General features: G+C 36.0%; 4 protein-coding genes across 7 annotated transcripts; 3 read left to right on the top strand and 1 right to left on the bottom strand.

Annotated features, from left to right (window-relative positions):
* Window positions 1-34789: 34789 nt before the first annotated feature.
* Window positions 34790-37629, top strand: LOC110877515 (receptor like protein kinase S.2-like). The gene has a single exon (XM_035974708.1). It carries the CDS (start codon window positions 34924-34926, stop codon window positions 37504-37506), a length of 2583 nt encoding a protein of 860 aa, XP_035830601.1. The 5' UTR covers window positions 34790-34923; the 3' UTR covers window positions 37507-37629.
* Window positions 37520-42168, bottom strand: LOC110877526 (probable calcium-binding protein CML22). Of its 2 annotated transcripts, none has more exons than XM_022125688.2 (5): window positions 41920-42168; window positions 40636-40878; window positions 39220-39422; window positions 38952-39145; window positions 37520-37767 (listed from the first exon to the last, which is right to left on the bottom strand). In XM_022125688.2, the coding sequence occupies exons 1-5, from the start codon at window positions 41921-41923 to the stop codon at window positions 37689-37691; spliced, it is 723 nt and encodes a 240-aa protein (XP_021981380.1). In that variant the 5' UTR covers window positions 41924-42168; the 3' UTR covers window positions 37520-37688. The 2 variants fall into 2 exon arrangements, with proteins under 2 accessions (XP_021981380.1, XP_021981374.1); XM_022125682.2 differs by having other exon boundaries at window positions 38971-39145; window positions 41920-42164.
* Window positions 42169-53061: 10893 nt separating this feature from the next.
* LOC110877498 (E3 ubiquitin-protein ligase PRT1) lies at window positions 53062-57437 on the top strand. Of its 3 annotated transcripts, none has more exons than XM_035974705.1 (7): window positions 53062-53222; window positions 54339-54367; window positions 54448-54627; window positions 54932-55231; window positions 56039-56206; window positions 56302-56414; window positions 56941-57437. In XM_035974705.1, the coding sequence occupies exons 1-7, from the start codon at window positions 53122-53124 to the stop codon at window positions 57277-57279; spliced, it is 1230 nt and encodes a 409-aa protein (XP_035830598.1). In that variant the 5' UTR covers window positions 53062-53121; the 3' UTR covers window positions 57280-57437. The 3 variants fall into 3 exon arrangements, with proteins under 3 accessions (XP_035830598.1, XP_021981349.1, XP_021981342.1); XM_022125657.2 differs by having other exon boundaries at window positions 56039-56230; window positions 56317-56414; XM_022125650.2 differs by having other exon boundaries at window positions 56039-56230.
* Window positions 57438-63395: 5958 nt separating this feature from the next.
* On the top strand, window positions 63396-67568 carry LOC110877487 (protein PHR1-LIKE 3). The gene is made up of 6 exons (XM_022125639.2): window positions 63396-63756; window positions 65635-65711; window positions 65952-66006; window positions 66257-66335; window positions 66556-66625; window positions 67126-67568. Exons 1-6 carry the CDS (start codon window positions 63588-63590, stop codon window positions 67465-67467), a joined length of 792 nt encoding a protein of 263 aa, XP_021981331.1. The 5' UTR covers window positions 63396-63587; the 3' UTR covers window positions 67468-67568.
* The last annotated feature ends 4521 nt before the right edge of the window (window positions 67569-72089 follow it).

Genomic DNA, 72089 nt, shown 5'->3' with positions numbered 1-72089 from the left:
GAGGTCACACTACAACTGGAAGGAAGCATGCCGATTGCCCAAGAATCGAGGCAAGAAGCCTGATCCTGAAGGCCAAATGTGTGCCAACGGTCCTTGTGAATAGTCGAATCACTTTGGATAGTCAATGTCTAATAGCCGCAGACGATCTATTTCTCGATTTTTATGTGTTTCGATTCTGAGCCCGCAATTGCTGACTCTGATGATTCGTCGATTTTATGTGTTTGTATGTATTTACCTCTTTATGTGGTTAAATTTCGGAGAATTATTCGATTTTTGCTTTCACTTCGATCGACACGCACGACTCGCACTGCATTTCTATCCCAAAACGCTGACAAATCACTAAATTATGGACGACCTTATGCTATGTTATACGCTTATACTATACAAATCGCTATGCTAGACGCAATTGCTATATTTGAACGCTCGCAGACTTTGAATGATAGGTTTCTGTATTCTGACTTCCTCTGTGATTACATGCGTATGTGTTTCTGTGCTTCTGTGCCCTACGTGCTTATGTGTTTATGTGCTTATGTGTCTCTATGTGAATCTATGATTTCGTGCCTATGTGCCTACGTGATTATGCGTATTACTGAGCTTTAGTAAGTGTTAGACGTGTGAGGTGAGATTCGATTATGACGTGTCTGAGACCTATGACGATGTCTGTTGCAGACAATGTCGACTGGACCATCATCTAGACCTCGTCACCCACGACTCACTCGCCAAGAACAGAGGGACAAACGCTTTACTGCCATCCTCGCTAAAAAAGTGGCCAAGGTTGTGCCTCAGATCGTGAGTAAAATTTACAAGAACATTAGCAAATCGTCTGAGGAGTCTAGAACCGAAGCTTCTAAAGTTGCTAACAAGACTACTTTCAGCTTCAAGCAGTTCAAGGCTTGCGGTCCAAAGGAATTCACTGGAGAAGATGGCCCAACGGCGATGTTTCAGTGGTTCGATTTCGTCAAAGTCACTCTGGGCCAGAGGGGATGTCCGGAAAATCTCCGCATTCTAAACGCTACCGGCGTCTTCCAGTCCTGCGCATTAGACTGGTGGACGGACGAAAGAAACAAACGCGGGAATGATGCAGCTTACGAGCTGACATGGGAAGAGCTGAAAGCTATCATGATGGACGAATTTTGCCCTCCCTGTGAACGCCAAAAGCTAGAGGACGAATTCTGGAACATTAAGCAGAAGGATGGAGACAACGCTGCCCTGACTGCTCGCTTTAAGCAGCTCAACATCATCTGTCCCGATCAAGTGAAGACGCCCGACATGGAAATCAAGAAATACATCCGAGCTCTACCCGACTGTGTTGCGGATTTTGTGCATGTCGCAAAGACAGCAACGATCGAAGAAACTTACTTGCTTGCCGCTGAAATCAACGACAAGTGGGTAAAAGCTGGTTTTTGGGATAAGCCTTCAAAGTCTCTGCACCAAGCTACCGCCGCACCAACCGCCGAAACCGCCGCCGCTTAATCGTCAAGGTCCTCATGCCGAAAGAAGAAGAACAACAACAGCAGCTCCAACAACAAGAACTGTGCTGCCACCACCACTGTTACTCCCCTACAAGCCGTACCGGCTCAGCAGCAGTCTCATCACCGTCCAGCACCAGTTACTTATGCCCCGCCCGCAAAGCGTGCATACACAGGCCCCCATCCTGCTTGTCCAACATGTTCCTATCATCATCCGGTGGGTCTCGCCTGTCGTTTCTGCGCTCACTGCAACATGTACGGCCACTTCACTGTTAACTGTCGTACTGGTCCTCGTCAAGCGCCAGCTCAAGCCACTGCTCATCAAGCTCTGCTCCCAGCCCCGCAAGACCAACACGCGGCTCAGGCACCCGCGATCAATGCCCGAGTCTGCTTCGCATGTGGTGATCCCAACCACTTTGCGAACATGTGCCCGAACAGGGTTGTGAAACAAGAGCCCCATCAGCAGCAGCCTCATCAGCAGCAACAGCATCAGCAGCAACAACATCAGCAGCAACAAGCCGCACGCGCCAGAACGTTCAACATCAATGCACGCCAAGCCCAGGCTGACAACAATGTGGTCAATGGTACGTTCCTTGTGAATGGTATTTATGCTTCATGTTTGTTTGATACTGGAGCCGATAACTGCTTTGTGTCATTTGAATTTGAGAAGCTCCTTAGTCGTAAGCGCGCTCATCTCCCCTCGACGTTCGATGTAGAAGTCGCCACCTGAAGAACTATCGCTGTTAATTCTGTTCTTCGTGATTGTACTCTTGAGCTAAACAATCACGTCTTCCTAATCGACCTTATTCCGATGCAACTCGGAAGTTTTGACGTCATAGTAAGCATGGACTTTCTTCGCGAAAACCATGCTGAAGTTGTGTGCTTCGATAAGATGATTCGATTCTCGCTCGCAAATGGTGATTTATTGTGTGTCTATGGCGAAACTGCTTCGAAAGGTCTCAAACTCATGTCGTGTGTCCAAGCTAGCAAGTATCTCCGCAAGGAATACAGAGCTTTCTTGGCTAACATTGTAGTAGCGGAGAAGGAAAAGAAAGGAAAGACAGAAGTGAAAGACGTTCCTGTGGTCCGTGAATTTCCTCAGGTGTTCCCTGATGATCTTCCTGGACTTCCGCCAAGTCATGATATCGACTTTCGTATCGATCTCATTCCTGGAGCCAACCCTGTTGCCAAAGCTCCTTACCGACTCGCACCGTCCGAAATGCGTGAACTCTCGAATCAACTCCAGGAATTACTTGAGAAAGGCTTCATTCTCCCGAGCACCTCTCCTTGGGGCGCGCCGGTCCTTTTCGTTAAAAAGAAGGATGGGTCGTTCAGGATGTGCATCGACTATCGGGAATTGAATAAGCTAACCATCAAGAACCGCTATCCCCTGCCTCGCATTGATGATTTGTTCGATCAGCTACAAGGTGCTACGTCTTTCTCGAAGATCGATCTACGCTCAGGCTATCACCAACTACGCATTCAGGAGGAAGATATACCCAAAACCGCTTTTCGCACACGTTACGGCCACTATGAGTTCGTTGTTATGCCTTTTGGTTTAACCAACACACCTGCGGTTTTCATGGACCTGATGAATCACGTGTGTAAACCATACCTCGACCATTTCGTCATCGTGTTCATCGACGATGTCTTGATCTATTCCAAATCGAAAGCCGAACACGCGCAACATCTACGTTTGGTTCTCGAGCTACTCCAAGGGAATCAACTCTATACTAAGTTCTCCAAGTGTGAATTCTGGCTAGAGAAGGTTCAGTTTCTGGGTCACATCATAAATAGTCAAGGTATTCATGTCGATCCCGCAAAGATTGAAGCAGTTAAGAGTTGGATTACACCAAAGAACCCGTCTGAAGTCCGTTCTTTTCTCAGATTAGCAGGCTATTATCGACGATTTATTGCAGGGTTCTCTAAAATCGTTGTGCCGCTTACCGCCCTTATGCATAAAGACAAGCCTTTTGTTTAGGGAAATAAACAAGAGTCTGCCTTTCAAACCCTCAAGCACATGCTTTGCAATGCTCCTGTTCTCACATTCCTGACGGAAACGACGGCTTCATTGTCTATTGTGATGCTTCCAACCTTGGTCTCGGTTGTGTTCTTATGCAGCGGAACAAAGTTATAGCTTACGCATCTCGTCAGCTCAAAATCCACGAGAAGAACTATACACCCCATGATCTCAAGCTAGGCGCGATTGTTTTTGCGTTAAAGATTTGGCGACATTACTTGCATGGTACCAAGTGTACGATCTTCACCGATCATAGGAGCCTACAACATATCTTTGATCAGAAAGAACTTAATATGCGTCAACGTCGATGGGTAGAACTTCTTAACGATTACGACTGTGAGATTCGTTATCACCCAGGCAAAGCAAATGTCGTTGCCGACGCTCTCAGCAGATGGAGTTATTTGCTCAGCATTCGTAATACCCAAGCCTAATACGACCTCGAAACCCTCATCCGCGAAGCCGAGCATGCCTGTTTTAATGAACGCACCTTAAAGAAGGAACGAATACACCACGATGGAGCCCAACTTGTTAATAAATCGAATGGGATATTCCATTATCTGGACCGAATTTGGATCCCTAAACGGACTGACTTGCGAAAGATTCTGATAGACGAAGCCCACAAATCCCGGTATTCTATTCATCCCGGTGCCGATAAAATGTACCAGGACCTTCGCTATAAGTACTGGTGTCCGGGCATGAAAAGAGATATTGCTCTCTACGTTGGGAAGTGCCTGACTTGTGCAAGGGTCAAGGCTGAACACCAAAGGCCCTCTGGCTTACTCGAACAGCCCCCAATCCCCATGGGGAACTGGGAGAGTATAGCTATGGACTTCATAACAAAGCTTCCGCACACGTCATCAGGTCACGACAGCATCTGGGTTGTTGTTGATTGTTTAACCAAATCTGCTCACTTTTTGCCAATACGGGAAGACTACAAGGTAGAACGATTAGCCCGAGTCTACACCAACGAGATCATTTGTAATCATGGGACGCCTCGCGACATCATCTCTGACCATGATGCTCGGTTTACCTCGCAATTGTGGGAAACGTTTCAAGCGGCTCTCGGTACTACGCTTAACCTAAGTACCGCATTCCATCCTCAAACCGACGGTCAGACTGAGAGAACGATTCATACTCTTGAAGACATGCTCCGTTCGTGTGTCATAGATTTCGGTGGTAATTGGGACACTTACCTGCCGTTAGTCGAATTCTCGTATAACAATAGTTATCATTCCAGCATTCAAATGGCACTATTCGAGGCTCTATACGGAATAAGATGTCGATCGCCTATTGTGTGGCACGAGATCGGTCACTCGAAACTAACCGATCCTGAGCTATTGCAAGAAACGATTGACAAAGTCCTCCAAATTCGAGACAACTTGTTGAAAGCTCGAAGTCGACAGAAAAGATACGCCGATAGACGGCGCAAGCCCCTTGAATTTGACGTTGGCGACTACGTACTCCTAAAGGTATCACCTTGGAAGGGTGTGGTCAGATTCGGCAATAAAGGGAAACTAGCGCCTCGATATGTTGGACCTTTTAAGATTCTGGAAAGGATCGGAAAAGTCGCCTACAGACTCGAACTACCGTAGGAAGTTAGTAATGTCCACCCGACTTTCCATGTGTTAAACCTCCGAAAGTGCCTGGCTGAGCATGATTTAATTGTACCTCTCGACGACCTCCAAATAAACGAAACACTACACTTCATGGAGAAGCCTGTCAAAATCATGGATCGCCAAACCAAGCAGCTCAGACGCTCGCGCATTCCTATTGTGAAAGTCCGATGGGAAGGCAAACGAGGCGCAGAGTTCACTTGGGAACTCGAAAGCGACATGAAGACGAAGTACCCACAGTTGTTTGTTACGGCTTCGGCCTAATTTCGGGACGAAATTCCCTCAACTAGGGGAGGCTGTAACACCCCGTGTTTCGAAGTCAAAGTCAAAGTCAAGATTGAAGTCAAAGGAAGAAAATATTGCTAATTGCGATCTGTCTCTCCTTGCTCAATTCATGTTTTGACTTCTTTGTCTTGTAGATTAGTCTATTTTATTTTCGCCTTAGTTGTATTATGTGGAGTAATTGTTAAGAATCGCAGTAATCGATGTATACGTATCGCTATGAATCGCTTTACGACTGTGAACAATAGGAAGTAACAATGCGATAAAGTCAACTAAACGCTAATCAACATCGAATCGCAATCGCACTCGCAACTCGAATTACGCATTTTGGTGATTGTTATACGTGTGTGTGTGCCTTATGTGTTACTTGTGCATGTTTATTTAAGTTATGTGTGGTAACCAATCGAAACGCAATCGAACTCAGTCGCAATCGAAACAGTATGATAATTGGTGAAGAAAAGACAGTGCGAGATATGAGTAGTTGGGACTAAAAGTAATTTGACTAGGAAACTCTATCGCATCGCAACGCTCGCAATCGAAATTGAAACGGCAAAACTCGTCACACCGAACACTCGAACCAAGCGACCGATCGATCAGGCAACCAGCCGATCGACCAGCCGTCCGCACGGACTGCCGTCTGATCGGACAGGCTGTCCGATCGAGCTGCCTGGCTGAACGGCCAGCCCTTTCCTCTATGGGTAACCCTATAAATACCCCATGTCACTTTCATTCTTTCTACTTTTGGCAACTGACGTCCGACCAGCGCATTCCTCTTGCTTTTTCCCAGATTTCTCACAATCCCGGTAAGATCTCGTCCTAAATCTTGTACTTCCTTAATCTACACGCACTCCTACACCTTTCTATCTTTTGAATCTTAACTTTTAACCGTGAAATCACCAAGATTCAAGGTGTTCTAGGATGACGTCATCATGTGTTCTTGAAGAACTTCATATTTTGGCCTCAATCCACCAAGAATAACTTGGATCCAACCGATTTCCACAAAAACAAACAAAGATCTTTCAAAGATCTAAACAAATTCACAAAGAAAAAGGATTGAAAGATGGTTTTCCAACTTTCTTTCAACTCTTTTACACTCAATGCACTCAAAACCGATAGAATCGGAGCTTGTGCCGACTAAATACCCATTCTTGTGGTTGTGTTGGTTCGAGATCTAGATTCTATCCAAGAGACTACTGATTTTGGGTTAAACATAGAACACCGTCTCAAACCGTTAACTGACCGGATTTGGGTGATTCCTGTCCGATCAGGGGTACCAAGTATTGACAAAGTTTTTGTCGCTTAACGCGTTATCAAAACGTCTCTATAAAACGACCAAAAAAATAAAAAAAACAACCAAGTGTAAGACGGACAGGACGACCAGGACGGGGTGCCGTCCGATCGGACAGCCAAACCGCACAACTGGGTAATCCGAACGGCTTGCTTCATTGGGTCCCACACTTAACCAATTTATACCAACTTTTGAAGTCTGAGTGTTGAACGAATTGTTGTCCGATCGGACTACCATCCGATCGAACTGTCATTTGAATCATGAGACATTTGAACTTCCACACTTAAACAATTTTCAGCAAGTTCAATGCACAAAGGATGCCACCCGAACGGACAACCGTTCGAACGAGTGACAACTTGCTGTGAACTTGTTCTCGCTGAAGTGTCCAACCAATCGGGTTGTTGCCCGATCGAACGACCATCCGATCGGCCGACCTAAAAGGTAGAGATACTTCAATGTTTTCAAAATGCTACAAAAAGAACTTCAAAAGTCAAGCCATCAAACACAAACACATCTTTCCTAAAGAAAGAAGCAATCCACTCGAACAACCATCCGACCGGACGACTGTCCAAACGGACTACCACTCGCACGACTGGCTGTCCGATCGGACTACCGTCCGATCGACCAGCTGTTCGACCCATCAACACTTGTATCGTTTTACGCATCACTTATCGTTATGCTATAAATCTGTTCAGGCTAACCCTACTCTCTCTCTAGCGCTCCCTTCAATCCATCAATCGCTGTGAGTATACTCGATCCCTTTTTGCTTTCGCACTTTTGGGTGTTACATACGTTACCTATACAAAATCACAATCGAACACACTACGCAATACATTAAATGCTAACCGTTACCGCATGTTATACGTGACTTAATGAATGCTTGTTTGTTATGTTTACACATGGAATGTTGTCTACCTGCCTTAGCAACGATAGTACTATAGTTTGGACTCAGCACCCGTTCACTCGGGGGTTGTTAAGGACAATTATTTGCATGGATTACAGTGGTGATCATGTATTACGAACTGCCTTGGGCAGTCAACCCGCAGTCATTGGTATCGATAGGTTCATGTCGATAACTAACATGCTTCGTTTTACTCAGTGTACGTGCTGGTTATGCGTAAACTATTTCGAACTCTATATTCTATTATCAAACTTGTATGCTCGCCTTTACACTATGTGTATTGACTTTTATTTTAACGTATGTGACAGGTGCTTAAGGTGTCTATTTGCTTGGAAATCAAGGCTTGGAAAGAGTCCTAGAAACCAACAAATAGTTGTCTGTACTAATGAAACCTGAGTTGTCGGAACAGAATAATTTGACTAGATCTTGTCTGTAATAATTGTTTTATCTTATATAACATGGTATAGGACATGTTGCTTTTAAATATTTGGTAAATATAATTGTTATCGAAACTTCTGGACAATCTGTTTCGCTCAGTGCCATGCCCCGATGTTTCCGCCATCGGTTGGGGTGTGACAACTATATAATAAAAGAAACCATTTTCGGGACACTTGTCATCATATTAGGCCATGTCTTATAGATAATTATTATTTTAGTTTAATCTCTTTAATTAATTATAGATAATCCTCCTACTAAATATTATTTAGTTTAATTAATACTTTTATATTTATCTATTTACTTCAAATTCAAACTTAGTTATCTAATTTGATATTAGAGTAAAATTTCAATTTTGGCCCATGTGATTATATCACTTTTACCCTTTTAACTCAAAAATGATTTTTTTAATATCTGAGCCTTCAACGTCTTTTTTCAAACCCTTTTGAACCCCCAACGTCTTTTTTTCTAACCCTTCTGGCCCCTAAAAGTAAATGGACGGGGTTAGTGTTAGGGGCCAAAAGTGTTAGAAAAAAAACATTGAGGACTCAGATGTTAAAAAATTCATTTTTTGGCTAAAAGGGTAAAGTGATATGACAGGGGCCAAAATCGTAATTTACAATATTAACTATCGCGTATCGAGTACTATCCATTAGTATATTGAAAGATATGACTTTTTTTATTATTGGTATATAAAATTAGATTTATTAAACCCGTGTAATACACGTGGTTTTTTAAAGATATACCTTTTTTATTATTTACTATACAAAATTACATTTATTCGACCCGTGTAATACATGAGGTTTTTTATTATTTGATATATAAAATTAGATTTATTCAATTCGTACAATACACGGGGTTTTTAAGGATATATATTTTTTATTATTTAGTATAGAAAATTACATTTATTCAACCCGTGTAATACACATATTTTTAAAGATATTTTTTTATTATTTGGTATATAAAATTACATTTATTCAACCCGTGTAATAAATGATGTTTTTAAAAATGTATTATTTTATTATTTGGTAAACAATATTACATTTACTCAACTTGTGTAATACACATGGTTTTAAAGATATAACTTTTGTATTTGGTATATAAAATTATATTTATTCAACCCGTACAATATGGTTCTTATAGATATAACTTTTAATTATTTAATATATAAAATTATATTTATTCAAGCCGTGCAATAAAGGAGGTTTTTGAAGATATATTGTTTTATTATTTAGTATATAAATTCAATTATTCGACCCGTGTAATACACGGGATTATAACCTAGTATATTTGATATTAGAAATATATAATTACGTAATAAACGTCATTAAATATAATTACAATAAATCTATACTATATAATAAAAGAAACCACTTTAGGGATACTTGTCATCATATTAGGCCATCTCTTATAGATAGTTATTATTTATTTTTAATCTCTTCTAATTAATTATAGATAATTCTTCTACTAAATATTATTTAATTTAATATCTTATATTATAGATAATCCTTCTACTAAATATTATTAGTTTAATATCTTATGGCTAATTATTATTTAGTTTAATCTCCTTCTCATTTATAATATTATTTATTTGAATTAATTATATTTGAACGTTTTGTTAAATTTGGTATCAAATAAATTTTACAAAACTGGAGTTTTAAAATGGGTTAAATTTATAGAGATTTCGTTAACATATTTTGCAACAACAAGATAATCTATTTTTATCACGAAACCAAACATTGTATTAATATATTAAATATTTTATTTTCACTATACAAAATTACATTTACTCGACCCATGTAACACATGAGGTTTTTTAAGATATAACTTTTTATTATTTGATATATAAAATTAGATTTATTCAATTCGTACAATACACAGGGTTTTTTAAGGATACATATATTTTTTATTATTTAGTACAGAAAATTACATTTATTCAAACCATGTAATGCGTATATTTTTAAAGATGTCATTTTTTTATTTATAAAATTACATTTATTCAACCCATGTAATAAATGAGGTTTTTTAAAGATGTATTATATTATTATTTGGTAAACAATATTACATTTATTCAACCCATGTAATACACTTGGTTTTAAAGATATAACTTTTTTATTTGGTATATAAAATTACATTTATTCAACCCGTACAATATGGTTCTTATAGATATAACTTTTTATTATTTAATATATAAAATTATATTTATTCAACACGTACAATAAATGTGGTTTTAAAAATATATTATTTTATTATTTAGTATATAAAATTTATTGATTCAACCTCGTGTAATACACGGGGTTATAACCTAGTGTTAGTATAAAGTACATATATAATTTATATATACAAAATAAAATTAAAGATATGTACAAGTAATTATAAATGTATTTACAAATCTATCTACTCTAATAAAAGAAACCAACTTTTGGATACGTGTTATTCATTAAAGGTATTCTCAAATCTATACTTATCTTATATTAATTAAATAAATGATAAATTAATATTACATCTTATCATATTTTAATAAAATATTATCCTCAAATCTAAATTGTTAATTTAATATATTTTTTATAACAAATACCTCTCTTTCCTACTTGTCTTATATTAAATATATAAATAATAAATTTATATTAAATGTTATCCAAATTTATTAAAAATATAACTTTTTATTATTTGGTATACAAAATTATATTTATTCAACTCGTGTAAAACACGAAGTTTTTAAAACTATATTTTTTTATTATTTACTATACAAAGTTACATTTATAACCCGTGTAATACACAAAGCTTTTAAAGATATAACTTTTTATAATTTGCTACATAAAATTAGATTTATTCAACACGTGTAATACACGGGGTTTTAAGGATATATTTTTTTATTATTTGGTAGATCTTTCAATCCAACTATACATGGGTTTTTTTATAGATACGACGTTTTTAGTATCTAATATACAAAATACATTTATTTAATCTGTGTAATACAAATGGTCTTTAAAGATATATCTCTTTTTAGATCTATTTAACATGTGTAATATATGGGGTTTTTAAGAAAGTAATTTTTTATTATTTGGTAGATTTATTCAACCCGATTATACACGGGTTTTTTAAAGATGCGATGTTTTTAGTATTTAGTATACAAAATCGCTTTTATTTAATCTGTGTAATACACATGGTTTTTAAAGATATAACTTTTTTTATTATTTGATATATAAAATTACATTTATTTAAACCGTACAATATACGGGGTTCATAAAGATTTAACTTTTTATTGTTTAATATATAAAATTACATTTATTCATCCCGTATACTACACGGGGTTCTAACCTAGTAATAATTATAATCAAGTTGAGTCTAGCAAACTCAAATTTACAAATTTACTCATCACCAGTGGTGGACCTATTGACAAACATCAGGTTCCTAGGAACCCATTCGGTTTTAAATTTTTAGTGTAAATATATATAACAAACTGAAAAGGAAACCATAAGTAAAATATAAAAGGAACCCATAGACAAAAAAGCTTTGGTTCTCCACTGGTTATGTCCGCATTATTTTTCCCAACACACCCGAGTTCGAATCCCTTATTAGGCATTATTAATCTTTTTTGTTCTGTTTTTTTTTTCTATTTTTATTTTTTTTCTTTAATGTAAAACCCATTTAGGGTTACAACAAAACAAGTTAACAAACCTAAAACAAAAATACATCAGCGAACAAGATCAGGTCTTTCCCATCTGCACCTCAGCGGCGCCTCCACCTCCAGCGAATCAGCGACCACCTGGACCTCCGCCGACACCAGCCGCCGTCCTCCTCCACCGACTCTAAACAACATCAGGTCTTTCCCATCTCTTTTACATCTGCAAAGGTTTTGATTTTTTATTTAATCGAGTTAAGAATCCGAGTAGGGCTATTTTTCTAGATCAGAAGCTCCCCTTTGTTCATCTGTCTCAAATCGTGTTTTTGATTCTTGATGTTGGTGCTCAGTTTTTATGCATTTTATTGATTTGATTTTGAGTTAAGAATTATCAAACTTTATATGAACTAATTATAGTGAGTTTTGATTTATCAGAATAGTTTTAGGGGGGTTTGAGGATTTTTAACTTGCTTTTGAGATTAGCATTATCAGTTATGCAGTAGAATATTTCAAGTTTTTTCAAAGGCAACTACTATCTAACATTGAATCGTCATCTTCAACTAGTAAACCCTTGAAAATAGTTTTGGATGATCTTCCATGGGATCATTCCGAAAGGAAACCAATCGTCATCGTCAACAACTTTAGGTAGTTTTTTTATTTGTAAAGACTATCGTATTTTATATTATGTGTTTTTAAATTTCTAATGACGATTTTCTTTTTATTATTGTATCGTACTTTTATTATGTGATGAATCTTACCCGATCTGAACTATCGAACCGACCCGAAATTTTTTATGTTCAGTAATATGAAATTGGAGTATTTAAAAAAGTGAACCCAGTGAAAAAAATTCCTGAATCCGCCACTGCTCATCACATGAGCTCAAGTTATATATATAAAGCTCGAAACAAGTTGAACTCAAGTTCTTTTAAATTATAGAAGCCAAACTCGAGTTTTCTTAAAGTGAAACAAGCCACAAATCGAGTTTAAGCTTTGAAAAACTTGAGTTTGAACAACCTCGACTCGAGCTTTAACGACTTCAAGCTCATCTTGTTTACACTAGACAACTTGTTTCCACATATGTAGCAGAGCACTTTTTTTTTCTTTTGTATTTTATCTTCTGTTGAGAAAAAATAACAATTTCTTTCTTTCTTTTTTTTATTAAATTCTTCCAAGAAACTTGTTGAAAAAAGTCATACGTACGGTTTCCACGTTCACGCGTTTTTATCGTGAGAGGATGACTTGTTCTTATTCTCATCAGATTCATGAACCAAGATATATATCATAAACTAATTTCAAAATACATGTTTGATTTGTTATATGATATAAATAAAAAAATTCTTATATATTATTTAATTATTATATAAAAAGACAGTTTCGACCTATAGAAAGAAACGACATTTAAAATTAATATTTTCTTGTTTGACGACATAGTTGTAAGACTATCTACAACCCTCCAATCTAAAAATTGATTATATTGTGAAAAAGATATAATCTTCTACGATGTTTATTATTTATATCGTGAAAAAGATATATAATCTTCTATGACGTTTATTATTTTAAAGATTTGATATGTGTTCGTTTTCCACATCTTGACTAGATTCTTTTTAAAAGATGTATTTTTGTCTTATAAAACACTACTAGTGTTTTTTTAATATTTAATAAATTAAGTGAAGTGGTGAAAACAAGAAAATGCACTCCAAAGGACAGGGGTAGCATGTGGCATGGATGTTTTCTTGAATGACGCTTAATGTTTCAATTTTCATCAGTGTATATATTTTGAGATTTTAAGTTGTAACATAAAAATTATAATTTATTTGTATAACTCTTATTAACTTCTTAAGATATATAAACTATTGGTAGACATTAAAGATTTGTGTGATATATATTATTGGTAAAAGATCAAATAAAAATAAAATAAACGTACGAACTGTACGAATTGAAAGAAAAGTCAAAAAGTGGCGGTGGCAATATGGTAATTATCAGCAATTTCAAAAGTACTGTACTGGGGAAAAGCAAAAAGTGGCGGTGGCAATCTGGTAATTATCAAAAACTTCAAAATTACTCTAGTAGGGTAATTTTGAGCATCAATAGGGTAATTTTGAGCATCTGTAGAGTAATTTTGAGAAATGTAGGGTAATTATCAAATTACTCTAGTAGAGTAATTTTGACTTCTGTAGGGTAATTTTGGGAAATGTCTTGTAGAGTAATTTTGTTAGCATTTAGTTATGGGGTTTAGCTTTATAGTTTAGTTTTTAGCTTTTAGTTTGGGTTGGGGGGGGGGGTTAGGTTTTTTTAGGTTTTTGGGGGTGGGGGGGGTGGTTAGGTTTTTTTAGGTTTTTGGGGGTGGGAGGTTAGGTTTTTTTAGGTTTTTGGGGGTGGGGGGGGGGTAGGTTTTTTTAGGTTTTTGGGGGGTGGGGGGGTTAGTGTAATTTTGATAATTACCCTACAATTTTGATAATTACCCTACACGACCAAAATTACTCTACTTGAGCTTTTACAAAATTACCCTACAGAAGTTCAAATTACTCTACTAGAGTAATTTTGAAGTTGCTGATAATTACCAAAATGCCACCGCCACTTTTTTGACTTTCTTTCACTTCAAAATTATCAGCAACTTCAAAATTACTCTAGTAGAGTAATTTTGGTAATTATCAAAAAAGTGTAGTAGAGTAATTTTGAACTTCTGTAGGGTAATTTTGTAAAAGCTCAAGTAGAGTAATTTTGGTCGTGTAGGGTAATTATCAAAATTGTAGGGTAATTATCAAAATTACACTAACCCCCCCCCCCCACCCCCCAAAAACCTAAAAAAACCTAACCCCCCCCCCCCCACCCCCAAAAACCTAAAAAAACCTAACCCCCCCACCCCCAAAAACCTAAAAAAACCTAACCCCCACCCCCCCCCCCCAACCCAAACTAAACTAAAAGCTAAAAACTAAACCATATTGCTAAACCCCATAACTAAATGCTAACAAAATTACTCTACAAGACATTTCCCAAAATTACCCTACAGAAGTCAAAATTACTCTACTAGAGTAATTTGATAATTACCCTACATTTCTCAAAATTACTCTACAGATGCTCAAAATTACCCTATTGATGCTCAAAATTACCCTACTAGAGTAATTTTGAAGTTTTTGATAATTACCAGATTGTCACCGCCACTTTTTGCTTTTCCCCAGTACAGTACTTTTGAAATTGCTGATAATTACCATATTGCCACCGCCACTTTTTGACTTTTCTTTCAATTCGTACAGTTCGTACGTTTATTTTATTTTTATTTGATCTTTTACCTAAAAATATAAGTTATATAATTTGTGAAATATTATTAGTTTTTATATCAAATGTAGAGTTACGTAAATATATTAGTGTAAAATGTGTGGCCAAATGTAAGAACACATACATTGGTGAAGTTTTCATTATAAGCGAAAGATATTTAAAAACTAGTGTGAGATGATGTGATAATTGTAAGAAAAAACTAAGGACATATGACTAGGATGGTCAAATAAAGGTGTCCAAGTAATAACCAAATTAATTCGAGACAATCTACACAATCGATTTGAGTGAGCAGCACTCTTGAGTCACCTTCCTATCAATCAGATCATTTCATAAGAGCTTATTACCCTCTACAGTCTACACAATCGTGTTTTGAGGCAAGTAATGACGCCAACCACTTGAACTGGCGAACCAATCAGTGGTTGGATCGAGTTTTCAAAATCTTTTTTTTCTTTTTTTTATATTTTCACTTTTTGTTTCCAAAATCAATTGCTACTTAATTAGTTATATGTATCGGATTTGAGTTCATCCGGTTTTTGAAACCAGACCGACCAGTATGTAATGATTTCACGATTAATCTTAAAAGATCGATTATATTAAAATGTACATAAAAAGATTTAAACATGATAAGGACATAAACCATACATCAAATAAACAAAAAAGTTTTCGGTGACAACGGAAGACGAGTACAAATTACAAGTCACCGGCTAGATAATAAGAAATTTGGAAATTAACAAGTCTTTGCTCGCACATGTTAACACTCTATTCAACATTCAAAATATATGTATACACAAATTCTAGAATATTCTTGTCGGATATAAACTTTTCTATAAGAAAATAATTATAATTGACCTAACATTGAAAGAAAGAAAATATGCATACACTAGAGAGGGTAATAAAAATTTAACGGAGTGATGAGATTTATAAAATTGGTATTTATTAATATCTATTGTTTAATAGTAGATTATAAAAATTGGTAATATGGTATATGAGAATTTTTTTGGATAAAAGATAGTTATTGTTGTGAAACAATGACCTACTAGAAATGTATAGAGAAGAATGAGAGAATGGAAGATAGATTTCTTATTGATGTGTAAGTATGAAATACAAAGCCTCTATTTATAGGCTTGTACGTTAACATAAGATTAAATACAAAAGAGGAGTTAAGGATGTGGAGAGTCACTCTTAATGATGTATTCATGACACTCCTCTTGACTATCTACGTGATAAAATAAAACAATGTATTATACGCTTGGTGGTGCTGCCTCGTTAAAAACCTTGCTAGGAAAACTCAGTTGGACAAAACCTCAGCTAAGGGAAAAAGAGTGTAGCGCGCATTTTCTCCCCCTGGTACTTTTGGATCAGATATGTTGCCTCATTAAAAACCTAACTAAGAAAACCCAATAGGACAAAACTTAGTCAAGGGAAAAAGAGTGCAACTTAAATAAGTCTCCCCTTTATTTTAACATGTATGCTTTAAGTGACGTGTATCCATCTTCCTTGAAAGTCGAATAAAGCCTTTGTAGCGAATGATTTGTCGCTTGATCCCTTAATGTGCAATCATTTATGTTGAGCAATGTTGTATAATCTTCTAACGAGACTTTAGGTGTCTTTCCAAAAATTATCATATGTCCACGACTGTGTTTCGTTATATTCCTGCATCTACAAGAGTAACCATACTTGTTTTGATGGGTTAGTAAAATATAATTAAATATCGTTTATACCTGAAATGTTTCTTTGAACTCATTCCAATGTCTCTTCACTTGACAAAGGTTATGACAATAAGCTCAAGTGAAAGATATTATAACCATACATAGCTAGCAAAACATATTAATGCACTTATGCATTTTGTAAGTGCAGTTCCTGCAGGGTAACTGTCGCTTATCAGTTCTGGTCAACCAAATCAAAAGTCCAAGTTAAAGTCAACGATAATGAAGAATTCAAGACCATATGAAGACCATGCACTGATCAAGAGGGAGTTTGTTAATGCACTTTGAGTGAAAAGTGCATGCTTTCCAATTGTTAGGGTCTTTATTGTACATGTCTTGAAACTTAGTCCAAGGTTTATCCTTGGACAATTTGTCCAAGTTTTGGTCTAAGAATTTTGGTCAGGGGTTTGGTTTTTGTGTAGATTGGTTTGTCTGAGTTTTAGTCCCTAGTCTATATATATGTGTTGTATAGGATTAGGGCAAGGGGGATACACAACAAGAAGAAACCCTTGAGTGCTTGGTGCACCTCTCACAAGATCCCATCCATTCTCCATCACTGTGTGTATTCTAGAGAGAGGGGGAGGCTATGTGTTAGTGAGAGAAAGCTAGGTTTAGATCTTTGTGATCTAAACCAGCTTGTAGATGATGTATACTCCTTTGGTTTGTGTAATCTGTGATGACTAATTCATCAATAAAGAGATTCATCTTCTGCATATTTCTATCTTGTTCATATTTTGTTCTTCATGTCTTGAATCAAGTGCAATGTTTGATGTTTGTCATCGATTCGGGTGTTTTCACAGTGGTATCAGAGCATGGTTACCGATTCAGAATGGTCTAACCGCCTTCTGAATCACCATTGCTCTTGATTTGATGTTTGTTTCCGCCAAACATCTTGAAGACGTGAAGATTTTGGTCCAGATATGAAGATATTCGAGCTGTGTTGGAGAGAACTGCTGGGTTTTTTGGAGATCTAGGGTTTTGATCCAACAAAGGATTGTCTGAGTTTAAAACTCTGTGTTTGTGTTTCCGGGGTTTTTGGTGAACTAGTGTGAAGTCACACTAGGGAGATAGTCCGAAGACTAGTTACCGAAGCTTGCCTTTGAGCGTTGTCCGAGTTTTTACACCCTCTAAACTTGGTATGAGTTTTCCTTATTTAGTAAATCCTGTCCGAGCTTAGGATATCACTTAGGTCCGAGTTTTGTGTGAATTTCTTTTTGGTCCGAGCTTCTTGCAATTGAGTCCAAGTTTCAACACATAAGTATAACAGGGTCTGAGTTTTCAATGTCTGAGTTTTTTCAATGTCCGAGTTTTGTTAAAAAAACCTTCTGAGTTTTCACTTATTCCACTAAAGAGTTTTCCATTTAATCCACTAGGTCTGAATTTTGGTTTTCATTTATTCCACTAGGTCTGAGTTTTAAGGTTCATTTCCTTGGTCCGAGTTTAAGTTTCATTTCCTTGGTCCGAGTTTAAGTTTCTTTCCCTTGGTCCGAGTTTAAGTTTCTTTCCCTTGGTCCGAGTTTAAGTTTTTTTTCCTTGGTCCGAGTTTAAGTTTCATTTGCTTGGTCCGAGTTTAAGTTTCTTTCCCTTGGTCCGAGTTTAAGTTTCATTTCCTTGGTCTGAGTTTAATTTTTTTTCCCTTGGTCCGAGTTTAAGTTTCCTTTCCTTTGGTCCGAGTTTAAGATTCTTTTCTTAATTGGTCCGAGTTTTAAATTCTTCGTGTCCGAGTTTCTAGTTTAATATTAAGTCCGAGTTTGTTTGATCGTAGTATTGTGTCTGAGTTTTGTGAATCCGAGTTTCAAAAGTTCATTGTAATCCGAGATTCATAACATGTGATCCGAGTTTTACTGTTCAGCTCCAAGTTTTAACAGGTTTCGAGCTTTAAAGTCGGATTGAAACTGTTGGATTTGTTCCGAGTTTTAAGTTTTAATAAGTCTGTGTTATTAAAATTTGGTTCCGAGTTTTTTTGTTCTGGGTTTGGGTTTCTTCAGAGTTTCCATTATTTCCTTGCTTGTTTCGAATTCCTTTGTACTCTAAGTACTGCTCAATGATTTGATCCTAGATTTCAAGAGCTTTCGGGTTTTACGAGTTCCGAATTTTCTAGAATTCCGGGTTACCTGGGGTACCGGATTTTTAGCTAAATTTAGAAGTTTGTGTTGTTCGGAAGTTTCGAATTGTGCATGTTCCGAGTTTTTCTAGTTATTCCGGGTTACCTGGGGTACCAGATAACTAACTAAGAGTCAGAATTATGTGTAGTTTGGAAACTTGAAGTCGGTTTTGGATCGAAAAGTTTTATGGTACTTATGTTGTTCGGATCAAGTGAGGAGGTGAAGAGAATACGACTTGCTTGGATTTTTGTATTGTTTACAAAGAAAAAGGGGTTGTAAAAATTTTGAAATTCCTATTTTCTTTGTAAACCAAAAGCTCGTGGTGCTACATCGAAACAAGTTCATGTTTACTATCTTTTAGATTAACTTAGTGTTAATCTTACCGGTGGCGAAGTGTTTATAACATGAAGCAAGTTAGAGCTAGTGTATGATTGAGTTTTGTCAAGTTTGTTCGAGGTTCAATCAAGTGTTGACGTGATGAAGCAAATTGTTCGTTTGGCAAGTAGTTGAAGGTCATGCCTTTATCGTATGCCGGTTAGAGTAGAGAAGATTAGTCTTCTTGGTACCTCTTCCAAGTTGGTGACTGATCGGATTCTCGAAATAGGGGTTCTTACATTGAGGGGGAGATCAGAGACGAAAGTCATCGGGTAATTGTTGGATTTGTGAAGATACGAGATTGGATCTTGAAGATTCGAGATGAAATGATTTCAGACACTCGGTTGAAGACTCTGATCAAGATGGTGGATGTACATTTTCAAAGTCTGGTTTGTTATTAACTTATCGAACCAAACTTCATGTCTTTGCGGAATTTGAAGTTTTTTGATGTTAGGCATTGGAAATCCGACGTTTTGTTCTTCTACCGGTTAAGTTTGAAGATTAATGTATCGAGCGATATTCTTACATGTGGTTGTAGGTCGGTTCGCGTTAACTTGATTCAGGAGTAGATTGAGTGGGAGGATCAACAGTGTTTGATGTTGGATTCTTCGGGTTTCACAAAGCGGCCATTTAAGTGATCGTCAGCAAGTCTTTAATTAGAAGGGTTGAAGATCGCTGTGCTCTACCTAAAAGATCAAGTCTCAGCTAAAGTTGAAAGCATGCATGATATCATCAGTCAAGGGGGAGTCTGTAAGTGCAGTATCCGGTGATTGAAGATTATCGATGCCACACAGAACTGATGCAACAGTTAAGGGGGAGACTGTAAGTGCAGTTCCTGCAGGGTAACTGTCGCTTATCAGTTCTGGTCAACCAAATCAGAAGTCCAAGTTAAAGTCAACGATAATGAAGAATTCAAGACCACATGAAGACCATGCACTGATCAAGAGGGAGTTTGTTAATGCACTTTGAGTGAAAAGTGCATGCTTTCCAATTGTTAGGGTCTTTATTATACATGTCTTGAAACTTAGTCCACGGTTTATCCTTGGACAATTTGTCCAAGTTTTGGTCTAAGAATTTTGGTCAGGGGTTTGGTTTTTGTGTAGATTGGTTTGTCTGAGTTTTAGTCCCTAGTCTATATATATGTGTTGTATAGGATTAGGGCAAGGGGGATACACAACAAGAAGAAACCCTTGAGTGCTTGGTGCACCTCTCACAAGATCCCATCCATTCTCCATCACTGTGTGTATTCTAGAGAGAGAGGGAGACTATGTGTTAGTGAGAGAAAGCTAGTTTAGATCTTTGTGATCCAAACCAGCTTGTAGATGATGTATACTCCTTTGGTTTGTGTAATCTGTGATGACTGATTCATCAATAAAGAGATTCATCTTCTACATATTTCTATCTTGTTCATATTTTGTTCTTCATGTCTTGAATCAAGTGCAATGTTTGATGTTTGTCATCGATTCGGGTGCTTTCACACATTTAACGATGGTACTTCTAGAATGAGAATCTCTACTTTGATAGGAGATGATAATAGGCATTTCTTATAACAAATGACTTAACAACCTTTAACATATATTAAGGTTCAACTATGCCCATACTAAAATATCCAAACATCATCTTCTAAATGTACTTGGGGGATTGATAAAATATAATTACATATATACTCGAACTGCAGTTCGAGTAATAGTTAGATCGTGCCAAGGTCATTCAAAAATTCTCCATCTAAAAGTTCGACAATTTCTCTCGATGATGCCTAGGCATCATCACTGTAAACTACGATTATAGTGAACTTTTAAAAGTAGAACGTCGATAAAGCATGGCTAATTTAATCAAACTTATATCCCTCTTTATGCAAATATCTCGAGTTGTATAACACTCGATCTAACTATTTTAGTCCATACATATTCTATAAACTTGATATAGTACGTTCTTGAGATTTTGACATCATTAATGCTTCTAGCATTATCAATCCATGAGGGAATTATTTCCATCTTATCCAAATATGCATGTGCTTTCACTCTTTATAAGTTTTGCTACATAAATTTACCCATTTAACAAATTGATATCTATATCATATGCAAAAATGCCATGAACACTTGCTTTTATCTCCAAAACCCATATTGTACCATGCGTGTACACTATTTATTGAGATATCACAATCACTGGGTAAAAGTTTTCTACGTATGTTTCTTGGTGCACAAGTATTACATCGTTCAGATGTTTTAATTAACCTTTTAAGCACTCAATTGCTTTAGAAACTCACCAAGAGTTCCAATTATATCCAACATGTAAAATAATCATAATCTTTCAAATCCGAATATGCATAAATGATCACATTGTTCTCGAGAACTTACTTTACATGACCTACATAATTTAATCCTTCGGGACTTTCATGTAAACTTTCAGTATCAAGTGATACATAACATTCATAAGACGAATATCAATTCTCTCTTTATATTACCAGGCTAATAAAATATTGGAAAGTCAATGCATCCACCACTGGAGAAAACGTCTTCTCATAATCAATCATAGGTCTTTGCGAAAATTATTGTGCCACCAATTTTTCCTTATATCACTCAATTTGATTTTCACATAATTCGCATAAAAGACTCGTTTATGTCCAACATATTTTACAACTTCAGTTGTATGTACTGTTGGTCCAGATACTTTCCATGTCATTAGAGAATTCAGCTTTTCCTTATTTGCGTCTTTCCATTTTAGATAATTATTTGGCTGCTTTCTCAACGTGCGAGATTGATTTAGACTGGAAAATAATGCACATCAAAGGCGAGGAAAAGGGACCAAGGGTGGCAAAACACATAGAGCACTTTCGTGCTGATAACGTGTTGTGAAACAACGACCTACTAGAAATATATAGAGAAGAATGAGAGAATGGAAGATGGATTTCTTATTGATGTGTAAGTATGAAATACAAAGCCTCTATTTATAGGCTTGTATATTAACATAAGATTAAATACAAAAGAGGAGTTAAGGATATGGAGAGTCACTCTTAATGATGTATTCATAACAGTTATATATTTATCTTTAAACTAAAAATTGTTTTTTTTTTTCTTAAGAGAGGCGTATTCAGCATTACAAACGTTCATTGTTAATTTTACATTCGAGAATGTTTTTATCTTCGAAAGAATAAGAAAGAACGTCATTTAGGGTAATTAGACTGTTTTTTTTTTCTTTTTTTAAACCGTGATGACAAGATTTTATTAAAAACACTTGTAGCAAGTTGCTATTTTGATGATAAAATGACATTAGTTCATTGGTTCTTAAAAAGATGTTTTGTTTTTAAAGCTGGGTTCATTTAATAACTGTTCTGAGTTAATGGTATGTTTGGCATGAAACTTTTAGAAGCTTTTTAAAGCTTCTAGCTTTAATCTTTTAAGAAAAAGTTCATACTCAATAAAAAGTCTTGTTTGATTGAAAGAGTTTGAAGCTTTTAGGTTAGGAGCTTGAAGTTTTTGGTTTGAAGCTCCTACTAGTAGCGTTTAGAAGGAGCTACAAGCTTTTAGAGAAAAAATGACTATTTTAACCTCTAAAGATAATGAACTTTTTAATGCACAAACTTTTAAAATTTTTAGTTATGTTCATTTTGATCATTTTATACATTTTATCAAAAGCTCCAGCTACTCTGCCAAACATCAAATATATCTAAAAAACTACAGCTACTAGCTTCCAACCACCAGCCACCAGCTACTTTTGCCAAACATACCCTAGTTCATGTACAAATAGTCATATCGTACAAAACGTACGAAAGACATGAAAAAAAAACTCGGTGATATTTTGTAATTATTTACTCGTAGAATAATGATCAAAATTACCCATCTTGTAGGGTATTTTTGATCTTGTAGGGTAATTATCAAAATTACTCTACAAGTGTATTAAAATTACTCTACAAGTTTATCAAATAACATACAATTCAAAATTACCCTAGAAGATCATTTGTAGAGTAATTATGATACTCTACAAAATTATCCTACAAGATCAAACTATCTTACAAGATCAAAATTACACTACAAGATCATTTGTAGAGTTATATGATACGAGATCAAAATTACCCTACAAGATCATTCGTAGAGTAATTATGATACTCTACAAAATTATCCTACAAGATCAAAACTATCTTACAAGATCAAAATTACACTACAAGATCATTTGTAGAGTAATTATGATACTCTACTAAATTACCCTACAAGATCATTGTAGAGTAATTATAATACTCTACAAAATTATCCTACAAGATCAAAACTATCTTACAAGATCAAAATTACACTACAAGATCATTTGTAGAGTAATTATGATACTCTACGAAATTACCCTACAAGATCAAAATTACCCTACAAGACCATTTACAAAATTATCCTACAAGATCAAAATTACCCTACGAGATCATTTGTAGGGTAATTTTGATAATTACTCTATGAGTAAATAATTACGAAAATGTCACGCGTTTTTGCAGAAAAACCATCAGTTCGTATGTTTTGTACGTTAAAAGTATTTGTATTTGATCTTTAATCTATCTGTTCTAGAGCTTAGAGAAGTCATGAAATTATTTTTAAATAGTATTTGATCTTTAGTCTAGTTGTTCTAGAGCTTAGAGAAGTCATGAAATTATTTTTAAATAGAAAAGGATCGATTAGACAATCTTCATATGGAATTGAGGATAAAGACTTGATTTGAATAATCTTGCTATGAAATAACTTGATTGCTATGACAATTTTGGATTGTCACTTTATTAAAATAGTGGAAAAAATAAGAATATTAGCTTTTGAATGCTATGACAATTTTGGAGAGTCACTTTAATAAAATAGTGGAAAAAATAAGAATATTAGCTTAAAGGACTTTGTCAAAATTATATGACTTCCCATTAAATTAAGGAACAAATCGTTATGATAATTGGTTAAAGTATAAAAGTAAGAGTGAAAAAAACCTTTTAACTTATTTGTAGTTGAAATCAGTTAAAGATATCAAGATCTAAAAAAAAACTGAGGAAAATCATTATGTGGTTAGTGTTGGTTCAATTCTGTTTGAGCATGAAGGAAAACAGTAAACATACCTGTTATGGCCGATAGTGCAGTGGAGAATCCAGTGAGAGAAGACGACATGTGGTTTGACATCTTTGTCAGGGTGATCTGGTTCCTCCTTAGGGTGCTAACTGATGATGGTGACTTAGAAACCGAAAAGGGATATCGGTTAGGAGAGGAGGTCGTTCGTGATGATGTTATGGCTAATGAGGTGTGTGAATTGTGTAACTCAGTAACCCCTTAACCTCCACATAATTCTCCTTATATAAGCACCCAGGAGGAAACCCTAATTAGTTAATAAGGGTAATATGGTCCATCAACAGTTACCAACTAATTATTCAATAGGTTCTAATATATTTTGATCTCTATAATGTAAATGATTATGATGGCTATAGATTAAATATTAATACGTAACATATTTAATCTTACATTCTCCCACTTAGCCGAGTAATCATTTACTATGAGTATTAGATAAGCCTGATCAGGAGTTAACACTCATTTTAGCCTTAAACAAGTACTATAGCAGAAAAATACAGCCGTTGAATCATTATGCGACTCAGGACCCCCATTAATCATACTATAGCCTTAATTTAAAACCTAATCATCATGATCAAAATACGCGTAAGCCCTTTGTTTGATTTGTAACTTTTATTTGTCTATATGCCATTATACCGGTTGAACATATTCTAACAGACATACAAAATCAAACTTGAGGAAATTTCATTAATCATAAAACATAAGCTAGTACAATATGCTCAAACAAGGTCTTTACTAAATCCCATATTCCTAACATGTTCTTCGTAAACCTTAGGAGGGAGACCTTTAGTCATCGGATCCGCAAGCATATCCTTAGTACTAATATACTCGATACAAAGATTATTTTCCTCAACTCGTTCACGTACAAATAGATATTTCGTATCGAGATATAAACCAGCTCCAGTCGAACTGTTACTGTTCGAGAAACTAACGGCAGCTGAATTATCACAGTAAAGCTTCAATGGTCTAGAAATGGAATTAACGATTTTGAGTCCAGTGACCAGGTTTCTAAGTAACATTCCATGACAGGTTGCGTTATAAACAGCAATGTACTCTGCCATCATTGTGGAAGTCGTGGTCAACTGTTGTTTATGACTCTTCCAAGAGATAGGGCCGCCTGCTAACATAAAGATATAGCCCGAAGTGGATTTCTTGTCATCTTTGCATTTGGCAAAGTCAGAATCAGAATAGCCCACCACTTCTAAATAATCACTTCTTCTATAAGTCAGTTTATAGTCTTTCGTCCCTTGCAGATATCGAAGTACCTTCTTAGCTGCTTTCCAGTGATCTAAGCCAGGATTAGTCTGATAACGGCCTAGCATTCCAGCAATATAAGCGATATCTGGACGAGTACAGACTTGAGCATACATCAAGCTCCCGACTACTGACGCATAAGGTATCTGGCTCATTTGCTCCTTCTCAACCTCTGTTGTCGGACACTGAAACGAACCGAAAACATCTCCCTTGACTACTGGAGCGACGGAGGGTTTGCACTGTTGCATGTTGTAACGTGTAAGGACACGATCTATGTAAGCCTTTTGGGACAATCCTAAGATTCCTTTGTTTCTATCTCGGTGAATTTCGATGCCAATGACGTAAGAAGCATCTCCGAGATCCTTCATGTCGAAGTTAATGCGAGAGTAAACGCTTCGACTCATGCAACATGTCTAAACTATTACTTGCCAATAGAATATCATCTACGTAAAGGACAAGTATAGTAAAGTTACTCCCACTCATCTTGAGGTAGGTGCATTGATCCACTTGATTCTTCATAAAACCTTGCCTCTTCATGACTTCATCAAACTTGAGGTACCACTGACGTGATGCTTGTTTTAACCCGTAAATGGATTTCTTCAACTTACAGACTAGATGCTCCTGACCCTCAGGTTTAAAGCCTTCAGGTTGTTTCATGTAAACATCTTCGTCCAAATCTCCGTTAAGGAAAGCGGTTTTAACGTCCATCTGATGCAGCTCCAAATCAAAATGAGCTACTAGGGCCATGACGATCCTTAATGAATCTTTACGAGAGACAGGTGAAAACGTCTCTTGATAATCAATTCCCTCTTTCTGAGTGTAGCCTTTTGCAACCAATCTCGCTTTGTAGCGTTCAACGTTCCCATTCGGATCCAGTTTTGTTTTGAACACCCATTTGCATCCTACGGGTTTGACTCCGTTGGGTAATTCTACCAAATCCCAAACGTCATTTTTCTTCATGGATTCAAGCTCATCAATCATTGCTTTATTCCATTCAGAAGACTGATCACTGCTAATGGCTTCATTGTAAGAGATAGGATCATTGAGCTTTCCGGGATCCATTTCAGTCAGGTAGGTAACGTAATCATCCCAATTAGGAGGCCTTCTTTGCCTGGATGACCTTCTGAGTGGATTATCGGGTTCAGCGTTGTCTTGGTTTTGAGCGTTTGATGTGCCTTCGTCATGAGGTATAATGGGTTCTGATTGTGGAGGTGAATTTGGAGTTGGTGCAGTAGCTTCAGGTGTAGTAGTTGCATTGGGTACAAGAGGAGTAATCGGAGTAATGGTAAGCGACGAGTCTCTCCCCCCCGCGTCTTGTACTTCTTGCAATTCTTCATAAGGGTTGGTACTGCTCCCACTGACCTTGAAATCCTCCAGGAACGCGGCACGCTTGGTCTCAACAATGCGGGTGACATGGGAAGGACAATAGAAACGATAACCCTTAGAGTTCTCAGGATACCCGATAAAGAAACAGGTAACTGTTTTAGGGTCAAGTTTCCTTAGGAAAGGATTGTAAAGTTTTGCTTCAGCAATGCAGCCCCATACTTTCATATATTTAAGACTCGGTTTCCTTCCATGTTCATAAGGGTACGGTTTCTTCTTTCAGCGACACCGTTCTGCTGAGGTGTACCAGGCATGGTGTATTGGTTCACGATCCCCTGGCCCTTACAAAACTCATAAAATGGACCAGGAGCTTGACCCACATCAGTATGTCTTCCATAATATTCACCGTCTCTATCTGATCTCACAACTTTAATCTGACGATCTAATTGCTTTTCAACTTCAGCCTTATAATCTTTAAAAGTTGTTAGAGATTCAGATTTCTCCTTAATAAGATACAAGTACATGTAACGAGAATAATCATCAATAAAAGTGATAAATGAAGTATGTCCTGTTATGCCAGCGATTTGGTAGGGACCACTAATGTCAGTGTGAATGAGTTCTAATAAACTAGAACTCCTAGTGGCACCTTTCTTATTCGCTAATGTCATTTTACCTTTAAGACATTTGACACATGTTCCAAAGTCAGAGAAACCGAGAGGAGGTAAGACTTCATCCTTTACGAGACGATTTAATCGCTCTTTTGAAATGTGGCCTAAACGCTGATGCCACAACATGGATGAAGTCTCTAAGTCTCGTTTCTCTTCCATCTTTGTGAGTGATTCATTAATGTTATATGACAACAAAGATTTGGAAAAGTTATCTTCTAGTTCTAATCTATAGAGACCACCATCCAGAACACCAGTACCATAAAGAACAGAATCATAGAGGATAGAGAGTTTGCGATGACCATGGGAAACAATAAAACAGTCCATGTCTAACTTTGGTCCTGATACAAGGTTCCGAGTTACCTCAGGAACATATAAGGTATCATAAAGTTTAATACATAAACCAGTTTTCATAACTAATTGTAATGTTCCAATGGCCTTCATTTCTAATTCTCGATCATCCCCAACCTTAAGCGTTCTTTGGTTTCTTTCCAGCTTCCGGATTGAAAGGAATCCCTTTCTTAGCCAGCCACTCCTTAAAGTCAGGGCATTCCTTCTGCATGTGTCCTGTCTTTTTACAGAACTTGCAGTGGATACTGCCTAAGGAGTTCTTAGAGCTGGAAGGTGCACTTGTATTAGAGTTAGGATTAAGCCTTTGGACTTTTGAAGCATCCTTCCTCTGATAATTGTTCTTCCTTTTCTTAGAGTTGGAGGTGGTGAAGTTGGCAACATCAGTAGTGCGATCCATCCTCATGCGCTCTTCCTCCTGTACGCACATGGCGACCAACTCACTCATCGTCCATTTTTCCTTCTGAGTGTTGTAGTTGATCTTAAATGCTTCAAAGGACGAAGGAAGCGAAGTGATGATAAAATGAACAAGGAAACCATCACTGATTTCCATTTCCAGCCCCTTTAGCTTATTGGCCATGTCATTCATCATCATGATGTGCTCGCGAATGCCGTTCCTCCCATCATACTTAGTAGTCACCAGCTTGAGAATAAGGGTACTAGCGTGTGCTTTAGACGTCCCCTTGAACTGCGCCTCCACAGAAGCCAAGTAGGTTTTAGCATCTTCAGAATCAGGAATAGCTCCCCTGATAGCATTGCTTATGGACTGCTTCATAAACATGAGACACATGCGGTTGCACCTAGTCCACTTTTCATGAAGTATCTGCTCAGCAGCAGTACTCTGAGTGGTAAGGTCCGCTGGCTTATTCTCCCTAAGAGCGTAATCGAAATCCAGCAGCCCAAGCGTAAGCATGAGAGCATCCTTCCATGCAGCAAATTTATCACCAGTCAAAGATGGAATCCCTTGATTGGGCACTGATAGTGGAAATAAGATGAGCAAGTTATGATACTAAGGAAGAAGTCCTAATGTGATCTATGGGCACGTTAAACTAAGGCAGGCAAAATAATGACCATTTTACATAATGAAGCTGTGATAATGTCTATTACTAACATCAAAATAATAGACTTAGTTAAAATTCTACTTAAATGAAGACAAAACAGCTTTGGCCAGAAGTGTAATCATTTAAGCATATGTGCAAAGTGGTTGTAACAAATCAGCTTTGGCCAGAAATTGAAACAATCACTCTAGTTATGCACTTGTTAAGTATGCCATCCATGAAAGAATTAAATCAGCTTTGGCCAGATATTAAAACATTCATGCTTATGATGCACACTTAACATAGCTTTCGTAATACTTGAATGATAAGTAGATGTATCAAGTCAGCTTTGGCCAGAAATGATACATTAAAAACTCATTCAAGTTAAGCTATTTTGGTTTTGTAAAACATTACATTATCTGATTCTGATTATTTAACTAAATATTTACAAAACCAATTATTTAATAGCAAACTACCCGTTAGCGCGGATCGAATCGCCCATCGACCTTTCACCAACCTCCATCGTATGTTTACTAACTTCCCACACACCGACAATTTGATACCTACCCCGTTTTCACAATCGCCCATCGACCTTTCACCAACCTCCATCGACCTTTCACAAAACGAATCCGTTCCCGAAACAGAAACGGGATGATTTGAAATTTCTATCCCAGCCCATTGATCACCTACAGGGTGACGAGTTACAACTAGTCTTGGCGTTGAGAGAAGAGATAAAAAACAAATATAAAAGTTAGGAATTTTTTTTTGTAATTTTCTTTATTTAAAAATATTAAAAAAAATTAAATTTGTTGTTTTAAATAATATTGAAATAGCCCAGCGAAGCCCACCAAACCCACGCCCCAAACCCCCGCCCTACCATACCGTGTTGAATGTGGGTTTAGCGCATGTCTGCCACCCACGCCACATATCAACTAATGCCCCAACCCAAACCCAACCCCCGCCCCACCATACCCACGGTCGCAAGATGATATTATAAAAAAGGAAACTAAAATTGACCGAATACTACAATTATTTTCATGTAAATTTTGTTAAAATGTGAATTATCATTTTGTGGTCATGATAAGAAAAAAATGTCTTTGTGTATCTGGAAATTTAGGCTTAATCATAAATCAAAATGAGGATGTTCTAAGATTAATTTAGGAAAAGTATCCATAAATAATTAGTTGATCGCTCAATGTATTTATAATGATGTTGTTAATTATTTTAAAGTCGCACTCCATTTCGATTTTAAATAGTTGATCGCTCTTACGCTCTATGTATTTATAATGATGTTGTTAATTGTTTTAAAGTCGTACTCCATTTCAATTCAATTTTAAATAAACTAATGATAACATGTTTGAATATTCAGGTTTATAAGTCTAGTGATTTATCCAAAAATTATGTCTATTGATTGTATCATGACTCTTGTTCATGAGACAGAAATATTCTTTTTTTTTTACAAATCAACAATTTTGTGAAATGTTTAGTGTTGTTTGTGTTTCTTGAAAATCAGAAGAATTTTTTTCAATAAGTTGAGAAAAAAAAATAGTGTTGAAAAGACATTCGTATTGATATAATTGAACCAAGAGAGTTGAGCGTGTTTATTGTTGTTTTGGGTCTTATAAATGAACTATTATAGAACAAACAAGTAAAGTACGTAATTTGTTACTCATTTAATAAAATTTTACTTATTTCCTCATTCTTTTATGTTGTTCTGGACTGATTAATAAATTTTACTAGTTTCAACATAAAATTGCTCTACATCCCCAGAAGATTTCTTTTTTTTTTATTTTTTTTTTAAACGGTAAATTTAGATCACTGATGGACCATCCCAGAAGAATTGATTTTACTTACTAACCATAACATCACTTTTGACCAATAGTAACTATGGTTCTAGAAGAGGAAGGGGTGTAGTTTTCCTCATGGACATGGCGTCAGCTAATGAGTAACTAGCCGTAGCACGGGTTACGGCTCTGTATTCGCAATATATTTTTTTCAATTTTATACATAGTATACCTATAAGAGAAAAATATGAAACTTGATATTATTCATTTAACCCAATACTTGTTTAATAAATAAACCCAAATAATAAGATTCGTGATAATTAAGCCCAAATAAATAAAATAATCCATTGATTATGGGCATGGGTGGAAAATTGCAATTGAAAGTTTTAGTGATCTTGCTCGTCTTATGGTGGAAACCGGGACACATGGTTCTTGTCCTTTGGTTTATCGAGAAGTGAAACTAGCTTTGGTTTCACCTTTTGCAACCGCAACCATTGAAAGATTTTTTTTTCTAAATTGAAGCTTGTCGCAATCGAATGGACCCGGAATATTTGAACAATGTTATGGTTTGTGCGATCGAATAAGAGACTTTTGATAAAGTAAAAGACGACGATGTGATAGAACGATTTCAAGCTATGAAAAAAAAGAAAAGAGCAAATCTATTAGGTATTTGTTTTACTGAAATTTATTATTGTTTTTTTATTATTGTACGATTACACAGTAAAAAAAATTTAGGATACCACTGAATTAAAGGGCTAGCTCCGCCAGTGTCTAGCTAAAAACATAATGTGTGGGCGTGGAAGTATACCGCAAACCCTTACAATGTGCTTTTATTCTAGCATGTTCATAGGGGTTACTAGGGATATTAATTTGATGTGTTTTTAACTTTTTTTAACATGTTGATTTGCTATAATTATTCTAGAGGAGTTGTAAAAATACTTTTGAAATAAAAAGCATCAAGTAGTGTGGATAATGATATTCTCGTACCATTTTTATTTCTTCCGCGCCTACATAACTTGATTTGAATAATCTTGCTATGACAAGTTTGGATAATCACCTGTATACTACAGTGGAAACAAAAGAATAGTAGCTTAAAGGACCTTGTCAACATGATTGACTTCCCATAAAAAAAAATAAAATAAAAAATAATTAAACTTTTCGCTAGGCTACAGGGTATAAAATAAAGCCCCCTTCTTCATCAATAACGCCCCTTTTTCATCAATATCCATAACTCTAACACACAATATCTCGTGAATGCTCGCTATTGCGCTGGCGAGGGGTCAATAACGCCCCCTTATAGCGCCTACGGTATGGAGGTGGGGGCGCTATTGTTGTTTTTGAGCTGAGATGGAATGGGCTTAGCGCCCCATACCGCGCAGCCTTATGATAATTGGTTAAAATATAATGTAAAAGTGGTAAAAGCTTTTTACTTGTTTTACGCTATGATAATCGGTTAAAGCGTAATGTTAAAGTGGAAAAAGCTTTGTTTTGGGTTATGATAATCGGTTAAAGTATAATGTAAAAAGCTTTGTTTTGGGTTATGATAATCGGTTAAAGTATAATGTAAAATTGGAAAAAAGCTTTTTACTTGCTTTGTTGTTTAAGCAAAGATTACGTTGGAAACCAAAATAGAAGTGGTGCATTTGTTATAAAAAAAAAAAAAAAAAAAAAAAAAAAAAAAAAACCTTTAGTAGTTGGAATATAATTAAGAAGCTTTCCGTCATATTGGTGAAGCTAAATATATCCATAATAAATCACTTAAAAATATCAAGATCCAATGAACATAGGAAAATCATTAATTCATTATGTGGTTTGTGGCTTAGTGCCTTTCATTATCAAGACAATATATAATATAAAGAAAAGAAACTGACTTTGACCGAATACTACAATTGTCTTGATGCAAATTTTCGTTAACATGTGAATTATCATTTTGTGTTCATAATAAGAAAAAAATGTCTAGTGATTATTAGGCTTAATCACAAGTCAAAAAGAGGATGCCCTAAGGCTAATTACTTAATTAGGAAAAGCGTCCCTAAAAAATTAGTTGATCGCTCTATGTATTTATAATGATGTTGCTAGTTGCTTTAAAGACGTAAACATCTATAAAAAATTAGTTGATCACTCTATGTATTTATAATGATGTTGCTAGTTGCTTTAAAGACGTACTCCATTTCAATTTTAATTAAACTGGTGATAACGTTTTTGATTGATCAAGTTTATAAATCTAGTGATTATAAAAAAAAAAAAAAAAAAAAAAAAAAAAAAAACAAATGGCTATTGATTGTATCATGACTTTTCTTCATGAGACAAAGATATATTCTCTCTCCCCAAATCTTCCATTGTCACTTGTTTATATACTGTTGAACTCTTGAAGTCCTGATCATTATGAAGCCTTTTTCTTTCTTTTTTTTTTTTATTAAACAAGTTAACTATTTTGTTAAATGTTGTTCGTGTTTCTTGTTTATCGAAAGATATCTTTCGAAAAGTTGAGAAAAAGAGTGTGGAAAAGACATTCGTGTTCGTATTAATATTAATATTAATTAATTAATATATATTCTCAATTCTCATTCTCATTCTCAACATATACAAAAGGAAGTGAGGGGAATAGTGCCACACAGCTGTGTGTGGCACTCCCCTATTAGACTATCGGTTTTACTATTTTATATTCGTTTTAAAATTACGAATTCGTCCTTAATTTAAAATAAAATTATGTTTTCGCCCCCACTTCAAAATAAAACTACGTTTTTGTCCCTCGCTCAAAATTACGATTTTGCCCTCGGTTCAAAATTATAATTTTTTCCCCAGATTACAACTAAAATTTTGGCCCCAGTTCAAAAATTTTTTTTGCTTTTGCCCAAACTAAAAATGACGATTTCACATTTTCGCCCCTTTCAAAATTTATGATTTCGCCTTAAGTTTAAAATTATGTTTTTGACTGGTTCAAAATAAAAGTATGCTTTTGCCCCCCAATTCAAATTACGATTTTGCCATTACTTCAAAATTTTGATATTGCCCGAGTTCAAATTAAAAATATAGTTTTGTCCACAACTTAAAATTACGATTTTATCCTTAGTGCATAGTTATATTACGATTTTGTCTCCGGTTCAAATTTATAGTACTGCCATCACTTTACCTTTTGGCAAATTACAATTTTACCCAAGTCAACAAATAAAACCTTGCCCTCAGTTCAAATTACAGTATTGCTATCGTTTTAGTTTTTTTTTTTTTTTTTTTTTTTTTTTTTTTTTTTTGCGAAACTATAAAAGTGTTTTTTTAATTGGTTGACTGAATTTATTTTTTTTCCATGTCAAGGAGCTGCCTAACACTCGCTTATTAATCCTGACAAACTACAGTTTTGCCCTGAGCTCAGAACTACGGTCTTGTCATCGTTTTAGTTTTTTTCCTAACAAAACTATAATAGTAATTTTTTAATTGATTGAGAATTATTCGGCCATCGCCCCGCAACGCGGGCGGAGCATCAGCTAGTTTAATACAATTAACAACTATTATGAATAGTGGTTTGAACTTTTTTTTAATGTTTTCTTATGTTTACTAGTTTAATGTTGTTGTGGGTCTTATAATAACAAGAACAAACAAGTCAAGTACGTAATTTGTTTCCCATTTGATAAAATTTACTTATTTCATCATTTTTTTTTATGTTCTAGACTTATTAATAAAATTCACTAAGGGGCTGTTTGTTTACCTTTTAATGGGGCTCTCAATAGTTCAGCTGGTTCAACACTTAATGGTTCACATTGTTTGTTTCACGAGCAGATATTTGAATAGTTCAGACATTTGCCTCTGAATGGTTAAGATTTATACAGAGTCTGAATGGTTAAGACCTCTAATTTGAATTGGTCAGACATTTGCCTCTGAACGGGTAAACATTATACAGGCTCTTAATGGTTCAGACATATTACTGGTTCAGCACTTAATAATCCAGACATCTTACTAATTCAGCACTTAACCATTTAGATGTTGCCAAACAACCCTTAATATTGTCTACATCCCCAGAAGACTTGATTTTATACAGTAACCATGATATTAATATTTGACCAATAACTTTAAGTTCCAGAAGAGAGAAAAAAAAACGAGATTAAGATGTCCAAACAAGACAATAAAAATGTACAACTCTTAATGCATGATGTACATATTTGCTTTTAAGACTTGCATAAAATTCAGCTATACCACGTAATCAAAAGTTGAACACGAGAAAACACACACGGCCACACGTTTTCACACCATCTTATTTATACACTTGTATCCTTCCTCGCACCACCCCTAAACACCCTCATGCCATTACAACCATCCACCCTTCTCCTCCGCTACAACCACCGTAACCATGCCCCTCACCCGCCTCTGCTTCGTGTTACCAACCGAGAACGATGATAAACCGGTTGAACATGACCACCAATCCAAAAAACAAGATACGCGCTCACACAAACACCGGGGATGTAGTATTCACATCCCCGGTGTCTTGTCACGCGCACTTCACCGCCTGTATGACACAGGATTGAACATCCCGTGTCATGGCGAGTGCTCGTGTGGCTTCTGCCAACACGGTCCGTCTGTTGTCTTCCATGACACCGAAGGAGTTCATTTCCCAAATGAGAAGGCGTTTGCGGGCCATAGCCCGAAAACGTTCAGCTACTCCGAGCTTTATATAGGCACCAAAGGCTTTAGTAAAGATGAAATCCTCGGAAGCGGGGGGTTCGGGAGAGTGTATAGAGCGGTTTTGCCCAGGGATGGGTCCGTGGTGGCCGTGAAGTGCTTGATGGAAACCGGTGAGAAGTTTGAGAAGACTTTCGTGGCGGAGCTGGCCGCTGTGGCCAATCTCCGCCACCGGAATTTAGTCCCGCTACGCGGATGGTGCGTTCACGACCATCAGCTTCTCCTTGTTTATGAGTACATGCCGAATCGCAGCCTTGACCGGGTGCTTTTTCGGCGCGCTGGAGCAGGACTCGGCTGGGACCGGAGACAGAAAATCGTGATAGGTCTCGGTGCAGCACTGTTTTATCTCCACGAACAACTCGAGGGTCAGATCATACACCGCGATGTGAAGACGAGTAATGTGATGCTGGATTCGAGTTTCAACGCGAGACTCGGTGATTTCGGGTTGGCTAGGTGGCTAGAACATGAACTCAAGTACCAAATCAATACATCAACAAAACACCGCAGATTCAGGGCGGCAGACACCACACGAATAGGCGGCACAATCGGATACTTATCGCCCGAGAGTTTCCACAAAGGAGGTGTCGCCACAGCGAAATCAGACGTTTTCAGCTTTGGTATCGTGTTGCTCGAGATTGTTTCGGGACGAAAAGCAATGGATCTTACATTTCCAGATGAGAAGATTATTCTACTTGATTGGGTCAGAGAGCTAGCTGATGAGAAAATTATGCTACAAGCTGTTGATAGTCGATTAAAAGACGGATCATACAAGGTTCAAGATGTGGAGCATTTGATCCATCTCGGGTTGTTGTGCACGCTGCATGACCCGAAATCTCGACCCACCATGAAATGGATTCTCGAATCGCTTTCGGGTATATACGTGAAGCTCCCTGATCTTCCGTCTTTCAAAAGTTACCCGCGGTACATATCTGTATCTCCACTGATTAGTAGTAGTAATGTAACAAACACTACACCATCATCGACCACCACCGCCAACGCCACGGGTACCGCCACTACCGCCAGTTCCGATAGCACGACAATCTTCATTTCCGCCAAGGGAGAAAGCTTGTATGTAACCGCAGAAGCCGGATACACTGGTGGCAATGACATTGACATGGTTTCGCGAACGATATCGGCCTCTCATGTTATGGGGACCGAATATAGTGTTGACGACAGCCTGTTTTCGAGCGTGATCACAACCACTAATTTGAGCCGACGCCAATCGAAAACATTTCCGATGGTTAAACCGCCGCGTGAGATAACATACAAGGAGATCATTTCAGCCACGGACGATTTCGCGGATTATAACCGGCTAGCAGAGCTCGACTTTGGAACCGCGTACTACGGTGTTCTCGATGAGCAAGACATAATTGTAAAGCGACTCGGAATGAAGACATGTCCGGCGCTAAGGACTCGGTTTTCGAACGAGCTATCGAATTTGGGTCGACTTTGCCATAGGAACCTGGTCCAGCTCCACGGTTGGTGCACCGAGCAAGGCGAGATGCTCGTGGTCTACAACTATTCGGCTAGTCGTGTGTTAGGACAACTCCTCTCTCACCATAACCATCAAAGATCACAACCGGCTTTGAAATGGAACGATCGTTACAACATTTTGAAATCACTTGCGGATGCGATTCATTACCTTCACGACGAGTGGGAGCAACAGGTGATTCACAGAAGTATAACCTCATCTGCCATAGGCATCGAACCGGATATGAACCCGAGGCTCGGTTCATTTGCATTAGCGGAATTTCTAACGAGAAACGAACATGACCATCATGTTGAAGTCGACAAGAAAAGTTCGGTAAATGGGATTTTTGGGTATATGGCACCCGAATATATGGAGTCGGGAGAAGCGACCACAATGGTGGATGTCTACAGCTTCGGGGTGGTGGTGCTCGAGGTGGTGAGTGGACAGATGGCAGTGGATTTCCGAACGCCAGACGTGTTATTGGTGAAACGGGTACACGAGTTTGAGACTCAAAAGAGGGATTACAAACAACTGGTGGATTCTAGACTAGACGGAGAGTATGATCATACGGAACTGGTTAGGCTGGTTAAGTTAGCCATGGCGTGCACGCGATCAAACCCGGAGTTAAGACCAAAAATGTGTCAAGTTGTAAGCATACTTGGCGGTCGTGACGACGTCCTCATGGAAGTAAAGCAAAGGAAGGAGAAAACCGAAGAATGGAAGGAAAGAAATATGCTATCTTTGTCAATAGTTAGGAGAGTTCAAGCTTTAGGGATACAATGATTTGAATTACACATTTACACCTATATTTTTTTAGTTTATTTTTTCTTTTCCCAGATATGTAAAGAACCTAATAAGAATGTCACAAAGTTATATGTTGCAAATATGAAAAGATTTAAGTACATATATTGCGTTGTTGCTGTTGTTGATTTTAGATTGTTGTGATATGGCCTTCGTCGTGGGAGTCAATCCCGACCCAGTTGACCAGAGAGAATAGGAATTCCCTGAACCCGACTTTCCCATCCTTGTTCCAGTCCAATTCTCCTGCATTAATTCAAAACTAATAAGGTCAAAGTGGCATGATTTGACAAATAATTGATGTTATTTTTGTTTGTACAACAAATGTATAGCAGAGAGGCAGGAAACGAGTGGGTCAGCCGGTCAGGCAACGGGTAAAAACAAGTTCGGGTCAAATTGGTAACTTTTAGTGGGTCAAAACGGGTCGATTTGACTTTTTCCCTTTATCAGATTTGTATATAGTTAAAGTGTTTTATGTGATTACAGTGAATATAAGAAACATTATGCACATGACGATTCAGGGGTGCAAACTAGCCGAGCTGAGCTCGGCTCGTTGGTAGTTTCTCAAGCTCGAGCTTGGCTCGTTTATTGTTTATTAATTAATATATTACATAAAAATAATATAAATAATAGACTCGTTTAGGCTCGTGAGCTCGATAAGTGAAGCTCGGGCACGGGCTCGTTTACTAAACAAGCTTATTTTTAGGTTTGGGCTTGGCTCGTAAACAAGTTTAAATAAACTCGGTTCGGCTAGTTTACTAGACAACTTTAAATAAGTGGTAAATATTATTAGATACTATTACTAATAAAAACTAATATTACACTAAGGCTCGATAAGGCTCGACGAGCCTGGCGAGCTTCACATTCCAGGCTCAAGCTCAATAAATAAACGAGCTTTATTTTAGGCTCAAGCTCGGCTCGGGCTCGATAAGGCTCGACTCATTTCGAGCTTTTTCTCAAGCCACTCGACTCGTTTGCACCCCTAATTTTGAATACATTTTGGACGACTTTTGACCTGTTCAACCTTCACACATTTTTTGAGATAAAAAAATAAACCAAATCCCCCCATTTTACCTAAAAATTGGTTGAAATTGCCACGTCTACTTTAGCACTAAGGTAGCGTTCGTTTCATGGAATGGAATGGAATGAAATTAGGAAGTTTTTCTTTGTAAAATTGATCTTGGTTGGGGGAGGGAGGAATTTGAAATCCCATGAATTTCTTTAATCAATGAAATTTATGACTATTTCAACATTCCATTCCATTCCTTCATTAAAGTGAAGGATTTCTAAGGAATGTTGAAATAGTCACAAATTTCATTGATTAAAGAAATTCATGGGATTTCAAATTCCCCCCTCCCCCAACCAAGATCAATTTTACAAAGGAAAACTTCCTAATTCCATTCCATTCCATTCCATGAAACGAACGCTACCTAAGAGTTAGGGGATTACTAAATCGAGTCATGGTGATGTGTGCAGGAGATTTCTCCTTCGGGAAATCATCATTCATAGCTTTGATCATGTCCTTCTTGTCCAGCTTCCCATCGCCATTTTTATCAAGAAATAAGAAGGCGTCAATTATGGAATCAAACGTTGCTTTAAGCTCTGGAGATACCATTGTTGTCGCCTAAAACAAGAACATCGTTTATCAGATTTTGCTTAAGAAAAAAGGGTTAAAAGATTGAAGAATATTGCGGTTACCATATGGTTTGAAGATAAAGTACCACCAAGGAGATAAATAAGGCACAATACAACTACAAACTCATTAAATTTCATGCCTTTGTTCCTGCCCAAATCACAAGACTCAAAAAGGTCGTTAATTTCCTGGTCTGTGCAGTCGAATTGCAATTTCTGCAAGCATTTTGTTAGCTCCTCACGATCAATGATTCCGTTTGAATCAACATCTGAATGAGAAAGGAAATATATGTGAGGGGAATAAAAACTACACCATTGTATTATTTTTACATATTTATTTAAAAGTGAGGTTGCGGACCTGCAGTAATACCATTGTGCTACCACTTAAAGATTAAAGTCATCATCATCACCATCATCATCATCATCATCATCATCATACTCAGTAAATCCCACCAATAGCAAAGCTAAGGTAGGGTCTGAGAAGGGTAAGATGTAGACAACCTTACCTCTATCCCATAGGAATAGAGAGGCTGCTTCCAGTGAGACCCCCGGCTCGATTGTAGTTTTGTATCAAGCCTTGGACATAAGGCACATAACACTCAACAACCGGTACAAAAGCCGATTAGTGCATGTACCCCCTTGTCTTTCGGCTATCAACGCCACTACATGATGCATGATTAACCGTCCCTCGCTTTTTAAGGTTATTTTCACGAAATTAGTAAAATAATGTTAAAATTAGCGCACTTTCACTTTTGCCCCCCGAGGGCCCACACATATATACATTACATGCGCATACCGTAAACGGGGCGTCACTTGAAGATTAAAGTATACTCATTTAAAAGTGAGGCTGCAATAATACATATTGAGGTTATTATCTTTCTTTATTAATATCAAACTCGTTTAATCTGATCTTTTACTATAAAGGGTCAAAAAATCATACATAGAGAAAATAGCAACGGGTTGTCTTAAGAAAACAAACTATTAAATATAGTAAGTTAGCTACCTATAATCAACTAATCATCATCTGCTTCCCTAGTTGTCAATAGCGATCGCTACGGTCGTTATAGCGAATAGCGTGTCATATAGGTCCATGCTCGCTATACGGTCTGCAGCGATAGATAGCGGCCTTTAATTTTTTTTTTTTTTTTAATACAGATAGCAATTAAATATAGCTATAAAATAGCTGGATTTTAGGTTTTTGTTAAATATACATGTAAAATAGCGTACATACCTAGGGTATTTTGATATGATATACATATAAAAAAATTAATTTTTTTTCTAGTATATCGCTATTTATAAGTTATTCGCTATCTAGCATATAGGTACCTTGTCGCTATTCGCCATTAACAACTATGTTTGCTTCAAAAACACCTATCACATATTTAATTCTTCGCATACAATACAAAGAGGATCCACAAAACGTAAGCATTAAAAACTAAACAATACAGAAGAATGCGGGAAAGAAAATCTTGTTAAACTGACCGAACTGTCGAAAAACGCCCCGAATCTCTTCCAATCCTTCTCGGAACTGAGGAAACCGCAGAATGATGCTATTCATGGATTTGATTTTGTTATCTCTTTGTGTACTTCTTTGTTTGGCCTCCACCAGTTTCCTCTCAAGCTCACTGTCCAACCTCTCATACTTGTTTGTTGAATTGCAACACCGCAGGATTCCTCCAAATTTGTTGGAAAATGATTTGAGAGAAGGGCACGGACGAGACGTACCTTCAAAAGATATTTAGCATGTAAATTTGGTGATAGTATAGGTAGTGCAACATGATCATATCAGTGTTGTAAAAATCGGGATTAATATGTATCAGTAATCAGTAGTTTATTGATTAAATTTCACCTCATCGGACTTAGAATCGTTAATCGGTCAACGGCAGTCAAATCCGGTCAAAACGGGTCAAAATTTTTGAAGTATTTCTTATTAATCCAATCCGATTAATAAGTTTGGAAAATTATATATAAAATTCTGAAAAATTTTGTATAGATGTATAAGTTTGAAAAATCGGTAATCAGTCAACGGCAGTCAAAATCAGTCAAAACGGGTCAAAATCTTTGAAGAATTTCTTATTAATCCAATTCGATAAATAAGTTTGAAAAAATTATATATAAAATTCTGATACATGTATAAGTTTGAAAAATCGGTAATTGGTCAACGCCAGTCAAACTCGGTCAAAACAGGTCAAAATCTTTGAAGTATTTCTTATTAATCCAATCCGATTAATAAGTTTGAAAAATTATACATAAAATTCTGAAAAATTTTGTATACATATATAATTTTGAAAATTACATATAAAATTTCAATCTGATTAATCGCTAGTCGATACCCAACCTTTCGACTAGGGTGTAGCGATTTTTACAAAGTAATAAAATTAGGGAAGCTACCCCTCTACAATCAAAACAGTGTCATCATGTTAAAAATATATTAAACATATGTTGAGATTTTCAATTTGATTGAATTATCTTTAATGAAGCCAATTAGGGCAAAGTTCTGAACCAATAATTGCATTCTATTCTAATCCCAACAGCAATACAATAACACTAGTAATCAAACTGTCAAAACTAGCTCTCTATATCTAAAACATTATAAAAATTACTAAAAGCAAAACAAAAAATTAGGATAAATAAACATTAAAGTTGTGAGTATTTGACTGACTGAGCTGATTCTTAACATGTAATATACATCTGTTCATAAACAGATTAAGGCACCGTAAATATAATTATTGAAAAATTAGCATGAATTACAGAAAGTATACTTACTCATTGAAGTTGTGGTTGTTTGAGTAAGGTGATGTTGTGATTAGGGCATCGAGAAACGCACGCAAATGGAGGGAGAATAAAGAAGAAAATGAGAGCATTTTGGTAACGAACCGGATTCTGATTGATTGATTAATTATCGCATTATACTCCCAACATTTTTAATTTTATTTTTGTTATACTCCGTTTTCAAAGGCAAATTTCTTTTCAATCTTGAACCTGTCTTCTCAAATCTCAGATCCAGATGTTTAAACGTTTTCCCTTTATTATCAGTAGACCATTGACGTCTGAACATTTTATATATCATGAAGTTTACACATATCTAAAAACAAATATTATATATGTATTAGTTTTTAAAAGGGGGAAATAGCGAAAATAGCCATTGACCGGTCAAAATTTTCAAAATAGCCAACGGAAACGTCTTTTATAAAGCCTTTTCAGAGAACAACATGGAGTAGAAGCGTCTTAAAAAAAGTCTTTTCAACCCAACAAACTACGTTCCGCCACGTGTCAAGGTTTTTTTTTTTTTTTTTTTTTTTTTTTTTTTTTTTTTTTTTGTTAAAGGCTTAAGACACTTCAACATTTTTTGTAGAGGCTTGAGACGTTTCAGCCTTATTTATTAATTTTTTTTCATCATTTGTATATTTGTAGTATTTTTAATATTTAAAACAAACATAAATTTATCTACATTTAATAAGTATTTACAAAGTTAATTGTGAGGGGTTTTAACATAAAAAAGTTAACTGGGTTTAGCTGAAAGGACACCGCCCGTTAATGATTGCAAACATAAAGGACGTACACTGTAATTTTTAAAGGACAACGCCTGTCGAAACACTGAAACATAAATGACGAAAAGTGCAATTTAGCCTACTTTTTATGGTTCATTCATCAACATTGGAGAACTCGCTAGTCGGCCGGCGAGGTGGGGACTAGCGACTAATAGGGATTAATCGGATCGACTTTTTTATATGTATTTTTCATTTTTATGTATACATATACAAATTTTTATAAGTAAATATTTTAATTAGCTAGGTTTTAACTCTTACTCAACTCATTTTTTAAGTATACAAGATTAATTGTTGGAATTCACATGGATTAGTTGGAAACTGGCATGAATTTAGAAGTTTTGGCCAAAATATACATGTTTTTTGCCGAAATTTGGCCGGAATCGCCGATTTTGGCCGGCCGAATAGGCCCGACTAGGCCGACTAGCGATTAATTGACTGAATTATTGGTGTTAAATTGCTATATATATAAATTCTACATTATATTAAAATTACCGATATCTCACCGAGATAACCTATATTTTAAATATCGGTCCTTGACCGATATCCGATATTCTACCGCATTAATTGCATAAATTATAACCTAGATAGGCGCCGTGAAAGATAATCTAACCTAGATCCACCCAGGAGATTCATACTTTAGGTACATGTTTCTTCGGTGGCTTTCGAGTAGGACAAACAATATTGTCCACAAAGAAGTTTTTAGAAATTTGTAATTTGTATTTATATTTATATTAATAGATTTGTAAATTGTAATGTAATATTAATATTAATTTGTAAGTTTTCATTATTACATGCAATATAATATGTAATTATTTATAATAAATATTTGTAATGCATCATTGATAATACCCAACCTTGTGTAATACACAAGTCTATAATCTAGTATTAAAAAACTTTATATTTTTATAGTAAAGTAATTAAAAATTTATATTATATTGACCAACTAATGTCTTATATTATTATTTGTTGAATGACTATTGAGTCGTTACAAAATAGCTATTTAACAATCCATTCATTCCCTCTGCGTAACAACCGGACGTAGCCTAAAAATATTTTAGCGCCCGTCCCATGTGATGTTTTTAGTACCTTCTTACCAAAGTAACAAACCGCGCTCCAATGACGGATCCGACGAATGCTTCTGTCGCCGCTGCTGTGGGTGGCAATATTCTTAAACACTTATATACCTGGAAGTTGAAGAACTTACATCATACATCTTTTTAATAGAGGAAGACACGGCATCTTACTACTACACCATGTTCTTGAGAACAAATAACAAATATAATAATATGTGTATAATAAAATCAATAAAAGGTCAAAACAGTGGAAATAATTATGTTTTACCAAAAAGTATTTTTCATATACAATGAATACGTTATGTTAGCGCGTTACGATGGCTCAACCGACTCCTGTAGAAACAAAAACCTATAAAAATGAATACCGATAAAAAAATATTGTTGTGATAGGTCCAAAAGAATATTGACATGTGTTTTACATCGATCGAAAACCATAAAAAGGATATTGGGTATTGGTACCAGTTCCGATAATATCGATACCGGTACCGACCATTGTTTAGTTGGAAACGGTTCCGTTTGTCATAGTACCGATACAACATTACACTCACGATAGCTTAAGATACAAAAAAAATACTCTATTTAGAATACAACTTCATTTCAACGAAAAGTATACAGAAACATCAGAAAATACACAATTGTGTATTCATCTTTAAAAAAAAAAAAAAAACTTCATAAAGATACCGTACTTTGATTTTAATATATTAAGTTCCCATACAAATAAAAATTAAAATACTAAGCGTACGAAGTGAATGAAACAAGAAAAAAACCCCAATGCCAAACAAGAAAAAACTAAAAAAACGCAATATCATTATTATATATTCTTACTAGTTTTAAGCCCCTGCGTTGCAGAGGTTGTCATAAAACCGTGTTAAGTAGTAGCAATATTATACTATTGTTAGCGACCACCAACAACGAAAAGGCCCGTAAAAACAAAAATAAATAAGAATGGGAAAAAATAACACCGACCAAAAAGCAGACGTAAAATCTTTGAACCACGCACACTTGTTGCTGAGAAATTAAAACGAAACGTAAAACACGGAAAAAAATAACTAAGTCCATCCAGGACCCGCATGTTGGACAAACTTGTCAAACGCAGAAAAATAGATGTGACGCGACGGGCCAGTCAAACAGTAAAAAAATATACGAAAAAATGTTGAAACCCACACGCACGTTGCGACGCGTTAACTCACAAAATTTAGACAGAAACGAAAAACTTGGGAAAGATGAAAAGTATGGTGGACCAAAATTGAAAATAAAAAAGAGTTTGGACTAAATTGCAAAAGATGAAAAATTTGGGTTAAAAGTAAAAAAACAAAGGGCCTAAATTGCAAAATTGAAGTTGTTTATTAATTTAGATAAAGATAACGATAAAAATAAATGATATCTATATATTAGTTATTAATTAATATTAATATTAAAATAAATTTATTAAACAAATATAAATAAAATTTATGAGGTTTTTGGAGAGAATGACATGTGTTATTATTTGGAGTCTTTTATTATAAGTTAGATGTTCCCCTTAAAGTTAAAGGGAACAATATACAATCTCAACCATTAAATTAAGATGAGATTAGATCATGACCCTTGTAATTCACAATATCCTTCTAGAAGCGGATTAAATGCGAAATTGGGATTCTAGGGTTCATATTTGGTTTATTATCTTGATATATAGTATACATCTTGGATTATGAGAAGTTGTGCAAGATATGTGTAGTCCGTTCAGATCCAGCTGCGGGCTTTGATAATTTATAACTTCTACGATCTTCTTCTGATATTGTTATGTTTTGTTTTAGTTATATGTGGCGAAGCTTGAGATTTCCGACCGGAGGTTGAAAACATATATACCTAAAAAGTTATAATATACGAAAACTACATATCGGACACCACTGAGCAAAAAGTTCGGGGGTCGGGCGCTACTGACAGATAAACATTCACAGTTTCAAGCGACGTTCCTACCTTAATGATTGAAGTCTTATTCTCACAATAGTCGTGGTTTCACAGCAGTCACATGTTCAATTTGAATTGAAGGCCCAGGTTATATTGACCATTTGATTATAATATCTTTTGTAGTAACACATGCATGCAACATAATATATATAGTCTAATTAAAGATGTTGTATGTTTTATTAAGTGGTTTGTTTTTGTTTTGTTTTTGAATGGGTGTTGTTGGAGAAAGATGAAAGCATACAAAATTGAAAAAAAAAAGTGTTCTTCATACATATATTGTTTGTAGTATCCCACTACCAATTAATAGTTATTTTGGTAGGTGGAAATTGATTTAATATTTGTACCTGTTTAACTATGAATATATGAATACAGTGGCTCTAATGCTAATGGGGAAAACAGTGGCGGAACTAGAAGAAATATTCAGGGGTGTCCCAAATTTTTTTACGATACATTTATAGAACATAATTTTTTTTACATGCATTACGGGGCGGGGCCGATCCTGAAAATTCAAGTGCCCTGGGTGAGCCAAAAAAAGGCCCTTAGGCCTTACCGAATTAATTTATAAAATAGTTTTTTTTTAAAATTATTAGTATTTAGGTTAACGAATCAATATTGAACATATCACATGTGGGCTAGGCTTTATGAATTAATATTGGCAATAAGTTTTTAGATATTAGATTGGGCTAGGTTTGTTTTAATTTTTAGATCGAAATTAAACAATTCAAGAACTCAAGAAGAAAAGAAATAAAGAATACTCACAACTCCCAATCACAATTAGCACAACAATCTAATACATTATTGGGTTATTATTTGGTTATTTGGGCTGGGCTATCATTTGTTTTTTGTGCTAATATAATCAGTATTATTTGGACTTGATTTCAGTTTGTAAATTTTTTTTTCAGGGGTGTCCTAGTACTTGTTGAGGGGTGTCCTTAGTATAAAAATCGAAAAAAAAAATTTACACTACCGGAAAAAAGTTGAGCCGTAGCCCGTGCTACGCCCCAACCTACATTAGGTCCGCCCCTGGGGGAAAATCATGTCTCTTTCAATAAAATAATTGAGTTGAAATGGGTTAAGTTGGATTGACCTCAAACATTTTACGCCATTTTACACATTTGCCCATTTTCGTTTTTAGTTTTTTTATTTACCCGTTTACATGCTGGCGATAAAAAATGTAACTTTTATCTGACATTTACAGGGAAGGGAAACAAGGATGGACTTTTTTCTGGTCTTCTTAGCAATTACAATTCGCATGCTGTTGTTGCTGAATGTATGAATCGATTATCAAGCACCATGTGACTATGTCACGGGTCAAATCATTTGAAACATGACTAATTAAACAGAATCAATTTTTTTTATAAGAAAACAAGCAATTATATTAGGGATTTTTTTATCGCGTTAACGGGTCAGAATAATGATTTAAAGGTACTAAACTACACATTTGGGTTTCACTTTATAGAAAGTCAACCAACCCAGCGGAAGAAAAAGAATATCATAGAGAAGCATTAAAGAATTGAGGAAAGTACAAAACCCTTAGTTTATGAAGCATACATGATGCTACATTTATCTGTATTGTGGTTATTGAAGGATGATTATGATGTTCTTGAAAGATTTTAATTTGTTGTGTTGTGTTGTACTCTGCTGCATAACATTTTAATTCGTTATGTTGTACATGATTATCATGATGTTCTAGAAAGATTTTACTTTGTTACGTGAGTTCACGAACCACGAATAACGTTAGTTGTACTCTGAAGTTTGATGCATCAAAGCAGTAAATCACTCTTCAAGTTCTTTTGCTTAATAGTATATATAATTTATTATCTATTAAAATGTTGTCGTAACTGCATAGATTTATAGTAAAATTTTTTATCTTCAATTTACTGGAATAAAAGTTTGTATTTTAGGCTGTTCAGGACTGTTATACAGGCACATGAAACACAACTGCAAATGGCTGCGAAAAACAGTCACACAGGGCTGGGAATTATACCCTTATGGGGCTAGACGAAGATACCAAGCACTTTAAATGAAACTTTAAGTTGTTGTTTGTTACCCTGAATCTTGTAGTACGTGGGTCAAATATTATAGAAAATATACTTTGCTAATTATAAATTAATAACCAAGTTTTCAGTTTCTTTTAATGAAGCTTGCTTTATGATTTTGGAGTGGATTTGGATGCATTCATGCTTAAACCTGAAGAGTTAACTAATTGACTAATTGATTACAAATTGTGGTTTTGTGATAGCAAAATAGTTCTTTTTAGGAAGACCAATTGGAATATAAGCAATATATTCTAGAGCTGGAAATATCTATCTAAAATGGTTCGATTTGGGTTGTGTTTTATTGATACTGAGTCAAGTAAAAAAGGTAAGTTCAAAGAGAACGGGTCAAATGATTGAAATTCGTTACTAGTGTATTTTTAACGTTTATAGCCTCCCACATTCTATCAATTAAAAAAAAAAAAGATTACTACGGATAGCTTTTGTAGGCATATTTTAATAAGCATTGGTAAATAGCTTTGAGCTATGTGAGTTTATTTATTTACTTTTATTATTATTATTATTATTATTATTATTATTATTATTATTATTATATGTTTGGTTCACTAAATAAATGGCATGGAAAAGTTCTAAATGCAGTTTTGTGATGGAACCCTTGCAAATCGGTTTGAACGTTGGTTGGTCTTGACATGGTTTAGGGGTGCTCCGGTTTTCTTCGCTAATGATTTACATGTCATTATTCAAATGAACTGAAACTGAAGGAATATGAAACAACCGTTGTTGGGAACAAGACTCATGTTAAACCAATACTTTTGGCATAATAACATATATCCGTCCACCGGAAGGGTGTAGAACTAATTGTAACTAGACACACCTCTATTTATTTTTACATAAAAATTAAAATACTAAGCGTACGAAGTGAATGAAACAAGAAAAAAACGCAATGCCATTATTGTAAGAGTAAATTTCAAAGTTCGTCCTTTATGTATGTCAAATATATCAAAGTATGTCCTTTATCTTTAATATCTTCAAGAAACATACCTAATGTTTGAAAAACCAATCAGGTTATGTCCTTTAGTCATAACACAATTAGTTTTCATGGTTAAAGTTGACTAAGTCAACCCCATATAAGGGTATTTTAGTCATTTTATCCTAAATATTATAATAAATAATCATAAACCCAATAAATAAAATAATTTAATAACAAAAACATAAATAAATTATATATATCCCCTCTCTCTCTCACACACACTTTACACACACTCTGTCTCTCTCTCTAAAACACACTCTCTCTCTTCTCTTTAACACCATCATCTGCCACCATGAAGCCGACAGCAGGTTCACCGGCGACCATGGCACCACCACCCTCACTCCAGACCACACCACCCCCACACCATAACCTGGATCTCCGAAACCAAAACCGCCACACCAAAGCCACAGATCTCCGATTGAAGATCTGAAAAACGAATCGGGCGTTTGGAAGATGGTGGCAAAGGAATCGGGCTTTTGGAAGCCACAGATCTCCGATTCTCACCAGAAAACCAGGCAAGCTGGAGAACACAACCTCCGCCGTGACTCCACTGCCGCCGCCGGACTCCGTCGCTGCCGCCGCCGTGAGCGGCGGCTCTCTCCCTCTCTCTCTCTCTTCTCGATTGTTCTCTCTCTCTCTCTCTCCTCTGCTCACCATCTTCCGATCCATCCGTCGCTCACCACCACCCGACAGTGGTGGTGGTGGTCAGTCTTGCCAACAGAAGAGGGGGGGGGCTGGTAGGTGGGTGTTGTCGCTCACCACCACCCGACAGCTGTAATTGTGTTTGTATAAGATATGTGAAAGATGGAGAAGAAGATGGTGAGGTTTTAGGTTTTAGGGTTTGTATAAGATATGTGAAATCGCAGATCTGTATAATATTTTAGGTTTTAGGGCCAATATTATCAGTTTCTTCTAAAAAGTGCAGTTGGCATACCTAAATTACCTAATTCAAGGAAACTTGAGGTTCTGTTTGTTAGACCACCATCACTTGCAGTTTGAAAATCCCCATCACTTAGAAATCCCCTTTGAGAGGATGGAGTGTTGCAGGTGTTGAACTTGAAAAAGTTGCAGGTCTTGAAATCGAAAAAGTTGATGGAGGAGGGATGGTGGTGATGAAGGGTGGTGGCAGGTTGGTGGTTGGGATTTTTAGAGAGAGAGAGAGAGAGAGAGAGAGAGAGAGAGATCTGTCTGTGTTTAGAGAGAGAGAGATATCTGAATTTTTTATAATTTTTTTTAGTATTTAGGGTAAAATGACCAATATACCCTCATGTGCTTCTCACATGATCTGAATTAACTGGAAAAACAAACTAGGTTTAGGGTAAAGGACATAACCTGATTGGTTTTGCAAACATTAGGTATGTTTCTTGAAGATATTAAAGACAAAGGACATACTTTGATATTTTAGACATACATAAAGGACGAACTTTGAAATTTACTCTTATTGTAATTAGACCCACCTCTATTTTTTTTAGAGAAAAAAAAGTGTTGCAATAATTACGTTAGGTATAGAATAACTACTCTAGTTATATGTTTGAGTTGGATCAGTATATACTTACATAAATACGCTAGTTATATAATTATTGTACCATACCTACATGTTTGAATAAAATCATAACATAACTACATAATAATGTTAGTTATATAATCACTCTATACTAAATATGTAACTACTCAAGTGTGATTATATGTTTGAGTTGGGTCATAATATAGTTACATAATATAGTTACATAATTACGATAGTTGTTTGATTACACCAACATAATTATATGTTTCTAGAGTAATTATAAAGTTATGCTAGTTGCTTCACTCCCTACATTTTTAACATTCATACGAAAAACGAATGTACCAATATTTTTAATTTCAACTAACCGATAACCCAATGTTGCTTCATACACTGTGATTTTAATTGACCGAGCATACTTTATAATTTCAAGTTTTTGTTGTTTAAAGAAAACGCGATTTGCAAGCTTCAACTAATCAAACAGTTTGATTCACAAGCTTCAAATCAATAAGTCCGATTCGCAAGCTTCAATTGAGCAACCAGTCTGATTCACAAGCTTTAATTGATTGATTAGGTATTTACAATTTTGCCATCACACGTTTTGTGTTTTTCCTTTGATCCGTATGTTAGTAGGTTAAAGTTATTTGTATTTGATCCAAAAAAATATGTTATAATACATACACACATTTTAAAACATATTGTTGACTTTTAAATCAAGTCGTCCCATGATTTTTTTTTTTTTGAGTATCAATTTATATCGTTTTTTAACATGTTACGTTAATACCAGAATATATTTCCTGTCTATATATATATATATATATATATATATATATATATATATATAATAAATGATTTTATATTTTTATAATACTTAAAAAAACCATATTTTGTTGACCAATTAACACTAGCATCTTATATTATTTGTTGAATGACTTACTATTTATAATATATGAATTTGCAACATGTTAGTGCAATGTGGTGTTGTAAGTGTGGCTTTAGTTGTGGTTTATGCTATTTTTAGTTGTACCCTTTCTTTGGTTGTTTGTATATGTTTGTAGTGTTAGACGTTATGTGAGTTTTATAAATTAATATATGATTGTTTACTGTTTTCGTCCTTGTGGTTTGTCAAAAATCACTATTTCAGTCCATTAGTTTAAAAATTGCGATTTAAGTCCCTGTGGTTTCACTTTCGTAACCATTTCAGTCCCTGTGGTTTCTCTTTCGTAACCATTTCAATCCATTTATTCTGTAAGTACAGGGACTGAAATGGTTACGAGGTGGACTGAAATGGTTACGAAAGTGAAACCACAGGGACTGAAATCGCAATTTTTAAACTAATGGACTGAAATAGTGATTTTTGACAAACCACAGGGATGAAAATAGTAATTAACTCTTAAATAAATTAAAAATGGTAATTATGTGAGATGATAGAAAATTTGTGGAGTAAAACATGAACTTTCTAATAATTTGCGTGTTATTTTCTATAGTTTTATAAATTATAAGACTTAATACCGTAATCATTACTATATAATGAACTTAATCGATTTCAACTTAATTTCCCGCGTGTAATAAACCAGTTTTCGCCACCGTAATGAACTCAGTACCATAATGAACCTATTCGATTTCAATCGAATTTCCTGCATGTAATAAACCAGTATCCGCCACCGTAACGAACTGAATTGATTTCAACCGAATTTCCCACGCGTAATAAAATGAGTGTCCGCCGCGACGCGCGGGAGTATACCACTAGTTTATACTATTTATTATTATTAGAGTTAATTGCCCGAATAGTCCCTATGGTTTCATGTTTTTTCACGTTTAGTAGCAGGTGGGGACTAAACGTGAAAAACGTGAAACCACGGGGACTATTCGGGCAATTAACTCTTATTATTATTGTTCGAGTTAAATGTCATTTTAGTCCCTGTGGTTTGTGTCATTTTGCCAGTTTAGTACAAATGTTTCATTTTTCTCCTGTGGGTCCAAAAAGGTTTCATCATTGTCATTTTAGTCCATTGTGTTAACTTCATCCATTTTTTTTGTTAACGAGAAGGGCAATTCGGTCATTTTATATGGCCGAATCGCCATTCTAGTTAACAAATTACATATAAAATGACCAAATTGCCCTTCTCGTTAACATAAAAAATGAATGAAGTTAACACTGTGGACTAAAATGGCAACGATGAAACCTTTTTAAACCCACATGCGAAAAATGAAACGTTTAAACTAAATTGGCAAAATGTCCCAAACCAAACCAAATGAACTAAAATGGCATTTAACTCTTAGGGGACTGGGGGTGGTGCGTGATGGAACTCCCATCACTCGTGAACTTTATCACTCGTGGAGTTTTTCAGTTTAAAATAAATTGGCAAAATGTCCCAAACCAAATGAACTAAAATGACATTTAACTCTTAGGGGACTGGGGGCGGTGCGTGATGGAACTCCCATCACTCGTGGAAAACTTTAGCACACCGCCGCCACCACCTCCCATCACTCGTGAACTTTATCACTCGTGGAGTTTTCCACGCGTTGATGTCCATTCCGTGATAATTAATGTGAGGGGGTGTGGGGGTTTATTGTTGGGTGTTGTGAGTGATGACCACCGCCACTAAAAAAGGTTGTAAGTGATGAAATAATGGTTGTTGACAAGGCGAAACTTGATTGAATATTGTGAATAATGGAATTTGTATCACACCTAGTCCCCTTATTATTCCCTCCGCGTAGCAACCGATGTTGAATGACTTACTATTTATTATTATTATATTATTACTATTATTTTATTATTATTATTATTCCATCCGCGTAGCAACCGAACTTAGCCCAAAAATATTCTATTTCTACTTCCTTTCCTACCATACCAAACCACGCTGCAATGACTAATCCGGCGAATGCTCCTGCCGCCGCCGCCGTCGGTGGTGATATCCACGATGAAGCTGAGGAATATTCGGAGGACTTCGTATGCTGCGTCTGCTTGTAAGTCCTCATTCATTCCAATATCAACAAACACTTATATTTAGATTTATTCTATTCTATTCCCTTCCTAATTTCTTGATTTATCCATCATGTACTTACTAGTTTAATATTACATCAACTTATTTTCTTTAGCTTCGTACATATAGAATCAACAAGTCCCCCAATCCACAATCAAACCGATGAACTTGGATTGAATAACTCTCAAATCATAACTTGGTGAATAATGTCAAACCTTGACTTTATACATACATAGCAAAAGCGACAAGACATTACCAAAACTAATTGTAACGTAATTACGAAATTTAATCAACTTGTCAAATTTGGTCCCTCAAGTTCACCAGCTTGTTACTTGGTCTCCTTTGACACCCTTTCCCATCACAGAATTGTGATGAATTGGGAACTATGGCCAACAAATCATACCGAACCCGTAGGTTGAAATGTGGTTCGGATGGCTTCAAAAGGGAGAAGAAGAGTTTATTGTGATTTTGTTTTCGTACTCCTCGTGGTTTTAAAAAGCGTGAAGCGTACAAAAGCGACAAGGTCTAAAACCAAGAGGCAAGGCGCAAAAGTGGCAGGCTTTTCGTATTCGAGGCACAAGGCGATTATATATATATATTTTTTTATATATCCTATAGGTTTTTAGCTTCTCCTACTTAAAATATAGCTATAATAAGGTTTTTACATGATTTTACCTACATGTACAAGCCAAAAAACCCAAGGTTCAACAGTTTACTGCACAAAAACACTCAAGGTACAAGTGGCGCGCGCCCCAGGCCAGAAAAAACCCCCACAAATGCGTTTTTTGGCGCTTCTTGGGTTTACTTGAGGCGTTAAGCGAAAAAGCGATGGCCCTTGTGCCTAAGGTCGCCTTGCGCCTAGGCGCGCTTTCTGAAACCAAAGTACTCCTAACGTTGTATGCACTCGATAGAAAGCTACTTATTAAATCATTGGCCTGAAGGGAATATTAGGTATTACTCTAGGAATTAGTTTGCATAACTAGGCATCAAAGTTTAGTATATTTCACTTTTATTATAACTAGTTATTAATTTTTATATATTTGCTTTTCTTTAACTTAGCTTTGAATCTCTGTTTGTGGATACTTGTTTTATTTTACAGGGATCTCATCTACAAGCCAGTTGTGTTGGGTAAGAAGGGATCACAAAAGTCACAAGTTAAGTGCTACTTGTATGCCGATGCTTTAGATTACTTTATCCTTGTTTTGCAGCTTGTGGCCATATTTCATGTTTTTGGTGTGTCTTCGAAGCGATGGACGTTTGGCAGGAATCTCGCTGCCCTGTTTGTCGACACGCGTATTATCATTTTCCCAGTATATGTTGGCTGCTTCACTCTGTCTTGCTGAAGTTGTATCCTAAAGCTTATCAAATAAGGGAAAGTCAAGTCACAGGTGTGTATTATATTCAGTACTTAATCATTTTCTTATATAGCATGAATCATAGTAACTAATACCGCTCATAGCGTAGTGTAGCACTCATGTGTCGCTATTTGATTTTGGCGCCAAAATAGTGGGATTTTAGGCTTTTTTGTTATTTTTTCTGCTTTAATATAACTAGTGGGATTTTATAGGTATAGCATAGCAGAATTTTAGGTTTTTTGTTATGCATACATATAAAACAGCGTATATAACAGCTTAGTTGGATATAATATACAAATAAAATATTCAATGTTTTATCACTTTTTTTTTGTGGCAGAGACGGAAAAGACCAATGGAACATCCTCACCACAGTTTGAAAACTATTTAGCGGTATCACATGGTAGTGAACAAATGGCATCACAGTGTCGTACCACGGTTCAAGGAAAAGATTGTTCGGGTAGAGAATCATCGGAACCTGTTCGTTTTGAAAATAACAGTACCACGGCTACTACGGGAATCCATACAAATTCAAGTGATCATGTTGACAGATGTAATAAGCAGATATCTATGAATGATTTACTCTGTGCAGTATGTAAAGAACTTCTTTGTCGACCTGTTGTGCTTAATTGTGGTCATGGTAAGCCTCAAAAACTTACATGGGTCGATTTGGGTCATGCTTGAGCTCCAATGGGTTAAATGGGCCAAATGTAAAGCTTCATTTTAGAATGAAACGGATAAAGTGGGTTGAAAGTCGTCCAAAATGTTATTTGAATGTTTTCAACCTTTTAAATTGATATATTCTTACATTTTACATATTATTATTATTAATAATATAGTTTTTGTATAAGTATTTAATACATTAAATATAGAGTAAAATGCCATTTTCATCCCTGAGGTTTGACCAATTTTGCGACTTTCATCCAAAGGTTTGATTTTCCGAATCTGAATCCAAAAGGTTAGAAGTCTTGCCATTTTCATCCGGCTCGTTAAATCCATCCATTTTTCTCCGTTAAGTTAGGGGTAGGTATTTCTGATATTTTTGTTAACTTAAAGGGTAATTCAGTCTTTTTCAGGGGTATTTAGTCTTTTTACATAAAGTGAAAAAGACTGAATTGCCCTTTAAGTTAACAAAAAGACGGAAATACCCCTGACTTAACGGAGAAAAATGGATGGAGTTAACAAGCCGAATGAAAACAACAAGATTTCAAACCTTTTGGATTCAGATGCAAAAAAACGAACCTTTGGACGAACGTCGCAAAACTGGCCAAACTTCATTTACTCTTAAATATATGTACATTGGAAAAATGGGCAAAAAGGTTTAGCGGGTCAATCCATCCCAACCAACAATTAACCGTTTTGACCCGAGCTCAGTCCGCCCGAGCCGCCATTTTTGCGATGGTATAGAATCATTAAAATAACAAAACGTTGCATTTTTCTGTTACAGTATTTTGTGAAGCATGTATTGTCACTTCAAACAAGGAGCCATGTCGATGCCCCGTGTGTCGAAGCATGCATCCAAATGGGTTTCCAAAAGTCTGTTTGGTTCTAGAGGCTTTCTTGAAGCAGCATGTTTCAGAAGAATACTCTGCAAGAATAGACAAACGCAGAACTTGTGAGATAGGAAATTCATCAACAGGTTTCTTCAATTATTTTGTTATTATATATCATTGATATATATGATCTAAAATCTGACTAATTCTGATTTAGCGGATTCAACATCAGTTCCAGAAGGTTCTAAGCGTTCATCTGTACCTATGGATGAACACTTGTGCAGTTCAGGCCACAAGGTTCACTTTGGAGTAGGTTGTGACTGCTGTGGGGTAATCCTTTTTCTGATTTGCTAAACTTAAATCTATAGGTTGCAATTTCATATGAAACTGGGTTGATTCGTTGTGTTTTATTGATAACGGGTCGGTGAAACAAACACAACTAGCTATAAAGGAATGGGTCAAATGTGTTGAACGTTAATGCTTACAACCTCCTAAATAGCTTTTTTCAAATAATAAGGTTATTCTGCTGTTAAATTTTTTTTTATCATATTAACTAATTCAAAAGACCTTCATAACACCTTTTTTAGTAAATAAACTGAATTTATTTACTTTTTCTTTGTATGATTTTTTTTAAAAATTGGTAGAGATGGTTCATGAATATAAACTATAATACAAATAATAAATGTTAAACTGTCGGTTCGGATTAAACACCTGGTTTCAAGTTTCAATCTGAACCAAACCATTAAACTGCCAAACAGCAAAAACTTATCTTTTGGATGTCAAACCGGTTGTCTTGCTTCGGTTTAGGTGGTTCAGTTATTGAGCGCCCATGGTTAATAATGATTCTTTAAAACAGATATATCCACTCATTGGCAACCGTTACAAATGCAAAGATTGCCATGAGGAAATCGGCTTCGACTTATGTGAAGATTGCTACAAAAGTTCCTCTAATCTTCCTGGAAGATTCAATCAACAGCATAAACCGGATCATGAGTTTGAGGTTGTCGAACCCAAACCTATCATGATCCTACCTTCTGATTTTCCTGAAGGTTATGCACCCGATCATCTCGCAAACCAAACTGATGGTTCTACTGATCAAGATTCGGAAGGCGATGTTCCGGAAGGTGATGTGGTGGGTCTCGTTAATGATAATGATGCATCGGGCGGTAATGAGGGCTTTGGACCAACATTGTAACACTATTTTTAGCTGAACCAAAATCTAATATCTTCATATCCGTTTACCACAAATTTGTTGAATCTTTAAAGCCATAGGATTGTTCGGTTTGTTAATGTGAGATGAGTATACACCTATGTTTGTGTGTTATCTTTTTATTTATGGTGTGTGATTCTTGATTTTTTCACGACAAATACTCGCGCATATTTGTGTGACTTGAACTCCCAACCTATTTGTTGATTTGGTCACCTTTGATACCGCTAGGTTAGGCGCACTCACAATGAGTGTTGGCTTCCAAAGGGCATGGGATGTGTGGCTTCATCCTTGAAGTCCGTCCTTAACCTCGACAATGACTTAGGGATGACAATCTCCGACAAATTCTGAAAATAATCTGGTTTAATTTATACAATATTTGGCCATCTTTTATAGATTATCTTTATGTGATTATATTATTTAGAGTAAACTGCAATGTTATCCCCGGGGTTTGGGCACTCTAACACCCTTACCTTCTATTTCAGAAAAATTGTTGCCTTACCCCCCGCGTATGGCCAATTGCATCAATCTTGGCCCCTGCCCTCTAACGCCGTTAAAGTCAAGCCTCTCTTGGTAACGGTGAAAGGTTATCATGGGGGTATTTTGGTAATTTACTATGTCTTTACTTAATCAAGTCAATTACAAACCTCCTATTTGTTATCCCGATTCCATTTTACACCCTAAGCATTCACAACAAACCACTCTCCACCTTCTTCGACGATAGACCAAGTTTTCCGACAGCTTCTCCATCGTCTTCTCCGGTGAACCTTGCCACAATGCTAATCACTGTGATGATCATGAACCTGCTACGAGCCATTCGAGGTATATATCAAGTTCAAAAATGAGTTAATTGCCATTTACGTCTCTGTGGTTTGTTCACTTTTGCCATTTCAGGCCAAATTTCAAAATTGCACCGTTTTCCTCCCTGACATTTTGGAAACGTGCCATTTCAGTCCAAAAAATAAGCACAGTTAAAATATTCAGTTATCTTAGGGGTAAAATTTGATTGTTTCTAAGCAGTTGGTCATGGGTTTGATCCCGGCCAACTGCAATTTTGATTGTGGTTACCCCTAAGCTGACAGAATTTTTTAAGTGTGGTTATTTTTTTGGCTGAAATGGCATGTTTCCAAAATGTCAGGGAGGAAAATAGTGCAATTTTGAAATTTGACCTGAAATGGCAAAAGTGAACAAACCACAGGGACGTAAATGACACTTAACTCAAAAATCTATTAAGATTAATGATCGATGTGTAACAGGGTTTAACAAGAATTAGGCCTTTATTAGATTAAACAAGGTTTAACAGGGATTAGGCCTTTATTAGATTAACGATCGATGCTAATTTTCGATAAATAACACTAAGGGTTTATTGTTCATTTTCCCCAATTTGGTATGCTGCTGTTAATAACATGATATGCTGGTCTTAAACAGGGTTTGATTATGCTACTGCTTTTAAACATTGTTTATCATGCTACTGTTAATTATGCTTTTAAAGATTATATCATGCTACTGTCAAATCGGTCTTAAACAGGGTTTGATTAAGATGTGATGGTGTTAATCATGCTTTTTTGTTTGTAGTTGAAATGAAGGTCAATTTGACCCTCACACGTATCATCGTTCGTTTGGTTGCAACAGTCTTTGATTGCCGTTCCAGGACCTGCAAGTTGGACCCGGATGGCATTTGCATCTTGAATAACATTATATTATATAGGATTAGTAAACTGTAAATATTAGGAAATTTTTGAAGATCTTGATGTTATTAGGTAACTTATTTTTACCAAGATCATGTTATTAATGAGTAATTCAAACGCTTACAATGTGTTGAATATCTAAGTATTTGCTATGGTTAATTGTGTGGTTCGTATTTGCTATGGTTAATTGTGTCAAACAGGCAAGGCATGAATTGATTGTGTAGTTCGTATTTCCTGTGGTTATTTAAGGCATAACAGAACAACCATTGTTTGCATAACAGCCAAGGCATGAATTGGTCAAACAGGGCAATGCATGAATTGATTGATTAAATATGTGGGTATGTATGTGCATTTCATTTGCCCATTGATTCACATTAGATTTGGTCATTAGGCATAATAGGTAAGGCACAATGCACATTTGACTTTGCAGGGTTAGCCTAAAATGGTAATTTGACTTTGCAAGCTCAAACAATTTAGGCGGGAGTGACTAAGCATGTGTGCAGGGACCATAGTTATCGATAGCGAATAACGACAAATAGCAACAATGTACCTATATGCTACGTAGCGATAGCGATGAAACAGCGCCCACTATTTCGTGTTTAGCGATAAGGTAGTTAAAAATTTAAGAAATAAAAAATAGAGTTAATTACACAAATGGGTCCTGTGGTTTATACCTAATTTTGCCTTTGGGTACTAACTTTATTTTTTAACAGATTTAGGTTCTATGGTTTCAATTTTGTAACACCTTCGGGTACTAACACCAAAATTAGTTAATTAATGACTAAAACACCCTTACATTTTTTTAAGTTTATCAATGTAACACATTTGGATACTAACACCTAATTTTATTTAAGTTTAAATCAATTTTACAAAATCTATTTTTTTTTATTTTCATCTTTTTATTATATCTCATAATTAACATAAACTCTATTTATTTTTTTTTATTTTCATATTTTTATTAGATTTCTTATTTAACATAAAATCTATTTGTTACACCAATATTTTTTTAAATAGATTTTTTAAATAAAATCTACTAGCTATATAGTTTTATGTAAATAAAATTTCTTACTCGTTTTAAATAATGTTAACCTTACTCGTTTTCAATTTTGGATTGAAATGATTGATAATAATAAATATCTTTCATGTAAAAAAGTTTAAGCCTTTTTTTAACTCGTTTTTTTTTTCATTTACATTTTACTATTTTAGAAAGATATTTAATTTACATAAAACTATATAGCTAGGTATTTTAGATAAAACTATAAAATACCTAGCTATATAGTTTTATCTAAAATACCTAGCTATATAGTTTTATGTAAATTAAATATCTTTCTAAAATAGTAAAATGTAAATAAAAAAAACGAGTTAAAAAAAGGCTTAAGTTTTTTTACATGAAAGATATTTATTATTATCAATCATTTCAATCCAAAATTGAAAACGAGTAAGGTTTATATTATTTAAAACGAGTAAGAAATTTAATTAACATAAAACTATATAGCTAGTAGATTTTATTTAAAAAATCTATTTAAAAAAATACTGGTGTAACAAATAGATTTTATGTTAAATAAGAAATCTAATAAAAATATGAAAATAAAAAAAAAATAAATAGAGTTTATGTTAATTAAGAGATATAATAAAAAGATGAAAATAAAAAAAATAAATAGATTTTGTAAAATTGATTTAAACATAAATAACATTAGGTGTTAGTACCCAAATGTGTTACATTGATAAACTTAAAAAAATGTAAGGGTATTTTAGTCATTAATTAACTAATTTTGGTGTTAGTACCCAAAGGTGTTACAAAATTGAAACCATAGAACCTAAACCTGTTAAAAAATAAAGTTAGTACCCAAAGGCGAAATTAGGTATAAACCACAGGACCCATTTGTGTAATTAACTCTAAAAAGTAGCTATCTACATAACTTTTTTATATATAACGTTAGTTTTATACCTTTTATGTATAAATTTATAAGTTTAAAGACCAAATGTAAGCTAGTGAAAATAGGGGGGGGGGGTTAAATGTTAAAATACACAAACTAATTTTACACTTTTTATGTAAATTTTACAAGTTTTGATGACTAAATGTAACCTAATGAAAGATAGAGGGGTTAAATGTTAAAATCCATAAACTTATTTAACCCTAAAAAGGCTCAAACGCAACAAAAACAAAAACGCAGGCGCTCTTCTCTTCTTCTTCATAGTTTCCAGCAAGTTTCCAGTAAAAAATGCAGGTTTCCGGCCGGAGCATCGAAAACAAAAACGCAGCCGCTCTTCTCTTCTTCTTCTTCATAGTTTCCAGCAAGTTTCCGGCAGAAATTGCAAGTTTCCGGTCGGAAGTCGTCGTCGGAATCCGCTATTTTCACGCTATTCAGCGCTATACACCATATAGCGACCATGTCTCTCCTCGCCATGCTATTCGCGATAGCGGTCGCTATGGCCGCTATCGATAACTATGGCGGGGACTAAAACATATAATTGTTACAAAGAACAAGGGGTAATAAGTAAGGGTAAAATTGTCATTTCGCATGACAACTAACAAAGCTGCTAAGTCATTTAACAGCATGAGCCAAGATCGATGCAATTGGGACTTGTTTGGGGGGGGAGGGGGTTAAGTCAACAATTTTTTAAAAATAGGAGGTAAGGGTGTCAACGTACTCAAACCCCAGAGAATAAAATTACAGCTTACTCTGTTATTTATGTGACAAAAAGTATACTACTTGTTTGAATTCTTATATTTAAGCTTGATTTCAACTTATTATTATTTATATTTTTGGTGGCCAAGTAACATAAATCCATTAACCAGTATGCATATTCTTGGATTTAGACCTATCATCAAAACATACGCATTACAAGATTTAAATCCTTCATCTCTAGATAAATAGAAAGGAGACACCTTAACATCACATTATTTTCTTTAAAGACAACTCATTATTATATTAAAACCTTATTAAAAAGCAAATATTTTATGTATATGGTAGTTGTAACAATGGCTTTGGGAGTTTCTCAAAAAAAAAAAAAAAATTGGATTTTTTCTTTTTAACCCTAAATTTTCAATCTTTGGCAAGTTAAGTTTTAATATTTGTTTTCTTTTTAACCCTAAAGTTTTAATATTTGTTTTCTTTTTAACCCTAAAGTTTTAATCTTTGACAATTTGAGTTTAAAGTTTTAATCTTTGATAATATTTGTTTCCTTTTTAACCCTAAAGTTTTAATCTTTGACAATTTGAGTTTAAAGTTTTAATCTTTGGTAATTTAACCCCTTTAATTAATTTGATTTTTCACTTCTAATTCAAAAGTTTCCATCTTATACAATTTAACCCCTTTGATTAATTTGATTTTTCACTTCTAATTCAAAAGTTTCATCTTTTGCGATTTAACCAGTTTCATTTTTTTTACTTATGTGTTGTAACCTTTCATTTGGGGGTTTTACATAAAAAAATTTATTTTTTTACTTTTCACACAAAAGTATTTCATAAATTATTTTTAACCCACAACTATTTGTTTTTTACTTTTAACACAAAAGTATTTCATAAATTATTTTTAACTCAAAACTATTTGTTTTTTACTTTTAACACAAATTTTTTTTATCTTTTGCAATATATCCGCACAATTTTTTTTGCTTTCAACTTTGGTCCTTCATAGTTTTCATTTTCTGCAAAATTTTCTCTTTATGTTTCGTTCTAAATTTTGTGACTTAACACATCGCAAACGTGCGTCTTTGGTTTAACGTTTTTACATTTCGTTCTAAATTTTGCGAGTTAACACGACGCAACGTACGTGTGTGGATGAACGTTTTTACATTGTCTATTTTTTCCCGTTTGACAGGTTCAACATAACCCACGCGTCCTAAATCGACTTAGTTATAACTAAAGAATACCCGCCGCATTGCGGCGGGTCGTAATTCTAGTTACATATAAAATTGCTTATATATATAACCTACTATATATAACTTATTTATTTTATCATAATTATATAAACTAATAATGTTTATAATGTAAAACTATAACTGATAGCAAATAAAACATTACTATATCTAGGGATCATTTTAGTTACCGCGTACATGTATTGTTTCAGTATCATACTGAACTGATACCAACCAAACATCAATACTGGTACCCTCTTCATTTCTCATTTCTTATAGTTTTCAGTTTCAGTACCGGTCAGTATCGTACCATTATAACAACCGGTACAATATTCCTTTTTTGTTTTTACTCATTTTTAGTACCGATACCAGTTCGACACTGACACACTTCCACTCTCATCCCTAACCATACTCATTAACAACAAAATCTCATCTAACAAATCAACCATAAACCCAAACCTCCCAACCTACTTACCATATCCAATCATTCCTAAAAAAACATAAAACCAAAAACCTCCTAAAAACAGGAAAAACAGGTAATAATAATGTTTGTATGGTGGGGGAAGCAACACCTACAGCTACAACCCAGAATATAAAGCACAGACCAAAACAACAAAACAAGACACCCATCACTATCTCCCCCTTTCTCTCCTCTTCCCCCCCTTCTAAATGCATGCATTTTGTTCACAAATCTTCCATTTTTAACACAAATTACTTCAAATCCCAACTGGGTTTTCACTTTCACCCCAAATGTATTCTGGGATTCACTCCATTATGCCCCTTGAAGACTTCCCCCGCCCCAATTTGGTCGGAGATCCATGTTTGGTCCTGACAACGGATCCGAAGCCCCGGCTCCGGTGGACTGCGGAGCTCCATGAGAGATTTGTGGATGCTGTTACTCAGCTTGGTGGACCTGATAGTCAGTTTTGTTACCCCTTTGTTTGTTTTGTTAGCATTAGGTTTTTGATTTGTAAATTGGGTTTTGTGGGTTGGTGGGTTTTGTTTTGTTTTGTTTTGTATGGAGTGTGATTATTTGGGGGTGATTTAATGGATGGAATGTGTTAGGGTTTGATGGGTTTTTGTAACTTTGAAATTGGTGCATTGTGGTTTGGTTTGGTTTGGTTTAATACATTGAAGTTGGTGGTGAATTACTAGATTGGGGACAAATGCATATTACTTTTGCTTTTGAAAAGTGGTAGGTTTGACCTCTTTAAGTCAAATTGTTGACTAACATGTTATAGAGTTGACCATTAGTTAGTTTTAAGTTGAGTAGAAATATTTGTCTTTATAGTTAGGATTTTGCTTAAGAATGTGTAAGTTAACTCACAGTATAAGTGTCATTGAAGTTGGTGGTAAATTACTGAATTGGGGACATTAGAAAAGTGGTTGGTGTGACCACTTAAGTCAAATTGTTGACTAAGTGGCATTTGAGTATCATCTTTCCATAAAGTTGTGTTAGGTTATGACAGTTGGCATTTGAGTATCATATTTCCATAAAGGTTGACCATTATCTAGTTTTAAGTTGACAGTTAGGTTGTTAGAATTTGTTAGTTAGGTTATGACAGTTGGCATTTGAGTATCATCTTTCCGTAAAGTTGTGTTTTTCCTTGATAGATTGTAGTTAGAGCTTGATTTTGAAAAGCGCATGCAAGGCGGTTGGAAAAAGGTCTTGAGAAGGGGCTTCGTGTGCGTGTTGGTCAAGATTGGTCAAATATTGGGTTGATGAGGTTGATATGTAAAAACGATGATGAGATTATGAATGATTTACTTGATTAAAGGTCGTTATTCGTTAAGTAAAGGGGGTGAGAGAGATGTAGTTTTTGGTTGTACATAAAAGCTTATTTGTTGTGGTTATCTGATGGATATAACGTGTAATTGGATTACGACGTTTTGTGTGTCTATTAGGGTTTGCTGGGTTTTGTAACTTTCATATTGATGAATTGTGGTTTGTTTGAATACAGTGATGACACTAAAGTTGGTGATAAATTACTAGATTGGGAACATATTTAAAGTAATATTGCATTATAAAAGTGGTAGGTTTGACCTCTTAAGTCAAATTGTTGACTAAAATGCTATAAAGTTGACCATTATCTAGTTTTAAGTAGAGTAGAAAGATTTGTCATTGAAGAACTTACGCACAGTTAGTTGGATATGGAACCTAAGTTGAGTTGAAATCAATTCACTAAAATTTATTTAATTAGGTTATGGTAGTTGACATTCGAGTATCATCTTTCAATAAAGTTGCGTTTTTTATTGATAGTTTGTACTTACGGCTTGGTTTTAAAAAGCGTACGATGCAGTTGGAAAAAAAGCAGTGAGGAGGTCTTTTAATGTGGGTCAAGATTGGTCACATATAGGGTCGAGGAGGTTATAATGTGAAAAGGATCTAAGGATGAAGAGATTATGAACGTTTGATTACGGATCTTAAGGCATTTGTGCATGTTTGATTACGGATCTTAAGATTCCTAACAACTGTCGTTATTTATCGTGCTAGAACGTGGATATTAAATGTGATTAAATTACCATATAGTGAATTTTGGGTATTTATAGAGCTAGAATTGTGAATACCGTGTTTCTTTAGCGTCTAGCAACGAATATTGTGTTTATGTTTGATTACCTATCTTATCTCCGTCTTTTAGTTATTTATCATGCTAGAATTGTGAATTTTAGTTTTATTAAACCTCTATTGATAGGCTGTTATTTGTTGCTAACTAGAGACATGTTTTTATCCACTTTGACTTACTTTCTTGGATGGTTTCTTAACGGTTTGTATTAATTTAATATATAATGGGTGCAGAAGCGACACCAAAAATGATCATGAGAACAATGGGGGTAAAGGGCCTCACTCTCTATCATCTCAAATCACATCTGCAGGTTTGTTATTCGTTCGATCTACTGAAAACCGTATATGAAACCGTCATTACACGTGACCGTCAAAAAAGAATTGTTGAAACTAAATTCATATACAAAAAAATGATTTTATAATTGATAAAAGGTTAAATGACATATTTCAATTGTGAATAATTCTATATTTTTACATTTTTATTTAATATCACGTTTTTATTTCTTTGAGATTTTTTCTCGCTTTAATTCACGCCACATGTGTATTTGCAGAAATACCGAATGGGGAAACAATCATGCAAAGAGTTTTCCGATAACTCTAAAGAAGGTATAATACTGACTTCTAATCATTTGGAATTAACAATACCAATTACGGTCTTTAATATTGTATGAAAAATGTGCACAGAAAATCATAACTCGAGAAATCAAATGTGGAAATATAATATAGGCAGTACACTGGAAGATCACACTTAAAATTTTTTATTTTCTCTCCGTATTAAGTAAAAGCTGATTAAGTTAATTTTACTTTACAAGTGGAATTTCTGTTAATTTTTTTGCGCATACGGTTTGACGTGCAGTATCTTGCATTGCTGAGAGCCAGGACATGGGTTCATCGACGTCATCTTCTACAAGAATGATGCCACAAGACTTAAATGAGTACGTTCGGTTTCTTAAATTCTTGATTGGCAAAATTAGCGGGTTTGGCAGGTTGGGTAATTATTAAGCCTGGAAAAACAATCGGGTTAATCATACACTTTGGTGACTTTCGACCCGTTTGACACGTTGACCCGTTCTACCCGTCTTCTGACCCATTTGAGATAAAAGATAGCCCAAAGCGAACCATTTATTAAATGCCTTTTTTTTATGTTTGGAATAGTGGCTTTGAGGTTACGGAAGCTTTGAGAGTGCAGATGGAAATCCAAAGAAGATTGCACGAGCAGCTAGAGGTTAGTTTCTCAAAGCAATTTCTTCGTTTGTGTCTTAGGTAATTTTGGTTAAAAGAAAGGGCAATTAGGTCATTTTGGTTACCCTTTATTACCAGCGATTTACCAGCTAGTATGATTTAGGGATAACAATAATCCCATACCCAATTATAAAATCGTGTCCCATATCTGTCGCGTACCCGTTACCCGAAACACGATGTTAAACACATTTTAAAAACCGACTGAAAAATAAAATATTCAACTATACTTCTAAGAATTTTACGGTTTTAATAATTTCAAGTTTCTTAGGACTTGGGCATACTCTTTATTATATTTTCTAAGATTATATAATATATCAATATCTTTGGTTTCTAATCGGGTAAACGGGTTTGGGTAATGTGGAAAATTTGCGAAACAAATCCCATTTCGGCACACTCGGTCCCATCCCCAAACATCATAAGTATAAAACTGATTTATCGAAGCTGTTTATTTACTAAATAATCACATAATCATACACATTTCAGGTTCAACAACGTCTCCAGCTTAGGATCGAAGCACAAGGAAAATATCTTCAATCGATCTTGGAAAAAGCGTGTAAAGCGTTAAACGATCAAGCAATTGCAACTGCTGGGCTAGAGGCAGCTAGGGAAGAGTTGTCGGATCTCGCAATCAAGGTTACCAATGACTGTCTTCCACCTGTCAACCAAACCCCTTCACTGACTCAAGCTGGGGCCCACGAGCATGGGCCCGCACGACTTGGGGACTGCTCCGTTGACAGCTGCTTGAGTTCTCAGGCTGCCGCTCTGAACAAGAGGCAAAGGGCCATGTTTATGCAAGCAGAGTGGAAGGCGGCTAATTTAGGATAAGTTGTTAGAACATTTTCTTGTTTTTATGTTGACTTTTTCTTGAATTTCTGGTGACTTTAGGGGGAATTAGATGGATGATATGAAGTAGGGGTTTTATTTAATAATGTGTCACTCACCCCCCCCCCCCCCCCCATAAAAAAAAAAAAAAAAAAAAAAAAAAACTTCCCACATCAATATATCAGGTTAAACCGGTTTCAAGGTAGAAGGTTACAACCCTACGGGTTAGGTCGGGTTCAAACAACCAGGTTCAAAATCGGGTTCGGTTCCCAACCTGGTTTTGTATGCACCTCTAGGTTTAGTAATCTTCGTTGGTGATGGTAGATTGTTAGCGTTTCGACCATACTTTACATTGATTAAACCACCATTGTGAAAAAGCAAATGTGCTCCATTGCCTCCCGGGTCCTTATGGTTGGGGGGAGTCTAGGCGCCAATATGCTCCATTGCCTCCCTGGTCTTGGGTGCGAGGTGGCAGGCAGCCTGCCCGGGCCGTCTAACGGCAGTGGTGATGTCTGGGAGTGCAAAAATAGTGAAACGAGAGGTGGAGAGGTGTGGTGATGGTTTTTCTCGACAAGTAGAACAAAGCGAAAGAATTTTAGGAGCGGCTCAAACTTGTTAGGTCATGGTTAGGCGGGAATTTTCAAAAACCTACACCTAGAGAGGAGGTGTGATGGCGAGATGTTGGGGTGGTGTGGGTTTGGGGAGACGCCCCGGGGGTGGGGTTTTTTTTTTTTTTTTTTTTTTTTTTTTGGGGGGGGGGGGGGGGGTTCGACTCCCCAATCTCAATCTCTCTCTTTTCAATGTGCGTAGGCTTCACTGCAACGAATGGGGGCGAACCTAGGTAAAGAGCTGGGTGGCGTGGGCGCACCCCTTGAAAAAAATTAGTGTATTTTATAAGACAAATCTCGATCGCACCTCTTGAAAATTTTATTAAACCCCTCGTTCGCACCTCAGAAATAATTCCCGGGTCCGTCACTGGCTACGAGGGACACAAGAATTCACTCTCTCCTGTACGTCGTGTATGCTCTAATTCGTGTATCAAGATCAAAATAAGTAAAAACTTCTAACTTTATTCATATATGATTCATCTCAGTTACGTGATTACGACAAGAGAAAGCACATAAATGGACGAAGAAAATGAGAGAATTTTGGAAAGAAATTGAGTTAATGATATAAGTGAAATGAAACGGTTTCCCTAATTAATACCTCTAAATGTTTTTTTAGAACGGCAACTCACACAATCTTTAATTCTACTACCGAACTATATTTTTTTAGTCCACAAAGGATTGAACCCTCACGACTTGAAAAGACAGTCTTATTCAACACTGTTAAGCCAAAGACTCCTTTGTTAGTACCTCTATAGGTTAAAGAACTCAACATGATATCTTGTAGTGGAAGTAATGCTACAGAGAGGAAATCATAAAGGCAAACTTGCATTCTTATTAATCGTAGAAATTATAGCTGTAGTCACGTGTTACATAACTATAAAATGAAAAATCATGAAAGTGAGTTTTTCAGAGATTTATTGGGTTTCCTCTTGAATTGGTTTATAAACATTATAGCCTAGTGGAGATGAATATGATAAAAAAAGTATAAGAAAGAAATTATACTTAGTCACGCTAAAGATATTTATTCTTTCTACTTAGATATCTTTTAGCTATTTTGTAACTTAAGAATTCTACGTTATAAAATATAAACACTAAACCTTATAGTGTGTTTATCAATTATCATTGTTGCTAATTAAATGGAACAATTTTAATCAAAGAACTTAAGAACAAGAACTCACGATCCAACACTAGTAATGTAATTAATATCTTGGATAATTACACAATTAAACGGATGTTTAAGATTGATTCTCGTAGTTTTCACCTTATTTATGGTTCCGCATTTAAGTGTCCCCTATATTAACCCCAGCTAAAGAAATGTTTATTGACACTCCTAATTTTGAATATATTTTCTTCCAACGATCCCATACCAACTGAGATCGTTAACATTAAGTTTGTAAGAGATCGTTGGAGGAAAATACGTTCAAAGTTAGAACTGTCTTTAAACATTTCTTTAGTTGGGATTAATCTCGGACAATAGATGAGAGTTAAAATTATCAAAATTCAATAACCCTTATATTTATTTATTACAACAATTTCCTATTATGATCAATAGGCTTCTTATTACATGTATGATGAAATACTGGTTAACACCGGAGGTTAACTAGCTGGGTTGTCTCTTATGTGGGTTCAATCTCCTTCTCTACTCGTCTAAGACTGAGATCCTGCAAAACAGCAACACCGTTAGCTCGTTAAGAGGGGAATATAGGGGTTTCCTTCTTAACCGGGCTCCGGCGTGAGAATAAGTACTGCCCTGAGGAAGAAATTGTGTGTGTGTTGTAGGTGAAAAGTGAGGAGAACAGAATGGATAACTTGAATGATGAAGGGTCCTATTTATAGCTGGAGGGTAAAGGAGGGAGGAGCGACCTTGCCAGCTGCTATTGGGCGCCAGCTGTCCGACCAAGGGGAATATCCTCTTGGTCTCCTCTACTGTGGTCAGGATAGTGGTCCAGGTGGCGCGCCATCATTTGCCCATGCTGGAGAAATTGTACCGCAGCTGTCGGTCTGCCCCCAGGTTATGTCGCAGGTCTACATGGCGCCCGATTAGTGGTGACACCTGTTGTCCTTTTTGTCTGGAGGAGCATCTTCAGTGCCACCTTGACGTCTTCGAGAAGCTTCTAGAAGCTTTTGGGTTTGCTTGCTGATGTAAGCGCCATGTAGGATGAGGAAAGTGGTGTGGTCCCTGCCATGTATGCATGGAATGGTGACCATACCTCTTCAGGTCCCCCCAGTTCAGTGTGCCTTCTAGTTGAGTTAATCGTCTAGGAGGGATTCTGGACTCATAAGGGTAGTGGTCTTTGTTGTTTGCCTTTGTAAGGCGCATGACGATAGCCTTGCAAAGTTGAGCCAAAATGGCGCACGGCGCATGGTGGGAACCTTGCAAAGTAGAGCCAAAATGGTGCACGACGTATGGTGGCCACCTTGCAAAGTTGAGCCAAAAGGGTGCACGGCGCATGGTGGCAACCTTGCAAAGTTGAGCCAAAAGGGTGCACGACGCATGGTGGCAACCTTGCAAAGTTGAGCCACAATGGCGCATGGCGGCAACCTTGCAAAGTTGAGCCAAAAGGGTGCACGATGCATGGAGGCAACCTTGCAAAGTTGAGCCACAATGGCGCATGGCGCATGGTGGCAACCTTGCAAAGTTGAGCCAAAAGGGTGCAAGGCGCATGGTGGCAACCTTACCTTTTTGGCGGTTTCTTCTAAGGGAAACTTTTTTTATTGGGACGAGGACAACTGTCATAACTGATGTGCCGTCTGAGGTGGCTGTCTTTTCGGATGTGAACAAGTTGCTTTTCAGAACCGTCAGCTACTTTTTCGCCGTCTGTCAGGTGCGTGGCGGCCACGCGCCCTGGAATCGAGGCGACAGTTTCTCACTCCCCTGACGTGTCATCTCCCTGTTGGCTGTCTTTCTGTCTTCCTGACAGTCCACTACCCATCGCATTAAATGCGATGGGTATAAATAGTTGGCGGTTCCACCCTTTCTTCATTTTCAAAATTCAAAGTCCCTTTTTTCTCTAATCTTCTTCTCCATATCTCTCCTTTTCCGTCTCCAAATATTTTCTTCCATAATCGTATTTTCTTCCATAATTATGTTCTCGAGTTCTTTCCGTCTGAGAGCAGCACCGGAAACGATATTTGACCTAGAGGGAAAACGGCCTCGTTGCAGAAACCAGTGAGTGGGTAATCCACTGGCTCTAGGCGCGCTTTGTCTTCCTGGTCGAGTTGATTAAAGCATTGCTCATAAATGATGTCTGCGGTGCTCCCTGGGTCTATAAAAATGTAGTCAGTCTGGTAATGGCCGAACACACCAGGAATGACTATAGGTCTTCTTTCTCTTGGGCCCCTTCATACCACAAGAAAGACGACTTGTCTTTCTCGCCAAGAATCATCTTGGGCGCGCTTATTGTAGTTCTTCCGCGGTCTTCTTTGACCACCTTGGATCATGTGAGTTTCTAACTTTCGGAGTTTTTTGTTGTCTGGGCCCTCTTCTCTTCTTTAGATCTGCCGATTGTCTCTTTTTCCACCCTTTACTAGATGTGTGAGTTTGCCATTTTTCAAAGAGCGTTCTATCTCTTATCTGAGGCTGAAGCAGTCATCCGTGAGGTGACCTGTGTCTTTATGAAACTCACAAAAGAGGTTTGGATCTTGTCCCCTCTTATTTCTGATTTGTAAGGGAGGTTTGAACTGATGATTTTCTTTGGACAGAACCTCGAAAGGAGTTTTTGTCAAAGGCATCCATTGCTTTTCTCTATTCTCTTTTTTAACTTCTTTGCGATGACTGATCTGGTTAATCGTGGCGCGCGCGTCCTCTGCTAGCGGACTTCGTTTTATAACCAGATGTTTTCCAAGGCTGACCCTTGCCTTTCTTGTTCCGTCTATCATGCTGGTTATAACTGTACTGGCGGCTATCATCACCGGTCAGTTGTTTGTCAGTTCTTGCAATTATTTTTGCTGCTTCGATAAAGGTATCCCAGTCTTTGGGGCCTCAATCCCTTCCTTTGACTCTTTTGATTAGGTCAT

Source organism: Helianthus annuus, chromosome 1, assembly GCF_002127325.2.
Source record: "Helianthus annuus cultivar XRQ/B chromosome 1, HanXRQr2.0-SUNRISE, whole genome shotgun sequence".
Taxonomy (NCBI): domain Eukaryota; kingdom Viridiplantae; phylum Streptophyta; class Magnoliopsida; order Asterales; family Asteraceae; genus Helianthus; species Helianthus annuus.
Note: the sequence above shows the minus strand (reverse complement) of the source record. Positions and strands in the feature narration are given on the sequence as shown.

What these genes read in the sequence shown, in the direction of transcription:
- LOC110877515 (XM_035974708.1), top strand. Translation starts at nt 34,924, where the DNA reads ATGCCCCTCACCCGCCTCTGCTTCGTGTTACCAACCGAGAACGATGAT.
- LOC110877526 (XM_022125682.2), bottom strand. An exon ending in GGGCGTTTTTCGACAGTTCG is followed by an intron (nt 39,423 to 40,635) that starts GTCAGTTTAACA and finishes TTTCTCATTCAG; the next exon opens with ATGTTGATTCAAACGGAATC. An exon ending in CATCACCATGACTCGATTTA is followed by an intron (nt 37,768 to 38,970) that starts GTAATCCCCTAA and finishes GAATTAATGCAG; the next exon opens with GAGAATTGGACTGGAACAAG.
- LOC110877498 (XM_022125650.2), top strand. Translation starts at nt 53,122, where the DNA reads ATGACTAATCCGGCGAATGCTCCTGCCGCCGCCGCCGTCGGTGGTGAT. An exon ending in CTACAAGCCAGTTGTGTTGG is followed by an intron (nt 54,368 to 54,447) that starts GTAAGAAGGGAT and finishes CTTGTTTTGCAG; the next exon opens with CTTGTGGCCATATTTCATGT. An exon ending in TGTGCTTAATTGTGGTCATG is followed by an intron (nt 55,232 to 56,038) that starts GTAAGCCTCAAA and finishes TTTCTGTTACAG; the next exon opens with TATTTTGTGAAGCATGTATT.
- LOC110877487 (XM_022125639.2), top strand. Translation starts at nt 63,588, where the DNA reads ATGTATTCTGGGATTCACTCCATTATGCCCCTTGAAGACTTCCCCCGC. An exon ending in TCAGCTTGGTGGACCTGATA is followed by an intron (nt 63,757 to 65,634) that starts GTCAGTTTTGTT and finishes TAATGGGTGCAG; the next exon opens with AAGCGACACCAAAAATGATC. An exon ending in ATGCCACAAGACTTAAATGA is followed by an intron (nt 66,336 to 66,555) that starts GTACGTTCGGTT and finishes TGTTTGGAATAG; the next exon opens with TGGCTTTGAGGTTACGGAAG.